Source organism: Alnus glutinosa, chromosome 2 (assembly GCF_958979055.1).
Source record: "Alnus glutinosa chromosome 2, dhAlnGlut1.1, whole genome shotgun sequence".
NCBI lineage: Eukaryota > Viridiplantae > Streptophyta > Magnoliopsida > Fagales > Betulaceae > Alnus > Alnus glutinosa.
Window position 1 is genome coordinate 2,125,938 of NC_084887.1, and position 65,439 is coordinate 2,191,376.

The 65,439-nt window shown below is 36.6% G+C and overlaps 5 protein-coding genes across 9 annotated transcripts; 2 read left to right on the forward strand and 3 right to left on the reverse strand.

Moving 5' to 3' along the window:
- Positions 1 to 1,957: 1,957 nt before the first annotated feature.
- Positions 1,958 to 6,927, forward strand: LOC133859254 (tRNase Z TRZ2, chloroplastic). The gene is made up of 8 exons (XM_062294590.1): positions 1,958 to 2,516; positions 3,332 to 3,494; positions 3,583 to 3,653; positions 4,432 to 4,527; positions 4,607 to 4,720; positions 5,568 to 5,636; positions 6,094 to 6,168; positions 6,719 to 6,927. The coding sequence occupies exons 1-8, from the start codon at positions 2,121 to 2,123 to the stop codon at positions 6,806 to 6,808; spliced, it is 1,074 nt and encodes a 357-aa protein (XP_062150574.1). The 5' UTR covers positions 1,958 to 2,120; the 3' UTR covers positions 6,809 to 6,927.
- A 505-nt stretch (positions 6,928 to 7,432) lies between these two features.
- On the reverse strand, positions 7,433 to 13,060 carry LOC133860917 (3-oxoacyl-[acyl-carrier-protein] synthase, mitochondrial). 2 transcript variants are annotated; one of them, XM_062296583.1, is made up of 14 exons: positions 12,817 to 13,060; positions 12,261 to 12,490; positions 11,861 to 11,968; positions 11,691 to 11,762; positions 11,434 to 11,520; positions 10,778 to 10,929; positions 10,385 to 10,465; positions 10,254 to 10,287; positions 9,946 to 10,012; positions 9,784 to 9,860; positions 9,257 to 9,317; positions 9,058 to 9,140; positions 8,404 to 8,475; positions 7,433 to 8,031 (listed from the first exon to the last, which is right to left on the reverse strand). In XM_062296583.1, the coding sequence occupies exons 1-14, from the start codon at positions 12,953 to 12,955 to the stop codon at positions 7,867 to 7,869; spliced, it is 1,428 nt and encodes a 475-aa protein (XP_062152567.1). In that variant the 5' UTR covers positions 12,956 to 13,060; the 3' UTR covers positions 7,433 to 7,866. The 2 variants fall into 2 exon arrangements, with proteins under 2 accessions (XP_062152567.1, XP_062152568.1); XM_062296584.1 differs by having other exon boundaries at positions 7,892 to 8,031; positions 9,048 to 9,140.
- A 3,757-nt stretch (positions 13,061 to 16,817) lies between these two features.
- On the forward strand, positions 16,818 to 21,383 carry LOC133861518 (protein-tyrosine-phosphatase IBR5). Its single transcript, XM_062297303.1, has 6 exons — positions 16,818 to 17,186; positions 17,321 to 17,595; positions 18,781 to 18,880; positions 19,891 to 19,948; positions 20,255 to 20,361; positions 20,809 to 21,383. Exons 2-6 carry the CDS (start codon positions 17,359 to 17,361, stop codon positions 21,111 to 21,113), a joined length of 807 nt encoding a protein of 268 aa, XP_062153287.1. The 5' UTR covers positions 16,818 to 17,186; positions 17,321 to 17,358; the 3' UTR covers positions 21,114 to 21,383.
- Positions 21,384 to 28,722: 7,339 nt separating this feature from the next.
- Positions 28,723 to 39,790, reverse strand: LOC133860669 (uncharacterized). Of its 3 annotated transcripts, XM_062296245.1 has the most exons (12): positions 39,634 to 39,715; positions 37,809 to 37,875; positions 34,213 to 34,456; positions 33,233 to 33,442; positions 32,259 to 32,339; positions 32,074 to 32,160; positions 31,889 to 31,984; positions 31,617 to 31,670; positions 30,624 to 31,483; positions 30,308 to 30,356; positions 30,077 to 30,116; positions 28,723 to 29,126 (listed from the first exon to the last, which is right to left on the reverse strand). In XM_062296245.1, exons 3-12 carry the CDS (start codon positions 34,453 to 34,455, stop codon positions 28,975 to 28,977), a joined length of 1,872 nt encoding a protein of 623 aa, XP_062152229.1. In that variant the 5' UTR covers position 34,456; positions 37,809 to 37,875; positions 39,634 to 39,715; the 3' UTR covers positions 28,723 to 28,974. The 3 variants fall into 3 exon arrangements, with proteins under 3 accessions (XP_062152229.1, XP_062152228.1, XP_062152230.1); XM_062296244.1 differs by lacking the exon at positions 37,809 to 37,875 and having other exon boundaries at positions 39,634 to 39,790; XM_062296246.1 differs by lacking the exons at positions 37,809 to 37,875; positions 39,634 to 39,715 and adding an exon at positions 35,099 to 35,411.
- Positions 39,791 to 53,375: 13,585 nt separating this feature from the next.
- LOC133860866 (probable lipid-A-disaccharide synthase, mitochondrial) lies at positions 53,376 to 58,725 on the reverse strand. Of its 2 annotated transcripts, none has more exons than XM_062296500.1 (9): positions 58,652 to 58,725; positions 57,368 to 57,615; positions 56,749 to 56,848; positions 56,493 to 56,598; positions 56,174 to 56,397; positions 55,879 to 55,957; positions 55,151 to 55,389; positions 54,144 to 54,370; positions 53,376 to 53,829 (listed from the first exon to the last, which is right to left on the reverse strand). In XM_062296500.1, exons 2-9 carry the CDS (start codon positions 57,601 to 57,603, stop codon positions 53,643 to 53,645), a joined length of 1,398 nt encoding a protein of 465 aa, XP_062152484.1. In that variant the 5' UTR covers positions 57,604 to 57,615; positions 58,652 to 58,725; the 3' UTR covers positions 53,376 to 53,642. The 2 variants fall into 2 exon arrangements, with proteins under 2 accessions (XP_062152484.1, XP_062152483.1); XM_062296499.1 differs by having other exon boundaries at positions 58,624 to 58,721.
- Positions 58,726 to 65,439: the final 6,714 nt, after the last annotated feature.

Here is a 65,439-nt window from a genome sequence, read left to right on the forward strand (position 1 = left end):
TGAGAGAATTGATGAACGACCAGTAATGAAAATTACAGAAATGAAATGGACTTTTCGATATATTCGGTTTCCAGAGCATTCGAAGTGCTTAGCCTCTAATTTACCGCAGTAAACAAATCACTAATCTCATCCCTCTACAATTAAGCTAATGGCCTTTTTATACACATAACTCAAGCCCATTATCACTAAAGTAAACTAAGCAAAGCCTATTAAGCTAATAAGGCCCAAGCCCATTATTTACTAATATACCCGTGACAGAATACGTGATTGAATTGGCCTGGTTACTTTTCTGGGCAAAGTAGAAGGAGAAACAAGGAAAATGATCCAATAATTTTGAAAAAATTGAACAAGAATTCGAATGAGGTGAAAATCTCATGTAGGGTTATGTTCTTTGTAAATTATGGCTAGTACCAAAGATTGGTTTTCTAGGGTGATGGTGAAAAAGTTAATAGAAGAACAGTAAGGCCAAACCCTCTAAAGTCTTCTTTTTTTTTTTTCTTTTTTTTCTTTTTTCAAAACAAAAATATTAACAAACAATTCAAACATAAAATATTCTTCCGTCACAAAAGTAATTTTAACATTTATATTACATCATTGCACTTTTTCAAATCAAACACAAAAACACTCCTAAAATACCTAAACAAAAATGGAGCCTATTGACCTATATATGAATTTAAGTGAGCAGCACAGCAAGTTGATCCCCACTCCCTCCCTCTTGAAAATTTTGAGCCTTGTGAATTATTTCCTTGTAGAGAGCTAAGTATTTCCTCATAAACCCGAAATTTAGAACGAGAATTTCTTTGAATTTCGAAAGATTTATCATGTATATATTATATAATTAGAAGGAAAAAAAAAATGGTTCTTAGACATAAAATCTTCATAAATAATTCTAAAAGATGTATTGTGTTTGATAGAATAATTTTTTGCATTGTTTTGTCCTTTTTCTGAATTATATTGGGAACCAAACTTTTTGTTAAAATATTAATTAAATAATTTAATTTATTATTTTCTGTAAGCTTAAGTTACTGAGGTAAGTAATGATTTAATATGATATTAAGCATATATCTTCAAAATCGGTCTTCGTAATTCACCATTTTTTATAAGTCTGAATTCTCTAGAAATGAGAAAGGGGTGAGGGTATTGGAGTGCCTAAGCAGGTCTCTGGTCTTGAGGAATATCATTAATGTTGATGACAGTTTTCGTATGGTGACGCATCGGTCGTTGATCGGGTCTTGACTTGCGAAGACTGTGATCTGCAAAACAGCAAAGGCTTACTAGGGGTTGGCTGGTGGCACCTCCTCCGATAGTTAAGTCAGTGAGAATTCTTAAGAAGGAGCATAAATACTATTAGAGAAGTTAGATATTACCAAATTAATGGCGCCTATTTATATCATCCTTATTTACTTGAGTTTGCACATGTGAGCTTTCTGAGTCTTCAAATTGATGTTCACTCAGTGTGGATGAACAGTGACTGTAAATGACATAAACGACGGTTATTTATGGTGTTCTGGAAATGCTCAAAAATCCTAATAAATGCAAGATCTCGCATCTTGGACTCTTTATTAATTGTTCATGGGCGCACACTTTGTACATTTTGGTGCCGAGATGTCTTCGGCACAATCATGAGGTTCCGAGGACCTCATTACTCGAAGAAGTCTCCATCAGCCGAGTAGGGAGTCTTTGCCCGAGGACAACTCATCAAACTAAATGGGCCAACTTATTGGGTCTAGTCAACATGGGCTACTCCGAAGGCCCATTTTTGGGTTGGTGTCAGATAATTATCCAACAATTAACATTAACACAATTGAAATGAGAGAAATCATATACACACATCTTTTACAAATCTCATTTTTTAAATTTATTATTGAATTTATAAGATTAAGTCTCATAAATTTTATTAGTAAATTTGAAATTTAATTGGATAGGGAGGGTAACAAATTTGTAAAGAATGCATTATGACCGCAACAGCTTCTCTCCTCGGAAACCGGAGGTGTCCTCCCAAGTTATCTCTCTAGCTTCGTTCCCTCCTCGGACAAACAGACAGCACATACCGAAAAACCTCTCAAAAATCCTCTCTTTCTTATGTGCTCCACTCTCACTCACACTCCCAACACCCAAATATGCAAACATCTCTGACCATTTCACCCTTCAAAACACCACTAATTTTCCCACCCCACCACCCCATTTCACCAAAACCCCCACCACCACCACACCACCACAATCCCCTCTCTCTGCAAACCCTTGTAAGTCCGGTTTATTCCGTCAAAGGGTCGGGGTATTTGTCTACAATAGGCCAAGCTATAACAGAAGAAGAGGAGTACAGGAAAGCCAGGGCTCAAGTTCTCAGAAAAGGTGTGGACTTGGAAGGGTATACAATTGAGGGAGTTTCCATTGGTGGCCATGAGACTTGTGTTATAGTTCCCGAGTTGAAGTGTGCTTTCGATATTGGCCGGTGCCCCTCACGCGCCATTCAGCAAAACTTTGTTTTTATCACTCATGCTCATCTTGATCACATTGTGAGCTCCTCTACTTTTTTACCTCTTGAGTACCCATTATTGATGTTTACGTTTTGGATGGATACGGAATGCCCATTATTGATTTAGCCTTATTTGTTCGTAAATTGGTATTAGTAATGGGGAAGTTATGTTTTTTTGTTTTTTGTGTGTGTGTGTGTGTGTGTCTGTGTCATTTGTGGGCAATAATTGAAAGAAAATCACCATTGTAAACATGGGTTTTTATGGTTTTTAAGCATTATTGATATTTTGGAAGAATACCCATTATTGATTTTGCCTCATTTGTTAATAATTTGGTATTAGTGGTGGGAAAAGAGTGTGTGTCTTTACTCTAATTTTTGGGTGATAGTTAAATGAAATCATCAAAGTAAACATGGGTTTTTATGGTTTTTACGCATTGGGGATAATCTTGGGGTTTCATTTTGTTTTTCTAATAAGATTGTTGTTTTGAATTGTTGAATTTGTATATGTTGGTGTGAATATAAAAGCATGTGGTGAGCCCATGATTTGACGTTAGACAGGGGACATTAGAGTTTGAACTATACTTGAAATTAGTTAAATTTTTGTGCTTCCCAACCAAATTTAGATTGAGTTGGGACCGGGGTTCACTTTTTGATTTGTTGAAATAAAACTGAGTTCAGCTGGATGTGGAGTCTATTGAAACAGTCGTGTAGCTTGGTCTTATGACTAATGTTCTGATCCATATGTACTTTCTATCTGTTGGTTGGTCCTAATTTCTTTATGCTTTGAGTTTTTTTTTTTTTTTCAAATTTGGCCGTAGATGTTATTATGAACTTATACTATATTTACCAACTCAGGGTGGGCTTCCAATGTATGTAGCCAGTCGTGGTTTGTACAACTTGCCGCCTCCGACAGTATTTGTTCCTCCTTGCATCAAAGATGATGTTGAGAAGCTTTTTGAAATTCACAGAGCCATGGGCCAAGTGGAACTGAACCTTGATTTGGTTGCATTGGGTGTAGGTAAGCAGCAGTAGTCTACTTGTTTGTCTGTGTTATGAGTTTGTTTGTTTTTTTTTTACCTGAAAATAATTTATCAAGATGCCTTCAGGTGAAACATATGAAATGCGGAATAACCTTGTTGTCCGAGCATTTAGAACACAGCATGTCATACCGAGCCAGGTGATCTTCATCTAATGATTCCTCCTATTATTATGTACAATTTTCCAGAAGGAAAAGTATTGGTTAGACGTACTGAGATTGTTGGTTGTGGCAGTTTGGTATACATTACTTTCACAAGAAGAGCCAATCCAATAATAAATGGCTTGCAAATTCTTTGTTTCAACAGCATGTTAAACTTTTGGGACGCATAGATTATATGGCCTGATGTTTTTGTCATTATTTGTGACTGAAATTATTTTTAAGAGATGCCAAGAAATGGATGGTGGTAAATCTTTCTATTACGACTTTAAAATTGAAGTCTCCGTAGTGATGGACAAAGATCTCCTCCAAACCAGGTTGGAGGAACTTCCTTCAATCCTATCTATAAAAATGCCATGTGTCCTTTTGTATATGAGAAGTACATGCTTTTTTTAATTGCAAGGACAAACTTGGAACAAATTTTATTAAAAAGGCATGTGTTTCTCACATGCTATTTAAAAAGCATGTGTTTCTCAAATACAAAGGAACACATGACATTTTATAGACCGAATTGAAGGAAGTTCTTCCAACTCAGTTTGGAGGAAAATTTTGTCCATGTAGTGATGTGTATTTTTTGACTTCTTAGCAGATTATGCAGCACTGAACATGTGCCTTGTGTTAAATTGCTGTGCTACAGAACCTTGGGCTTGGGTTGAGACCTTGATATAGATGATTATTGATATATACGCCCTACAATATCACCTGTTTGCTATGTAGTTCTGCTCAGAGCCTGTAATATGGTGTTACTTGGTTTGTTCAGGGTTATGTGATCTACTCAGTTAGGAAAAAGCTGAAGATGCAGTATAGTCGTATGAAAGGCAGACAAATTGAGAAACTGAAGAAGTCTGGTGTTGAGGTTTGTAATTTCTGCGATATAGTTTTGCTCTAATCTTCTGTTAAATATCATATGTCTGACTTGAACTCTTCTTCTTCAGATTACAGACATTGTATTGTCGCCGGAGGTAGCCTTCACAGGCGATACAACGTCAGATTACATGCTTGATCCACGCAATGCTGATGCATTGAGGGCAAAAGTTCTTATAACTGAGGTATGGAGTAAATGAACTCCTTATGAAGTTGCTTGTTGCTATTTACATAATGGAAGTTTGTGGATGTGCTCTTTGTGTCAAGAGAATAAAGCCTTATTCACTTTTAAAGGCAAACCTGCTATAAATTTTGTTTCCAACATATTGTTAACCCATGAATATAAAACTGAAAAAGTTAGATGCATGATAAGCCAAAATTCTTCAGGAGATTCTACTGTACGGCAGCCCATGTTATTTTCAGCAGAATTAGAGTTTTTATCACTAAAGTTAGGCTATTGTACTCCTGAAAATTGGAACACTTTCCATGCTACATGGACTGTACTTAAGTGCTTTAGAGTGGATGTATATGATTTTCCTCTATGGTTGCCTGTTTGCATATGATACTGAATGGTCAGTTCCAAGTCTCCGTATGGCTGCCCTTCAAAATGCTGACTGCCCACTGGTAAAAAGCCTTATTTTGTTTAATTCATACATATACAAAGTCATAAATTAACTTATAAAAAAAAAATGTACAAAGTCATAGATTAATACACAGTTTCTACTAGCTCTCTGGATGTTCTAGTTTCAGTAGTTTGTATCCAAAGTTTGCGGTTGTCTATTCAAAATGGAATATGCTCAACCCTAGTTATTTGATGCCAAAGGATGTAATAGAAGGGGTATGGTTTCACCTAAGAATTTTCAGATGCTTGATACAGATTTCACTAAGCTATGCAACTTATTAATGTTCTAGAAAGTATAATGTACTTATCAAAAAAAAAAGTGTTCTAGAAAGTATAATGTTCTTGATTTTATATCATTCATTGAGATTATGGTTTAATGCCATTTCTGATGAGTGAAGCTTTGTTAACAGGCAACTTTTCTAGATGAAGGGTTCAGCATTGAGCAGGCACGACAACATGGTCATACACATATATTTGAGGTATGTCAAGCATAGAGAATTTCATTTTGTCTTTCCTTGGGACTTTATAACTTTTGTCACCTATCTTGAGCCGGGAAGGGAGGGAAGTCTTAATTGGTGAGCACAAAGCCCAGAAAGGAAGAATCATAAGTCTTTTCAACTTTTTTACACTTGGGTGAGCATGCATATAGCTTGTTTGTATAACCCATTGTATCATATGATAGTTTTTAGCAGCTAAAGCTACTTTGGAATGACCCAAGAGAAAATCAGATGGTTGATATGACCCAATGCATTGATTTATCTAGATTTTCTTTTTGTCATTATACCCAAGGTAAGGATCCCATCCAGCTGATTCACACAGTTCTTGCCGTCCTCCATTCTTTTCTAAATAACCTCTTTGGATATTTAATTATGACTTCACTGAATATTTTATCAGACTAATTTTGTTTACTGAAGTAGAATTCTGTTGGAACTGCAGATCATTGAACATGCTCAGTGGATTCGAAATAAAACAGTTTTATTGACTCATTTCTCTTCCCGCTACAATATAGAGGTAATTATTTATTTCAACAAAACTGTCTCTGACAGTGTTTGATAGTAACGGAAATGTGTGATGACTCTATCAGCATGTCATTGTTGAGGTTCCATACAATACTTAGCGATGTGCACTAGCAGGGGTTTCCTGCATATAAGAAAGGCATTTTTGACAGTATTATGCTGAAATCAATTCCCAATTTCAAGAAACTTTAGCCACTTAAAAGAATAGGGTAAAATGGGATGGTCCTGAATCATTTGATGATCAAGGTCTTTTACCAAGTAGTCCTTTCTGAACATAGATGGCAGGATGAAACTGGCAAGTACCATTTAAGAGAAACTGGGTTTTCTGGACATCATCGATGGCAAGTATAACTCTTAAGAACTACTTGCACTCAGGTCAAGTTTAATAATGTTGCAAACTGGGTTTTTATGTCAGATAACTTGAAACTCACTTGCATGAGCTGCACATGCTTGATTTTTAGGAAAAGTTTCATTTTGCAGGGATGACCCTTAGTCATTTCTCTTCACAAATCATACCGAGTATAATTGTACTCTGTCAATTGCAGGACATTCGTCAAGCTGTATCAAAGTTGCAGTCCAAGGTGTCAGCAAAAGTGGTTCCTCTTACAGAAGGTTTCAAATCAATGTACTCTTAGATTCCACTCCAAGGTTCAATTTTTGTGTTAGCAAACAATATCACCTAGAGAGAGAGATGTAATCAGTTTGTTTTGTGTTAATGTTTTAGTTGAGATATAATATGTTTGTAATTTTTTCATGTTGCTAGCGAGAATCCATTTCCTAATGTGCCTTGTGAATGTCAATATTACAACGAAACTTTTAAACTAGAAAGGGAGTGGCAATTTGTGTTTGCGTGTTAAGTTCGGATTGTATAGAAATATGAGTATGAGATTATATAGGTTAATTTTAACTTGACCCATTTAATTAGGCAAGTCAAATTCTTTAACTCTAATCTGTTAATTTCGTATTAAATTTGTTATGAGTTCACGAGTTTTGTCAAAATTTGTCAGTCTTAAATGACTCATGTCGGGTTGGGATCGTGTTGAAACATGAATGTAAGACTATATAGGTCAATTTTAATTTAATTTATTTAATTAAATGTGTCAAACTTCTCAACTTTAACTCGCTAATTTCGTATTGAGTTTGTAAGTCGTCTAAAAAATTACCGTCTTTTAATTAATATGGGATTCGATGCACTACAACAATTAAGAATGTCCAACTCTACATTCTGATACCTAGAACATGCAGTAAGAGCTTACATCATTTTGACCTTTTCAGGTCATAGCCACGATCATTGTCCTGTCATAACTAATTTCAACAAAACTTGATTTTACTAACATTGTAAGTGGGACATTAGACTATCTTCCATGAGAATATATCATAAGTGTATGTTGATATTTTCCCTGCAAACCTCTCTGGTCTATACTCTATACTGCCAAGCTCAATTAATCAACATGTCAAAATTCCTAAAAACATGACCCCCTCTAAAACAGAATAAAAGAATGCTGCAACAATATCAGCGAAACAAGAAAAGGGAGGGGAACAAAAAAAAAAAAAAACCTCTGCCATAATGACCCTCGGGTCATTTCTACAAGCTGTGGCTTTGAAAGTAGTGGATGCACTCGGTATTTGGTGAAAAACACCTATTCATATCTTCAGAAGTCCAAAGCAATAAAATGTAATCAATCGATCTGTTCTATGCTGCAGAAGTGAACAGCAGGGATGCATTTGTTCCTCCAAAGCCAAAAGAGTTTGACAAAGCTGCTCTAATTGGCATTTTCTTTGAAGATGTCAAAGGCATGAAAGCATCGTTAAATATGGGATCTGGTTTAGTAAGATTAAGCGTTAATGGTGCAACTCCCTGCAAAGTAACACATATTTAGTCATGATTGCAGAGAGTAAAAGCTGATAACAAAGTTGCATGTGAAGAAAGTTAGAACTAATGTATTTTAAGTTGAAGTATTTGAGGAAATCTCCACAAATCTTTTCTTTTTCAAGTAAAATAAACCCATGAATTGTTTCATTTATCCATGTAAAATCCAGTAAGAAAAAGATTTGGGAAAAAAAAATTGTCTTGGATTAGCTGATTTGATGTTCAAGCAAGCAACCTTACTGTGCCCTTGTCATCATTAGTTTCCCAGGAAGCTCTATACTATCAGTCAGGAAAGCACACAATAGATTATACAGTTTCCACTTCAATTATACGGGGAGCAAGCAAACCGCAATTACTCACATGGTGTATGGCCAAAACTGCAAAAATTGCTTCAACAGCTCCAGCTGCTCCAAGGAGATGACCTATGGCACCCTGAAAATGATTGTAATTTCACAAAACCACCAAAATAAAATAGTCAGAGTCGGTAAGAAAACTAAAAATATAATAATATATTATGTATTGGTATGCATGGCATCATAACGGACAAAAAGATTTTTATCTCAGAGCTGGATAATGCATAGGTGAGGATGTCAGAAACTACCAAATTCTGAATTGCAACAGAGAGTATATATTTAGGCAAAGGAAGATTCCCACAGAAAAATGATCACTGGCTTACGCAAACAATCTTAAAGGAAAGCTAAAACTATTAGAAAAATCATTCTTTAATGGATGCAAAGACTTGTGTGGTAGTGAAGGTTTCCTAAATCTATGATCATCACCAGAGTATGTAACTCCTCTGGGGCCATGGCAGGATGAAACTGGGTTTGCGAAGGCCAGCGATCATTCTGAACACAATTAATCTGACAAGATGGGTGGATATCATGTTTAGGTTACAAATATAATTATACCCATGAAATTTAGCAGTTAAAGATGAATATGGCATAAGCTGTGCTGAAAGAATATGGTTATTATCCTTCTAAAAGTATCAATCTGGTTTGAAGTACCTAAATTTACCTTTGTCGAGGATAGGGCCAAAGAACCTGATGTCGCATGTTCTGAGAATATGGTTTTGATAGCATTGGCTTCTATCGCATCACCTGAATAAGAGATTTTCAGCAATATGGACCACATATGCATCAGTTTCAGCAAATAACTTTCAAGCAAGCTTTAAAGAATTAGTGTACAGCAAGTTGCACAGGTCGAAATGATTTACCCAAAGGTGTAGATGTAGCATGGGCATTTACATAATCCACCTGGTTAGGATGAAGCCCGGACTGCAAGTCATCAAAAAGCGAGCACATTATAACAAACTACAACGACCTTTTTATTATAACTAAACTACAACGATCTTTTAATGCATGCTGACAAAATAGTTAACTTTAAAAGAACCATTTTCAAGTGCAACACCAATAAGATGGCAAAATGGAAACAATGAAAGAGCAATGAAGTTGTTTGCTGAAATAATTTAGCCCTCCAACCACCATGACCATAAACCCACAATTTTAATTTTCTGTATTCTCCTGTTAAATTGATTGCATGAGATTTGGATGGTTAAAACTATCATATGAATCAATTGTTGGCATTGAATTTGTTTATTAGGAATGATATATTTTCATCTACTGATATCACCAGCACACCTCCGCTAATGACATTATATGCATATGCAAGAATGTCACATACATGCTAACAGTTAATGTAGGATTGGAAAAAACTGTAAGGAGCAATCAATTAACTTGATACCTGTCCTAAGGCACGATTCATGGCTAAAACAGCACCTCTTCCATCAGCATGCGGCTGAGTAATGTGATATGCATCACCTAAACCCACATCATTATCTTCAGAAACCAATATTACGAAAGCACCATGACATATTCATAAGTTATTACATTCATGACAAACAACCTGACATCCCATAGCCGCGAACCTCAGCATAAATTTTTGCTCCTCGTTTTTTTGCATGCTCGAGTTCCTTTATTAAGAAAAAAAAAGAAAAGAAGGAAAGGATCGATACCCCGCATCTCCATTAAAACGACTTGTTACGTTTGTTTTACTAAATAAAAAAAAATAAAATAAAATGAAATAAAAGAAGAAGAAGAAAAGAAGGAAAATACCAATCCAATAGCAAAAACAGCAAAGGATTACACCCAATAAGGATAAAAACAGAACAAAAAAAAATAAAAATTAAATGTATAAGGAAAAGATGAACTCACTTCCAACACCAAGACACCAGAACCTTCTCCTATCCTGAGTTCAATGTAAAAGGTCGATGGCAGAATGCAAGAAAAAGAAAACCGCAAAAGCACAAAATTGAAGAACAAGGATGCTATGAGCATATGCTTACACAAAGCCATCTCGGCCACAATCAAAAGGTCGTGAAGCTTCCTGTGGAGCAGAATTGTATTTTGTAGTCAACGCCCTAGACCTGGAATTGACAGGAAATGTTACAATAAAATGTCATTACCTAAAAAAAAAAAGAACCAAAAAAAAAAAAGAAGAAGAAACTTTACCAGGACTTGCTAGGAATAGATCTTTCCTCTACTTTTTTTTTTTGAAAAAAAAAAAAAAAATTGTTGGGCTCAAATGTCAATTAAAGAAAGAAAAAAAGAAAAAGAAAAAAGTAGGTGGTTAATCCACTGCGTTCATCCCCACTCCCTAATCCTAACAAAGCCACCATGAAATGAATTGCTGCAGTATGTAGGTTTAGATAAGGCACAAAATTTAATGTATTAATTACCTGCAAAATCCTGCTATTGATAAAGCATCAATGCTAGACTCTGTGCCTCCAGCCAACATAACATCTGAATCTCCAAACTGAATCATCCTCGTAGCATCACCAATAGAATGTGCCCCAGTGGCACAAGCTGTCACTGCAGCATGGTTTGGTCCCTATATTCAGAAACACGACCGGATTATACTATGATATCTTTTATTGCAAGAATATGTATGAATACATCCTACAAATTACAGAGGAATATCATTGGTTAGTAAAATTGAAGCAGATAAGCTTTCATAAGCTTATCGAGGACAATGAGGTCTACAACTTATTGTACACAATAATGTTGGCAACTCATCATATGTTCAATCGGTTGGTCCCAATTTTTCATCATGAATAACCAAGAAAATGCAACTAACAAGAGATTGCGTAAATTTGCATGTTGTTTTCTAGAAACCAAAACTATAGCTCTAGCTCAGAAAGTTGATTTCTTTAGGGGGATGAAGCACCATCCAGGCGTAGTAATCTGTGCATCCGTTGGCCACTTGGAGATGCAGTAGCATGATGCCCCCTTTGTCGTCATTAGCTCAGACTAAAAGACACCCCACCCTTCTCCAAAAAAAAAAAAAAAAAAAAAAAAAAAAACTAGATTTCAGTTATCAAAGTTATCTATGCACCTGGAATCCATATTTCATGCTCACATGACCAGATGCCATGTTAATTAATATCCGTGGAATGAAAAATGGACTAAGCCGACGAAGGCGCTGCATTAACAAATAAGAAAATGGAAAAAGAAAAAACCACATCAGTTAATTGTTTCTGGAGGTATTAGGCTATTTTCAAGCTTATAATTGAGATTATCAGAAGAAACTAATGATGACCAAGCATGATCTAAGAACTGTTAAATACAACAACAGTGTAGTAACACACAAACCTTTTCACAAATCATTTGCGCTGCATCCAATATGTCACTGATGCTTCCAATTCCCCCACCAATAGAGACTCCCTGGTGTTCTTCAAGTTTAAGAAAAAAATAAAAAAGACATATCACCAATGAAAGGAGAAAAAATTGTCCTGTATTATTTGCATATGAAGACTACTTACCGTTCTTTCCTTCTGTTCCTGCTCAGAGGGTAACCATTTTGCATCTTTTAGAGCTTCATCAGCAGCACATAGTGCATAGCCTATAAATCTTGCAATTGATCGATGCTCCTGAGAATTATCATTATGATCAAATAAAAGATCTCAAAAGTAGCAGGGGAATACATTAAAAGTTCCAGCATGAATAGATAAATAGTAAAAGGAAAATAATTACTGAAGAAATTTTTCATAACAAAATTAAAGTCATCCCACCATCAATAAGACCCACTGCGGATCAGTTTAAAAGTAACAGGGCAAAACAGAATTTAGCCTCTTAAACTGATAAAAACTCCCCTAACTAAAAAAAGCAACACAAAGCGAAAACTCAGAAACAATGGAACATGAATTATAGGAGAACATTTACCTTAGAATTAAGCCATAATGCCTCATTGAATTCACCTGGGTTAGTACCACAAGGCACGATTGCAGCAACTTTCGATGACAGTTGATCAAATGTATGCAACTGGGTCTCCCTATCAAAGGAATTCATCCTGATATTTTCGGGTGTTATTGCCCTTATCCCACATCTTCCTTCTATTAGACTCTTCCAAGTAGTTTCCACTCCACAGCCAAGCGGAGTCACCATGCCTAAACCTACAAAAACCAAGTCCTCGACCACTAAAATTCAATACCAAAACATACCCAACAATGGAATTGTAGTTGGAAATGCAAAACGCACCTAGTAATTTAAAATACTATACGCAGTTCAAAATTAACAGAATATACGAACACCAACAAACAACCCCCCCCCCCCCAAAAAAAAAAAAAAAGCTTGAAGCATATAGCTCAGACATGTCTCTTTAAGTGTATCTATGCATATACAAAATACACACATAAAACACATGTAATCAAATTACAAAGCTTCAATCTTTAATGGGTTTGTCTGTGAGCGTGTGTATGAGAGAGAGAGAGAGAGTTACCGGTAACAACCACTCTTCGAGAACAAACAACAGGTGGAGAATCAAAATCTCCAGGACCAGAAGAAGAAGAAATGCGGCGAGTAAAGTGGAAACGAGAGGGAATGGGAAGTTTACGCCAAGCAGAAGCAGAGCCTGCCATGGCTTCCGAAACCCTCAAGAGTCTATCCGAAACCGATGAAACTGAAACCTCTGTACTTTGCTCTGAGACTTGAATACTAGACTCTGTGCGACAAACTGCGAAACTGCGTCATTGGTTGTTTTTTATGGAGAAAATCACGAGCAGGTGCCCAAGTTTCAAGGACACGAGAAGGTAGGTTCGACACAGCTTGTTAAGGCGAAATTTCGTTTTCAAAATACTTCCAGTAGCGGCAAGATTAAATCTCGTTACCAGTAGTGCTTATGCGGGCGCTTTTCGACTTTTGAGACGATTTTATCGACACAATAAGTGCTCTAAAGGGCAACATATAACCCATACCTTCAAAATGCCCAGTTTGTGTTTGCTTGACCCTTTTAAGGGGATTTTTTTCTTTTTTAATAAATGTATAGAATTATTAAAGATCTCCGAGTAACAAAATTAAAATAATAATAATAATAGTAATGATGATGGAGAAAGTGATCCTTACACTCATTTCTCACAATAGCCCCACAACAAGTTGACGTGGCTAGTAATATTTTATTATTTTTTTTGTTTTCTTTTCTTTTCTTTTTGTAAAAAAATAATAAAATATTACCAGTCACATCAGCTTGTTGTGGGGCTGTTGTGAGAAATGAGTGTAGGGATCATTTCTCATGATGATGAGTATGAAAATAAAGATAAGAAAATTTTGCACTTGATTGTCTGGTGGAGATTTTCTTTTATTTCATATAAGTTTTTTATTTATTATTTTTATATGTAAAAACACAAATTAAGTTCAAATTTAAGAAATTATATTAATTCTAGTTTTTTTTTTTTAAGATTTCTACAGTAAAAAATATTTACCGAAAAATTGTTTTATTAAATGAGAGAGAGAGAGAGATTTGTCAAAACAACAAAAAAAAAAAATAATAATAATAATAATAATAAACAATCCAAACACAAAAATAATTTTTATGTTCATGCCACATAAGAAAATTTTTTCAAATAAAAAAAAAACCCTAAAAAGCATTAAGAAACAAACCAAGAGATTTTGGCTATATTTGTTAAGTGTATTCGGGTAACTATTTTTTTGTTTTTGGTTTGAAAAAACTGTGTTGACGTAACATCAATGTAAAAATCCATATTTGATTTTTTTTTTTTTTTTTTTTTTTTTTTTTGAACGAGTAGCATGTGCTACATCTATTACTAAACAAAGTCATAAGACATTACAAAAATAGACATGAGGCACAAAGAGACCTCAACATCCTAAGCCAGAAACAAGTATGACTTGAAGTAGCTGCCTAAACAATACACAAAATTATAAGGACATCCTTTTTTAGCCACTCTCTATAATTAAGCTCACTCTCAACAAGAAAGAGAGTTGATCTAGCTATCACAGCCAATAAATAGTCCAGTAAAAAATTGTGCATTACATAGACACACTGTGAAAACAAAGATACAAGAAAATATACAAACAACCAAAAAACCATCACTGCCAGCATCAAAGAAGGAGATCACTGCCTACTGAGATGGCGCGTGCATAACACGCGCCGTCCCCTGAGGCTCCCTAAACAGCACAAAACCACTGTCAACTACCAACCACCACCAGCTATGGCCTGAGAAATATGGCGTGACCCACACATGCAGACCACGCACCAGCAAGAATGAGCAACAAGACTGCCGGCTTGAGACGGTCGGACCAGTTGACGACAGTGAACACAGCTGGGAAGCGCGTGTCATGATAGAGCCAATAAAAAATTACAGATCTAGCCCACAGAGAAACAAACTGTTAAAGCACGGCTAGAGATCCACCAGAAACACGACGGAGAGTGGCCGATCCTCCATAACCAACGCTGCATGAATGTCTTTTAGTCAAAAAAAAAAAAAAAAAAAAAAAAAAAAACAAGAAAAGAAACACAAACTCCTCGACCCATAAGGGTTATTGATGCTTAAGATGTTATAGTCATTGTTCATCAAATCGCATTTCATGCCACCGCTACATATTACGCCCCCTATAGTTATACATTTTAGCCAACCGAAAAGTATTGTTCTCTACTTTATCTACTTATTTTTTAACAAAAAGTTCAACATTTTTTTTTATTCTCTATTTTTTCCTTAAATATTATTTATCACTACTTTTTTTTTTTTTTTTTTTTTAATTATTATCCGAAAACCCACCTTGTAGGCAGTGGCGGATCTATATGGGGACCAGGGGGGCTTGGCCCCCAACCCCCAAAATTTTTTCTAAAACAAAAAAAAAAAATTTGCCCTTAATTTTGTTTATATTTTTAGTTTTGCCCCCCAATTTTTTTTTCTTTCAATTTGACCCTCCCATATTTACATGATTGGGTCAGCCACTGCTTGTAGGTATCTCCCTCAAGGATCGGAGGCCCTCCAAGACAGTGAAGACACTGACCTCCGTGCCACCTAAGCGGACGTCAAGCATGTCCTCAAGCTTTCCTATGCCTTCCTGGGTCTGCCCTCAAGTTCTTTCGTTGGTCCGGCCTCCAATTCAACGGCAACCACATGCCATGCGCCTTGACCCCTATCGCGAACCAGTTGGAAGGGTAGAAGAAGAAGGAAGAGAAACAATAAAAATAATTGAGCATTTTGCTATGGTAATTGGCCAAAGGTTGGCAATCACTGTAGCAACAAAAAAAAAAAAAAAAAAAAAAAGGTTTTACATAAACCGAAGATAATTTGTTAAACGTGAAAAGGACCTCATACTAACTAAATATAGCTAATATAGGGTTTTAAAGCATTTGTTGAAGATGCTCTTACAACAAGAAGGTCTACTGATATGTATTAATAATTTAATATATAAAATGATCGTTAGGTGTAATAATTGTACAAGATATTAATGTTTCCTCTCCTACTCTTAATGTGATTAGACAACTTATGAGGTGAGCCTTTGATAAATGAATAGCGCTAAAAACGATATTTTTTTATCCCACATTGCTAATATGATCGTCTCAATTAACTATTAATTTATTTATTTTTTAACAATATATGACTGATTGACAATAGTACATTAGCAAGATAGGATAGTAGTGAAACAGAAGTATTACTATTAATAAATTTTCTTGAATAATAATATGCTACTTTGCATGTTGTACCATAGCCCCTCGTAATGCTTGAGTTTACCTATAGGCCAAAGAAAAAACATTTGAAAATATTAATTGCATTCGTTGATTTATACAATTTAAATCATAGGTAGTGTCATAGCGCAAAAGCTTAAGCTAATTATTTAACTGAAATTAGAATAAATTATAGACTTTAGAGTTAGGGTTCAAACGCAGATCTTTGCCATAACACTTTCCCTTAGGCCTTACATGGAGTCAAAGTGGAAAATCAAGGCCTATATTATGACATAATGTAAAATCATTAAGCTTAATCATTTTAAGGATATAAATTTTCTTCAATTTGGGTTGTAAAAATTTATTCAAATCCAGTATATAAAACTGTCATGTGTTGTTTTTGCATGCGTTTTTGCATGCTTTTTTAATAGTAATATTAAAAATCATGCGATTCTCACATGCTACGAAACAAATGACAATTTTATAGAATGAATTCGAATTTGGAGATTCATATCGGACTTTTAATCATTGAAATTAATATTTTATCCATAATTGCAAAAACTCATGGTAGATTCTAAAGGGGATTTTGTGCTTTAATTGAAACTGCTAAAGGGAAAGCTACATAATTAATGGGTGGTCCTTTTCTTGAGGTAAATTTATTTCCTGTTCTGATCATGAAAAAATAAATTTAATTGCAACATGACGCTATTATAAGGCTCTAGGACTATCTTATTAACGATGTGTCAATCAATCATTGGCTAATTATGGGTTGTAGACCTAAAAGGGTTATGGGTAGTCCGATGCGATCCAAAGACCAAGACACCGAGAAAAGAAAGACAGAAACCTGGACAGTCTGGACTGTTCATTCTCACAACGCTATCGAAGAATTTAAGCAAACAAATCCTCTCGCACGTGGTTTCGTGGCTTTTGATCTTCCTCCTGATGACGTTGGTAGCTGTGCTAGAGCTGTGATCTATCTGATGTGATTAATATTCGTACTCTTACTCTGAACTCTGAAGCTTTTAGACGTGTACATATATACGTGCTCGATCAGAGCTTGTGACGCCCTAAAAGGAGAAAAGAAAAGTCCAAGTGCAAAATCTGATCAAGGAAGGAGAACAAGAAGCTTCGCTATGCCACCCTCTTACTTCAGCCTCTCTCTCTTTGCACACTTTTAGGCAAGAACCAATCTGTAGAACCCTCTTCAATTTTCGCGTACTTTGTTCAAATCCTGCTATTTAGTCTGGGTATTGGTTGTTTCATCAATTAGAAGCGTTTTCCTCATCTGGGTCTTTCTTGTTTTGTGGTTTAGAAGCTTTTTCCTCGACCAAATTTTACTTTTTTGGGGATATGAGGAAGAGGGAGAGAGAGAACCCTTGTGGGGTTTGTGGCCACTATCATAAATATGAAGAAGGAGAGGTCTGTGGGATTTGTGGCCACCGGATTCCGGCTACATCGGAGAAAACTTCGATTCAAGTCAGCGCTTTTCCATCGGAGATCTTGCCCGAGTTTCTTTATTTAGGTAGCTATGATAACGCCTCGCGCTCGGAGCTTCTCAAGACTCAGGGAATCTCTCGTGTTCTTAATGTAAGTTCTGTGCTTTTTTCGGGTACCCCAATGTTTGGTTTGGATATGTCAATCGAAAAACTATAATGTTTTTGTTGTTTTACATGCTATGGTAATGCTAGTCTATTTGAATGTTCTATGAAATTGATCACTTTGATTGAAATTGTGATTTGGGATTTAAATTTAGTTGTGTTTTGCTTCACGCGAGCATTAGGAATTTGCCTTGTAATTGAATGGGCTTCTGAATGTGTGCTCCGTAATTTGTTTATTGTGTTTTATGATTTTGATAATTTGGGGCATCAAGAGAAGATTGTGTACTAATCACAACTGATGCGGGCAATTATCTGTGATGGAGTGGATTCTGCCTTGAGATTTAGTGGGGAGTGGTATGCTGCACCTTATAGTGCACTTGCACAGGGAGAGATTCAAAGGTTATGTTATTAATCGATGTTATAAGGTATCTCTTGGGAACTATGAAATAACATATCCATTATGGGATTTAGCTGAATTGATGTTAGATGAACAAGCGACATATAAAGAAGTAAATAACAGCAAGAGTTGAGGACAAGATGGGAGAAACAACTCAGATGGTTAAGAAGCTATAAGTACAGTGTAAAGGCTAAATGGAGCTAAATAAGGTTATCCCAAAAAAAATTTGATTAGGGAATTAACCGGAAATTCAGCCTTGTATAGAACTGAATGACAAATGATGATTTATTTATTCAAACCAACAAGTTATAAATTTCATAATCAAAAAATAATAATAATAATAAATAATAGGTAGACATTAATGTTGCATGTGAATGTTAGGTGGTCTTATAGATTATAGTACAAAAGCATGGGAAGTTTTATGAGATGCAGACTTGAGAACAAAAATGTGTTGATTGAGATTTTGGTCCCTTAACTTTTAAGGGTGTATAGGAGTGTGATGGATTTTGGCTGTTCACATTCCCACACTTAATAGTTACATGTATCAGTTTCAAGAAACCTATTACTTATGTTGGGTTGCATCTTATAACACATTTGTAGAGAAGGTTGAATTTCATAAAAATAAAATAAAAAGAAACCGATGATTGGAGATATGACAGAATGATTCTAACCAGAAATTTTTATCTTGTAGTCATGTTGACTTAAAATAGTGATATAGGTGATCTAGTAGAATAAAAGGCTGAGAATCTTACATTACATTTTTTTTGTACGTTGCAGACGGTGCCTGCTTGCCAAAACCTCTACAAGAATTCATTCACCTATCACTGCCTTCAAGATGACAAAACTTTGCCTTTTGATGATGCAATTCAATTTTTAGGTGTGTTTTTATTTCTTGTTCATGATGAATTTATACTTGTTTCACTTTTCTGCTTTTTGTTTAGATGCTTATGTGCTTCTTGTTGGAATTGTTTTAGTGGTAGTTGTCTTGTAAGAATTCTTCTTTCTTTTTTTGTATGAAATTATTTATAAGAAAAAAAATTTCAGTACATATATATCAGGATGTAGGTGAATTGGATTGATCTTGCTTCTTCTTCTTCTAGAGTCTTTAGCATTGGTTCCATCATCTCATTGGCAACTTACATTTGCTTATAGGTTCTTTTGTTAGGATAGTAAAATCTTCCTTGTTTTCTATTATGTGTCCTCTACAACTTAGGTTCAATTCTCTATGAAAAGCATCCTCATCTCTTGTTCAATCTTGAGAAAAATCCTCTTCTTTCTTGAAGCCAAATGACATAGAAATTGAAGAAACCTTTCAGCTCCATCGCAACTCCCGTCATCACATTAGATACATTCTTGATTCCGTGCTTTGAAGAGCTATCTTTGTTTCTCTTTTCTTTTCTTTTTCTTTTTTCTTTTTTTTTGGGTAAACTATATGAATCTTGATGTCACCTTAAGGTACACCTTTTGATGAGTTCTCTGCTAACCCAAACTTCCTCCAGTCTATCTCCATTGGCATGGAGGGGTAAGTCAATTGATGTGGGGCACTTGGATTAAAAGTGGCTAATGGAGAGTCAGAGATAACAGAGGAAAAGCCCTTAATTTCTGATATCCTTAAGATTGACAAAAAGAAATTACGGTTATAAAATTTACTCAATAAAATCACAGCTGCAGTGCAAAACAAAACTAACTCATAGTCTGTTATGATGAAGCTATGGAATTTGGTTAAACAAATCTTAAAGAAGCTTAATTTCAATGAAAGTGACTCGTAGTAAAATTTGGTAATAATTTATGGAATGTTAATTATCGGTTCTATTCAATTGGACCATAGCATCTTGGATATTCTCAGTTCAGTTGGTAGTTTGATTTCACATATGCTTGATGTTGCAGAGCAATGTGAAAGGGACAAAGCTCGTGTTCTGGTGCACTGCATGTCCGGCAAAAATAGGTAAATTATTGCTGCAAAATAATTTGGGTCTCTCTCTCTCTCTCTCTCTCTCTCTCTCTCTCTCTCTCTATATATATATATATATATATACCCAAGTTCAAACTAGGCTACAGAAAGCACGCATAGCAACATCTGTCACCCACCCACCCACAAATGCTTCAAGAATGCTATAAGTAGGGCATCATACACCAACCATTATGAAAAACCTAGTGGGCTTTTAGTGATGGAATATAGGGAGATTGTGGGACCTCCATACGGGGATGATTTAGTTTCTATGAATGTCTGTTTCTGACATAATCCTGACAGGTCACCAGCTATTGTGATGGCTTACTTGATGAAGTCCAAAGGATGGAGACTTGCCCAAGGTTACCAGTGGGTGAAAGAGCGGAGACCATCTGTCGAATTATCTGAAGGTATGCTCATGATCTGTTTCTGCTTTATTGGAGAAGATGTGGTCAACCTGTGCAAGTTGATTGGAATTTATAATGGATTGGAAAAATGCAACATGTATGGGTCGAAAGCTGAAGCGTATAATTTTTACAGCTTCCTTTTTTCTTCTCACCCCCATTTTTTAACCTTTTTGCTCTCTTCCTTTCTTAGATGGTGTTGGATCAGCATGCAATTTAGTACATATTTAAGGCTTTAACTTCTCAAAAAAAATTCATTATGCAAGAGAGCTCTTGCATTAGTAGCTGTCCTTTTCTGGTGCTGTGATAAAGTGTCCTTAATCATTAAAGGGCTTGTCTTGCAAGTGTACTTAAAACATGCATGTTAGTTGAAATTAACAACTTCATGAGTATGACAGGAGTATGAGCCAGTTCCTACATCTCTGACTTTCATTTCTCTGTTCCTTAATGCAGCTATCTACCGGCAACTGCAGGAGTATGAGCAGAAGATCTTTGGACCAATTGCTATTGGCAACCCCATCCTACCAGTCTTTGTACCTGCAGGTGTGCCATCATTTAGCTTTGGCTTCCCAAAGATTAATGATCCGGTTTCCATTCCTGCTTTCAGCAATGTTGGTACCACCTCTATTTTTGCCCGTCCTCCTTTAGACGTTCCTCCGCACGAGTTTACTTTTGGAGCCAGCCAGATTCAGATTCAGAGGAATAATGATAATACTCTGAACCCAAATGGCAGTGATATTCCAATGGATGGTTCTTGATTTTCCTTTCCTTTTATCTTTTGCGAGATCAGCCCTTGGTCAGAAGTTAAATGAGTCCTTGACTTGTGAGTTTATTTTTATCACAATTTGGATGTAAATTGAGAGTAAGATACTCCAGCGTTTTGGTTTGTAAGATTTGAAATGTTCGCAAGTTGTGGGTGCCTTGTCTTCTCCATCCTGATGTTCAAAAGTATAATGATCTTTTTGACTCATTCCTGACATCATACAAGTGATTCAGTAGTGTATGTATCTACTTCGATATACTTTGCACTGGCTCGAGTTGGTTCCTTTCATTTCATTTCTCATAACAATTTTTTTTTTTAATAAATGCTATTTAGTAGACTGTTATATGATTGTCATACAACGAGAATGACAAGACAGTGAAAATCAGTCATTAATTTTTCTATTTACAAGCTTTTTCTGATTCAAATATTGATTTTTACTATCACGTTATTCCAGTTATATGATAGTCGTGTATCATTCTATTAAATAACATTTCTTTTTTGGTTTTCTTTTTTCTGATATAAAGGACCTCTCCTTAGACATATATGAACATCTAAAAGCTAGCCATGAGCTGTTGATTAGCAGACGTGTTTGGTCCCTCTTTTGCCAAAAGTGGGGCTTGGTTGGATTCTAGGTTTGTCTCTCTAGCCTCACTGTTCAACCACCTGCAGTGATGAATGAGGAGCTCATAGGGGTAAAGGGAATGGCTTTTTCATCGGGGATTGGAGGCCCATTTTCAGAGTCTACAAAGCACAGATCTGTAATGGCCTGTCTTCGTGCTACAACATTGAGCCTATTCCACATTTCAAGTAAAACCCTAATCACTCACTAGCCCATTTCTACTCTAACTAGTCCGCTTGATCCTCTGGGCTCTGGCTGTACATACCACTAAGAAAAGTAATTGGGGAGAGAGGCAGTATCTTTCATGGAGGGATGAGGATTTCCTCATCTAATATCGTTTCATGTGTATGATTCTCTCTTTTTCTTAATGATTTTAAGAAAATGTCTGTATTTTGAGCATGAACAGTTCAATGGAGGGACTGGGATTTCTTGAGCCCAAATTTTACAGAAGTTTTTTTTTTTTTTTTTAATAAGTAATGTATATTTCAAAAGGCATAGATGGACGCAACCCACAGTACACATGATGTATACATGAGGCTCATAATTTAAAGAAAAAATAGAACATCTATCTAGAAATTCAGAATAAGAACACTCAGACATAGACTGTAGTTTCTCTCTCCACATAAACAACGTTTGCATCACTAACTTCTTCAAATTCATCAAACCAGTCTCACAATCTTCAAAACAGCATGCATTTCGGTCCCTCCATACACACCACATTAAACACAATGGAGTCATTCGCCAAATTGGTATCAACATCTGATTGCCCTTTTGCCTCCTCCAACTCCCTAGCATATCTTTCACCGATCGGGCCATTACCCACACCACCCCAAACAAATGCAGGATCGTACTCCACAACTTTGTAGCAACCATACAATGCAGAAACAAATGATCAATAGACTCTCTAAAGGTCTTACACATATAACATCACTCCATCATAATAATGTTTCTCTTTCGTAAATTGTCCAAAGTTAGGATTTTCCCTAAAGTCGCCGTCCACACAAAGAAAGCCACTCTCGGGGGAACCTTAACTTTCCAAATACTTTTCCACGGAAATAAAGACTGTATAGGACTAAGTAAAACCTTGTAGTAAGACTTTATCTCAAATGATTTCTTTTACCCTGGAATTCAACACATTTTATCCTCTCACTCACTTCTAACTTTAAGAGAGTACAACATCTCAAAAAATCTACTAACATCTTCCACCTCCCAATCATGAACATGTCGAATAAACAAAATATTCCATAGAATTGTGCCATTTTATCTCTGCATACTCTCCTCCACCCATACATCCTTGCCACTAGCAATAAGAAACAGATCTGGAAAAAGAGTCTTCAGAGGTACCTCCCCACACCACACATCATGCCAAAACAAGACTTTCGAACCATCCCCGACCTCATATCTTACATGAGCTGCAAAAGCATTCCATCCCCTCCAAATACACTTCCAAACTCCTACTTCAAAAGAATCTCCAACCTCCTTAGAGCACCAACTACCCCTCATACTTCCATATTTGATATCTACCACATTTCTCCAAAGAGCATCCCTTTCCAAAGCAAGCCTCCATAACCATTTACCCATCAAAGCTCTATTAAACTTAATCATATTTCTCACTCCTAATCCCCCCGAAACCTTCGAAGAACAAATCGTGTGCCAATTAGCCAAATGAAATTTAAATTTATCACCAATACCACCCCAAAGGAAGTCTCTTTGAAGTTTTTCCAAATGATTAGCCATTCCCATTGGAATAGGAAAGAGAGACAGAAAATGTGTAGGTAAACTTGAAATGGTACTATTGATCAAAGTTAACCTCACACCATTTAGATAAATACAATCTCTTCCACCCCGATAATCTATTTTCCATCTTCTCAATAATGTTATTCCACCATATGAGAGTCATTATACTTAGCACCCAATGGGAGACCCAAATACTTTAAAGGAAGCGATGCCACACCGCACCCAAGAATGCTAGCCAACTCCTCCACATCCCCTACCTCACCAACCGGAACAATCTCAGATTTAGACAAATTAATTCTAAGACCAGAGACTACTTCAAAACATAGCAGCAAACATCTCAAATCTCGGAACTGGTCAGCAATAGGATCACAAAAGATCAATGTATCATTTGCAAATAAAAGATGAGACACCATCATAGCATCTTGCGTATTCGATCCCACTGAAAACTCAGATAGTCGCCCACTATCCACCGTTGCAGATATCATCTGGCTGAAGGCCTCCATCACCAACACAAACAGAAGTGAAGACAAAGGATCCCCTTGTCGAAGATCCCGTGAGCTACTAAAAAACCCTAAAGGCGACCCATTGATAGTGATAGAGAAACAAACAGTAGAGATACGATGAACAATCCAGCCACGCCATCTCTCCCCAAAACTACATTTCTCCAATAAATAAAGCAGAAATTCCCAATTTACATGATCATAAGCCTTCTCCAATTTACACATAATGCCTAGAGTTCTAGAACAAATCCTGGTATCCACACATTCATTAGCCACCAAAGCAGAATCCAGTATTTGCCTCCCCTTGATAAATGCAGTCTGAGAATGAGAACAATCTTCTCCAACATTGACTTCAACCTATTTGCCAGGACTTTTGAAATGATTTTGTACATTCCATCTATTAAACTTATAGGTCGAAAATCCTTGATATCCATCGCTCCGGCTTTCTTTGGAATCAACGACACAAAAGTAGCGTTAAGGCTCTTCTCGAATTTTCCACTATTATGAAACTCCTTTAACATCATAATAATATCAGTCTTTAAGATCTCCTAGCACTTTTAAAAAAATGCCATAGTAAAACCATCAGGCCCAAGGGCCTTATCGCCTTTGAAATTCCGTATAACCCCCCAAATTTCATCTTCCTCAAACTCAGGTTCCATCCATAATCTATCCTCTTCATCAATAGAGAGAAAAGATAAATCATTTGTCCTTGGTCTCCACTGATATTGCTCACTGTACAGCTTTTTATAAAAATTCACAATGTGATCCTGGATAACTGTTTTGTCATCAGTTAGATGTCCATCCACTACTAGAGTCTCAATTGCATTATGTCTTCTATGAGAATTTGCCAGTCGATGGAAGAATTTTGTATTACTGTCACCATCTTTTAACCACAAAGCCCTAGATTTTTGTCTCCAACTCACTTCTTCAAGAAGAATATTCCGCTCTAAGTTTCTAGAATAATCTTCTCTCTTGAAATTCTCTTCTTCAGATAACGGTATCTCCTTTGCAATCAAGTCCAACTCACTTAGACTCTTTTCTAGTTTTTTTTTTTTTTTTTTTTTTTTTTTTTTTTTTTTTTTTTTTTTTTTTTTTTTTTTTTTTTGTACCCATACCTTCCTAAACACCTCCTCATTCCATTTTTTCAGGTCAATTTTTAATGCTTTTAACTTACAAGCAAACACAAAGCTAGGCGTACCTTCATAAATATAAGATCCCCACCACCCCTTCACCTGTTCCTCAAATTCTTCCGCTTGCAACCACATATTTTCAAATTTAAACGACCCTCTACCCTGTCTCCCTACTCCACAATTCAATAACAATGGATAATGATCAGAAAGAAGACGAGGAAGTCGCCTTTGAGACACCTCTATAAAATCTTCCTCCCATTCTGGAGATGGCAAGAATCATCGATCAATTCTAGATCAAGTGCGGCAATTCGACCATGTGGACCTCCCCGCCACCAAAGGAATATCTATGAGACCCTGTTCAAAAATAAACTCAGAAATCTCCATCATTGCCTAAGATGACCTCACTTCCCCCCCTCTTTCGCTCGAAGACCGAACGATGTTAAAATCCCCCTCCATACACTAAGGCATCTCCCAAATATTCCTCAAACCCGCCAACTCATCCCAAAGCCCTCTTCTTTCACCATCATCATTCGGACCATAAACACCAGCAAAACCCCAATTAAAATTTGCCGTCACACTACGGAACGCACATGCTACCACATACCGCCCCACATACTCTTCAATCTTCTCGACCACTCTCTTCTTCCACATTAACAAGATGCCTCCCGAAGCCCCTCTCGAACCCAAATACACGCAATCCACATGAACACATCCCCAAACACTATGAACCACCTCCCTACCAATTACCTCTATTTTAGGTTCTTGTAAGCATACAATATTTGCCTTCTATTCCCTCAACAACCCCCTAATCCTCGTTCTTTTCTCGAGCTCATTCAAGCCTTGCACATTCCACGAAACTTTCTTTGGCTTCAACATTAACAATTAACAACTCTCCCCTTTCTAGCCAACCTAGAAGACTGACCTCCTTTCCCATCATAATTCAATGAACATTCCAACCTCTTCACTTCACGTTGTCCGCAATTACTAAATTTAGCACTCAAATTATTATCATGCCCCACCCTATTGGAATACCGATGGGCTTCAATATCCTTGAACAACTCCATCAACTTATCTTCAAAACCCGAACAAGACAATCCTATAACTTTGCAGAAATTTTTAACTCTCTCTACCACCCATTCTATGGACACAGAATCATCTCCTAATGGTTCCTACAACATCGCCAATGGTTGGATATCCATCATCCCGCTTCCCCCAATAACGTCTTCTGTCCGTATCACCAAAGCTAAAGAATTATCCCCCTTACCCCCACCCCCAAAGTCATCTTCACACCGCACACAACCCTTTAACTCTTGCTCACACTCCACAATTTCAAACACATAACCAATATTTTCTAGCATATTTAACCCCTTGCGAACATTCGAGGATTCTCTCTCTCCCAAATCAATTTCTGCCTCCCTCGGACTCTTGCTCCCCTGATCGCCCTCATCCCTCTCCTCACCTTCACCAACACTCAAAACAGAACCCATCTGATACTCACCCTCAACGCCAACCTCACCTACATCGTGAACCTGCTCCTCTAAAGTTGTTATTTTCACCACTCCAGGGCTAACACATATGGACTCCTGAATCACAGGCATAGCCATCTCCTCGCTTGTCTTCCTTATGCCCCCAAAGACACCATCGATGCCTTCTGGGTCATCCCCGCTCTTGTCCAAAAGCTTCTCTTGTTGCATAGCACTAACCCCCAATGGTTCCGACCCTATATCGATCAACTCTGGCTCTGGAACCACCTCCTGCGTCGTCATCGGCATTCTCTGTAGATGCTTGGCTGTTACACCCATCTTCCCACTCAGTGCTTCAGACTGGCCCAGTAGCTTAGACTGAATCCGGCGACTATAGGTAATCGCGGGACTTCCATTTTTATCCTGGTGGGCTTCCATTACTTCTTTTCTCTTAGCCTTAAGCAAGACTAATTCTTGCAATTTCTGGCCCAATCCCCTATTTTCCTCTTTTCCGGAAAGACCCATTTCGTTGATTATTGGACCTTGTCTTAGGCTTGCAGTAGGATTAGCCTCATCCCACAATAGGCCCAAATCGAGTAGACCCAGCCATCTATTAGTTTCTTCTTGAATAGATAGCAGCATCTGTTTCAAATTATCCAACTGTAGCTTTCCTTCCACAATGCCGTTGGGCGTGATTTCCGCTCCAACACTAACCAGGATATCTCCTTCCGCCAAATCCGTCCCCTTCTTTGCCACTCTTGCCATAATCGACCTTGGTTGTTCTCCAGATGTTCCTGACGTGCCCTTGCTCGATTCTCCTTTTCCCAAGTCATGGCCTTGCCTTACCAACACTGTCACAAACGTTTGGCCATCATGGTTCGCCAGCTTCATCACCATCGTCGAGGCAATTGGAAGCTTCCCGACTCTTTTTCCCCCCAACAGCTTTCTTATCATAATCTCTAACTTCCTCAATTGTGCAAGACAATTGGCCCAACCACAACCGTCTCGTCCCTCTGGTAGAATCACGAATGTTTGTTGATCACCATTACTATATTCCGATAGCTCCAAAAATCTTCCATGAGCATTACCTCTTTGTTGCAAAATATGCACCATATGGAATGTCCTGCAGAAATCTCATATCTCCCCAGTCCCCACCCTGCCTCAGTTCCTCCATCGATCGCCTAAACCATTCTACACTTGCCTTGCTCAAGAACACTGCCCGGAAGAGACCTTTACTCCACTCAGCTAATCTTATTCCATCTCCAACACAAAACTCAGATCGAATCTTGAAGGATTTCGCCTCTACATAGAAAAATTACACATAACCCATGAGAATTTTGACAATAATCTGACATTACACTCTTCACGCGCCACCCCTGCTACTCATGTGCTACTCATGAGAGCAGAGAGAGAGAAGAAGAATAAGAGAGAGAGAGAGCTAAAATTGTAAAGATCATAACTTCACAGAAGTTTGAGTAGCCTAAGAGAGAAAGGCTGTGGGGTCCACCTGCTCCGAGTAGCCTAGGATGTGAGACCTACAACCCAGTTCGGGCAACCTAAAAACAGGCAATCTCAATCCTTAATGGAGCCCCTACAACTTTTTCCTGAAATTATTTGTGGAGTTCAATTCCATCTTTGGGCTTTAGCACTTCATTGACTTTCAAACCCAACCCCCAACATACACGACATATGTATAGAATGTAAATACATAAAGAACCGTTAGAAGTTGCGAATGAAAGAAAGAAAAAGAAATAGTAAAAGCAACCAAATTCTTTGTTAAAGTAAATTTCAACCCGCACGAAAGGCGTAACGATCTAGGCACTGTTTTGGAGAGACTCAGTGAAATAGACATGTCTGTGAAAGTGCAGACTACTTACACTTAAATAGAGAGTAGCTTTACTACTATTCTTTAAGATTGGCTTTGGACCTTTCCTGTACAGCTTAGGTGGAAGGCGAAGTTGGCCTCCTTTCGGAAGAGCCTGAGCTGTTAGTGAGATAATATAGCATTTCATTGGCACAACCTAATTTTTTTATATGAATTATGTTGAGTCTTTTTTTTTTAAAAAAAAATTATTATTATTATTATTAAATTGAGACTAAAATAAAATCCATTCCTTTGTGAGATTACCATATAGAGGGTGGAATGCGTTTGACATACAATAAAACTTGCAACCACTCATCCATTTACGTTTATAACATTGATTTCTGTATAAATGTCAAGAGCTTCCATAAATAGACAGAAATGCAGCAACCATATCAGCTATTGGACTCCCAAAACAATCCTTTTATCTACAAACTTTACTTGACACAGTACAAGTTTACAACACCAAACATACAATCCTGTATTTCATGGTAATGGCACCTTCAGTGTTTTGATATGTTTCTCAACTACTTTGCACGTCTGCAACTAGAAAGCAATGCAAGTTTCAAGGGAAGACTTTGCAAGCCACAATAAGCCTGGATCATTCCGCTTCAAAACTAGATAGGTTTCTGCTTTCCCAATCTCATCCAAAACTATGTCTTCATTGAAACCAATCAAAGAAAGAATTTCCATTGCAGCTGTAATCACAAAAAGCAGAAAGGGGTAAGTTGCTATTGAGCATGGAAGCCTCAATTTTGGAGATGGTAAAAAGTTAACCTCCTATCAGATCTGGTAAATATTAATTTCATTCTCTTTCTGGCTGGTATGAGAATTCTATGGTCACTAATATGACATAGTTAATCCAACCTCTGGGGGGTAGTATTTAGTAGGGCTGACAATTTTTTACAAGACCCATGAACTCGACACAAACCCAACACGAAATCAGTGGATTAGAGCTTATGGGTCTGACTAGTTTAATTAAATAGGTCGGGTTATTATTGACCTATATAGTTTTATATTCATGCATCGACATGACCTAAACCTAGCAAATGACATTTAGGGCCGACAATTTTTGACATGTCCCACGAACCTGACAAGAACTTAACACGAAATTAGCCGGTTAAGGTTAAGGGGTCTGACCCGTTTAATTAAATAGATCGAATTAGTGTTGACCTATATAATTTTATATTTATGCCTCGACACGGAAACATAAATTGCCACCCCGTAGTATTTAGAGAGTGGAGAACTTCATTAAGCTGCCAAGGCTTGATTTTTTAAATTCACACAATCTATCCCATGCCAGCTACCAATATGTGTCATGGTTGACATGGCTGATACATTTTATCCCTTCAAAAGTCCAGCACTCCACTGAGCGCAAATGTCACCCCAAGATTGAACACGGTATAGTACTAGTGTGTTTCCAGTGACCAGCTATCTCATGCATATTTTATTTCTACTTGACAAGATGGTGAAATTCCAAATCTTACAACGTTATCTAGCTCCGTTCAGTTTTCAGTTCAGAATTTTCAAATATCTGGGAGCTACCAAGAATTTTTCACATAAGACTGACCGCAATGACTTTTTATTTATCATTATACTTAAATTTCTAGCTAAATCTGAAACGTCTGTATGAGAAAAAGACGCATACCTTGATAATTTGCAACATTCCTTTGGATTATGGGATTAGCCTGCCAATGCATCACCCATTAGCTATCAATAAAATATATTTGATGACAAAATTCTAGGATGCAAACTTTAATACACACAGCTATCAACATCAGTTTGGGTGAAACCATGCGGAGGTCCGAACCAACTAATGTTGAACAATCAGTGGATGAGTTGTGGTTAGGGGTGAAATACCCAGAGAGATTGATTTTACCTTACGTAGCCTTTTGTATTTCATCTCATCCGGATTTTCGATCACGTTCCTGCAACAAGATACTCATCAAGTCATTATACTAGCATTTGTAAATAACTCTATCAAGTATAACAATAGATAGGATAATCGATGAGATGCTGGTCTAATCCAGGGGGGCCTCATAACAATCCTCAGAGCAAGAGCTTGCAAATGCAAGTCACTTGTGCAGTTCTTGGAGCCAATACCTCTGTTTCTATTTGTACCCCGCACCCACCAAAAAAAAAAAACAAACAGAAAGAAAGAATAAAAAGAAAGACCATTAATTTGACAAGTATACCTAATTATCTTAAACAGAGTTTGTAGGACTGCAGTAGCTTCCACAGGAGTAACTTCAACTCGCAGCATCTCAATGGCCTTTTCTAGACGACGACAAACAACAGTAACAGGATCATGGATTCTTTGTAGTTCTTGATCATCTGGATCTGGTTCATAGGTTTGTGTTCTAGATACTCCCAGTGGATACACCAAATTATCATCGGGATCAGGCTCTGGATGAACAACTCCATTTGCTTGAGAGTCATCAGGATCAAGTTCTTCAATGTTTTTCATTGTTTGAATTTCACTGTCCAGAATCTCCATCTCCTGAGACTCATCAGGATCAGGTTCTTCATGCAACTTTGTGGTTCCCAACTTCCTATTAGTTTCTGAAGGCAGCAAGAGTTGTGTCGGCCCAGAGTTACTGAAATCTTGTCCAAGTAAAGTCCTGCTTCCAGTAAATTCTGGAAAAAATTTAGACTCTAAAGTTCCACCACCCTGAGAATCATCAGGATCGGGCTCATAAACAGGTTTTCTCTCTGCTTCATTTGGAAACTGAATATCCAAGTTTTCTTTTTCTATCAAATCAATAGAAGCAGGTTCTTCATGTGTATTGAACCCAGAATCATCAGGGTCCGGTTCTTCATTTACCACAGATTCTACAAAACTGTTCACAGAATCATTTGCTAAACGGCGATAAGCAGCAGCAACTGAAGATGCACGAGCACTTGCAAGCTGATCTGAGATGCTCCCTCCAAGCTTCCGAGGAGAATTACTACCATCTCCAATAAAATCCTCCTCATAATGTTCTGAATTCCGGACTCCATTTAATGTGCGACTACTTGATCTTGTCCAATCTAAACTAGCAGCCTCTTGGTTTAACTAAACAGCAAGCATATCAAATCAAGAGAAGCCCACTTCAATTGAACCATAGTAAAGCAATACTCACACTCAAAACATGAAAAAAATGAAACTTAAAACATGAAAAGAAAAATGAATAAACACACATTTTTACCTGACTATCCAGAGCATAAAAGTCTGCATCATGTTCAGAGTATACCATGTGAGCCTGACAGGAATAAAGAACAATATGAGTTCCCTCAATACTCATCATCTAATTCAACTCAATTCAACCACACACTAATACCTACAATCTCAATTGCAGGCTAATAGCCAAAGTAATTTTACGATGCATAAACCGCATTTTTTTTTTCCCTATATATACAGTTCACAGACACATAAAAGCACTACACCTCATGCACTGAAAACTTAACATGTCTGCCTTACAAGTTCATGCAAAAGGGTTTTCTTGATGCTTTCATACTTCCTGAAGCCCTTAAGATCATCGGTCCTAAGACGCAGAGAGATCTCCTCTCCATGATTCTGCGCAAAAATAAGAGTCAGCAAGGGACAAAAAAACGCAAATAAAACATAAAGGTCTAACAAACACTTCTGTTTAGAATGGCCATTACCTTGTTAAAACCGAGAATGCATTTGGGACTTATGCCAACATAACCAATGGGGGCCATCTCGGTCATAATACCTATGCGCCAACGATGCTTTAAAAAACAATCAAAATACAATTGATCAGAGACAACACCACTACATAATGGAGAGTTAATAAAACAATTTGTGTGAAAAATCCATCCAAAGGTACCTTGTTCATAATAGCCACAATTCCAGGATCTGCGGCAAGCATGTGCATTCTTTTTAATGCCTCTGAAGCTGGAGGATTCAACTGTAAACAAGTAACAAACAAATTAATTAATAATCAATTCAAGAAATTGGCATCTTAATTTTTTTTAGAGGCACATATTCCAGAAAAATACAAGATAAAACATTCACTTCAAAGGATGTATGGTAATAAAATAAAATATGCTATTCATTGTGTATATCAATTCATAGAAAAGCAAAGATCTGAATCCATGCTTCACCTATCAACTTACGTATGACATTGACAAACTTGCCTAATGCACTCCGAAACAGTCAAATCTATAATTAAAATTATTGTATGAGAAACAAAGGAAAAAGTTGCAAACATAGCATTGTTTTATTGGCTGAGAAATTCAAAGTGAATCTTGATAATATATCAAAACGTAACTCTATCTAACATTTTTCATTGCTAAGTTCTATCACCAAGACAATGTTCAATTCACACATCAAACGCATAAAATGATCTTTACGAAATATGCAACTAGCCAAATACAAGTAAATTTCAGAAATTATCAATGTTTGATTGGTATAGATTACATGTGCACCAGCCAGATTTTCCTACCTTGCTGATAACAAGTTGTGAGTTAATAATAAGGGATCTTCCTCATTAATATATACCAGCAGGTTGGATCTGTCATGGCCACAATGTCTGATAATTTTCTCTCTTCTAACGCTGATGCACAAATATGTCTTTTACTTTCTTAGCACTAAAGATTTCAAGTCCACATTGCGTAGTTAAAAATATAGCAGTACCAAGGGACTAGTTAAAAGGAAAAGAACAAATGAGGGAAATTTTCTCTGTTTTTCCTTTTTTTCCCTCTCTTCACTTTTGAACATACAATTCTCTATCTTCAAAGCATCTAATCCATCTAAACTACATATCATATGAGGTAAAAAGTAATTAGAAATTCAAAACACCTCTACTCCTGGGATCTCAAGTGTGCGAAAATCACAAAAGATATAAGGTCCTTGTGGAAGCTTCAGTGAAGCATGAGGCCTATGAGACATGCGCTGCCTCAGTCTCTTTTCCTCTTCTTCAAATCCAGCTATCCTCAAGTTTGCTTTTGCATTTTCTAGAACTTCTTCAACCTCTGTTTCAGGCACTCCCATCATTCTGATTGACTTGCCCTGAATAGAAGAAGCAGGCAATCAATGGTCTTACAAGACTTGATAAATGGTAATTCAATATATACAAGTAATTGATGAACATGATAGACACGGCTGATTTTTTCCTAGAATTTGGAAAAGTCTGTAAAATCCAGTTATATAAGTTCAATTTAAAACTTTTAAACCCATTTTCAGACCTAGTTAAGCATTAGTTGCATCTCTTTTAGAAATGAAACTTGTCTACATATTGAGAAGATTGCTCACACATGATTATTGTCTAAAGTCACCTATAGGAATTATTTTCACAGAAACAATCCAGATTCAGAATACATCTTATTACTGATCACCATATAAACAGTTTCACAAAAGACAAATGAATCTCAGTGAAAATAAATCATATCCACAATATTTTTGTACTTAAAGAACACAAACAACCAAACTGCATCCAAGCACAAAAATAAGCCTCTCCATGTTAGATAGCACACTCTTTTAGACCAGATTATGGGTAAATCCACAATTAGGATCTCTAATAAGTACAGAAGTGTTTTCAAACCTTGAAGTTATCGTGGATTAGCTGCCAGCAAGTAGCTTATCTCAAAAGCATAAAACATAATCACTTGTATAAACTATCTTGAGATTAATTTTTCATGTCCTAAACAATATTGAATAGAGCCCACTGCGGCAATTCGCAACACTTATTAGACAAATAATGATATACCAGGGAAACTTATTTAGCTTCACAATGGTTGAAGTATGTTAACAAAATATAGAATGAAAGTAGGTGATGGTACCTTTGTAATAGAAGTTTCTTCCAAACTTAAGAATGCCTGCTCATCAGAGAAAGGAGACAACAGCTTCGATGATTTGTTGGAAGATTTTGGAACAATAAGCCGCATGGTATCTGCTTTGACATCTGTCATTTTTTGCAGTTTGAGCCCAAGCTCCTTAAGAGTAGCACCTGAACTCATTTCTATGTTAAACTTCTTCCCCCTCCATAGAACTGATATACTCTGTATACACTCTGGATTTTCCATGCTGTGCTCCAAGAAAAAACAGTGTGAAAATTCTTTTCTTCATTGACTAGTAAATTTTGTGGAACTATAAACTCACTCCAAGATGAACATCTACAAAGTCTAGAAAGATTTTATGTACAAAGAGCCACCAATAAGCTTACATCACCTTTCAGAGAAAACACATTCTCAGATTGTTACTGTACACTTATCTGACCCCAATAATGATGCAACTTCTATAAGAAGGGACACTGATTAAGCTGGTCATATAGTCAATAGAAGTATGCTCCCCCCTCTTTCCTCTTTCTATCCGCATTTCGTTTATAGATTTAAATAGAGTTTAGAATAAATCTGAAGCAATGACACACTAATTCTAACAGTATCTTCTGTTCCCACAACAAATGAAATAGGTAGAGGTGGAGTCAACTGTCAAGGAGCTACTTAATCAAGGTTTTGAGCTTCACAAAATACCACATGTTTCAACAGACAAATAATGCACTCACTCCAAGTAATCCGAGAATTCAAATTGCACGAATCCAAATACATGACTAAGCAAACCAACTCAAAAGCAACAAGAATATTAAAACCAAAACATCAGGACTATTTGGGAAACCAAATAAGACACAAAAAAAAAGGTGCTCTTCCCAGCTTATTCAATGCAGATTACCAGTCATGTCAACAGCCTGAATTCATGGGATCAGAGCTGTAAATCAAGCTAACGCTTGTCTCATTTTTTTTTTCCAAACTTCTGCTTCCTCAGTGGCCACTTCCTCAACTACTGGTTCTCAAACTTCTGCAGCATCGCCTTTTCTTTTCCTCATGTTACTACATTAGTCTTTCTCAAACTGGATGGGCAGAATTACCTTAGATGGCTTTCCCAGTTTCTTCTTCTCTTGCGAGGCAATGAGCTTATGGGTATCATGGATGGTTCATAACCATGCCCTTGCCAATTCCTTCCTGATGATCGAGGAAAGGAACCACCTGCTGTCAATCCTGCTTTTGTCATTTGGACAAAAAAAGATCAATATCTTTTGAGTTGGATTAATGCCACTCTTACTGAGAAGGTTCTGTTAACTTTGTATGGCATGAATACTTTCTGCTAGGTGTGGGTGTCACTGGCAAACAAATATGCTTTGCAATCTCATTCTCGGATTGCTCACCTGAAGCGCTAGCTTCAATATCTTCATCAAGGTTCCAAGTCTTACTCTGAATATCTCCAATTTGCTAAGTTATGGGTGGATCAACTAGCTGCTATGGGGAAACCTATTGGTGTTATGTACCTATGTTAGATGTGGCAAAAGCATGAAGGCAGCAGAAGATGTCGACGCCCTAGCTGAAGAAGACCCAAGTGGCGGCTGATCCGATTATGGGAAGTAAGGAAAAGTCGGTGCTCCTAAAGCACGACTTTTCGGTAGGGAAAGGATATTCTTCTATGCAAAGAATTCTTATTTATAAGGGATTTATGTTCCCAATAGTATCAGAATTATTGGTAGGAAAAGGGAAGTTCTTTTATGGAAAGAATTCCTATAAATAAGGGATTTATATTCCCACTAGAATTAGCAATATTTACATATCGTTCCGTATTTTATATTCAGCAATGTAACCCTATAAATAGGGGTTTTGAGGAATAAAATGATATAAAGAAAATTATTATTCAACTCTTGTAGTTGCTTGGGAGGCCAGAGTACCTTGAATACCCTACTATCACACCATTTACATTCACTATAGGTAAACTCAGGAAAACTGATCCTGCGGCTTTGTCTCTCACCAAACCTATAACCTGTTCCCAAACACAGGCCTGTAACAATTGGCGACAATGATCTCATCTTAGGCTGAATGCCTCTTTTAGCCCCTTTGTCACGTCAATCTCTCGTAACCTGAGAGAGCTCAATTTCATTTGAAGATTTCTGGGCTGAGTTGTCTCACGAAATTTTCTTGGAACATCAACATAGCTCTATTCCACTTGGTAGCAACTCTTATGCTATGTTGTCTAACAAGAAACCAAGTCAGTCTTTTTCCACGAAGAATTGTGGCTCCTTTCCATCTGCTCCAAGGGGTGATTCATGATCTTAGCCTTTCCACAAAGCAATCACCTTTCGGCTGTTGTTTCCTCATCATCCGATTCTCCAGCTTCACGGGTTCGATGTTAGATATGTGGGAAACCAAATCACCAGGCCCTTGACTATTATCACCATATGGACTACACGTATCAGGGACGCCATCCTCCCACTCAACTAGTTGCGATAGTTGCTCAAACTAATGATATTGTGGAGGATTAGTGGTATGCCAACAGTGGGGCGAATGCTCATGTTACTGCTGAATTGGAGAACCTGTATATGCTTCAACCATTCAATGGATAGAACAATGTCGCAGTGAGTAATGCTCCTAGTCTCCAAATTTAAAACACAGGTTCTTCTAACCGGTTCCCATTTTTTTGTAAAGGACAATCTGATAGGCAACACAATTCTTGAAGGTCCTAGCATGGATGGTCTATGCCCAATAAACTTGCAGTGTTGCTCCATCAACAAGCCCCGTTCCTGTGTTGCTTTTCTTGGGGTTTCTACATCATTTGATACGTGGCATGCTAGGTTGGGCCATGCTTCCTCGCCTATTGTCTCTCGTGTCCTCTCTTCAAATAATCTACCAATGTTGTCTTCTGCAAATAAATCGGCCCTTTGTGAATTTTGCCAATATCGCAAGTCCAAGCAGTTGTTGTTTGCCCAGTCCTCTCGGATCACAACTTCACCTCTGGGGCTTGTGCATTCAGACATGTGGCCTTCCCCTTCTGTTTCTCTCGGTGGTTGCCATTATCATGTAGCTTTCATTGACGACTTTAGCCATTATTGTTGGTTGTACCCTCTTTGTCAAAATTCTGATGTGTTTCTTTCTTTCGTAAAGTTTAAATCTCTTGTAGAAAATCAACTTTCAAGTTGAATAAAACAATTTCAGTTTGATAAAAGGGGTGAGTTTGTTTACAAAGTCTTTTACGATTTTCTTGATTTACAAGTATTATTCATTGTCGTTCATGTCCTCATACTGCATAACAAAATGGCTTAACAGAGAGAAAACATCGTCATTTAATGGAGATGGGTTTATCTCTTCTTGCTCAATCTCACTTGCCAAATCAGTTTTGGGTTGATGCATTTTTAATGTCCACATACATTATCAATTGTTTGCCAATGCTAGTGTTATCCAATGATTCTCCCTTTTCAAAATTGTTTCATCAAACACCTGGTCATATGGTACTTAGGGTGTTCGGGTGTGCGTGTTACCCTCTGCTACGCCCATATTTCAGAAGCAAGCAATGCATTTTTCTTGGTTTTACTTCAAATCACAGGGGGTACCGTTGCTTTGATCCATTGTCTCAATGTGCTTACCTTTCCCAAAATGTCAGGTTTGATGAAAACCTTTTTCCAACACGGCACACATCTCCTCCTCTTCAATCTACACGAGTTATGGTGCTTGGTGTTAGCCTGATTGTAATTGATTTCAAATTTGATTGTAATCTCCTACCTTTTAGGTAATTAGATTTGATTGTATTTAAATATAATTTAATACTATCTCCACCTAGCATGCTTGTATTATCTTCACCTACCACAATTCTCCTATAAATATGAGCTTTTGTATTGTAAATCTGATCAATAAATAAGAGAAAAATATAGCCTTTTGGGCTCTTCCATAGTGGTGGATATAGGTGCCTAACATCGAACCACCCGTAAATTCTTGTCTCCAATTTCTCTCTTTATTCCGCTTTTTGTATTTTAGTTCCATTTCATTATGAGTTTCTTCATGGTATCAGAACTATCTGCTAACGCCAATGTTCGATCCCAAATGGTCTTGTGGACACTCTTTTTCTTTTTGTTTTTTTTCTCGATAGTCAGAAAACACCCCAAGTACAGCCGCATACGCTCAACAAAAAATTTCCATGTGTGCATGGCTAATGGTGAGTGAAAATAATGGATGCCCCATTGAATCAGGTGCAAAATCTACCAAAGAACCAAGTGGATACGCTTCTCGTCTGTGGTGCCTCAGAGACATCACAGTGCACAAATGAGCAAATCTGGACTGCTCGGTCAGCCACCCCATCCAGGTATCTAAGAAACACTGGCAACCCATTTTCGGCAATCTGATCAAAATCATGTTTTTGTCAAGAATTTTTGCAAACATGTTGTCTAATGTCTATGGACGAAGTTGGAAGGCTCCTAAAAAAAAAAAAATTACACTTCCACGATGAAGTAGTTGTGGTCTCTCTGGTGATATGCTGGGTTCAACACTCTTGAAATGTGCTAGCTGACAAAGCTCGTGGATTGATTCAGTGATTTTCTCCATACATCTAGTGATTTCTATTAGTATTGAGGCAACCGAGGCTCTCAGAATAATTGCAAGGACGTCTATATAATTCTCTATCATGGCAGGTTTAAGTGCTATTTTTAGGTCATTAATGGCGGTTTTAGAATTTTCCACATGGGGATTGGCAGCTGAGTTTTCCACATGGACGTCAATATGATTCTCTTTTATGTGTTGTGCTTAGAGAATTGTGTGCGCGTGAGATTTGGGTGTATTGGGCTTTGGGTTCTAAGTGATTGTCTCTCCACAATCTTGTTCCATCTTTGATAGTGAATTTTTTCGTGATCGCTCCGCAAGTAGTTGTGCCTAACATTGAGAGAACTACGTAAATCTTGGTGTTATTGTGTGTGATTGTTATGTCTTATTTACCATTATTGTGATCTTTTTGTGCACAACAATTCTGCTTTTGTATTTTATTTCCATTTCATTATGAGTTTCTTCACGATCAAGTTACTCAAAATTAACAAAACCCAGATAAACTTTTCAATCTTGATGGAAATTGAAGTCACTCCTTAGTTCCTAATATCAACCCATGGAAATATACCAAGAACCCCAAATAAAAATTTCCCCATACTTGACAGAAAACCAGCTCAAAAACTGACAAAAAAGGAACAAAATTTGCTCAAAGAGTCACAAATATGCATACCCCTTATTCCTTTTACCCAAAACCACCAGCTTATGCAGACAACCAAACCATGAACAAACAAAGATTTCATAATTATAAACCAAACTTCAATTCCAACAAGATTACAAAACTAATTACTTGCACCCAAGTTACCCAACCTTAATCTTGGAAACTAGGAGACAGTTATGGACAATAGAACAAACCCAGATATGGAATTTCGAAGACCTTACCTCACGCGTCGATCAAACTCCGTCTGCCTGCCTGAGAAGCGGATATTCTAGAATTGCTTGTTGGAAATGTCAGTCAAAATGTAAATGAAATGATTTGGAAATTTGATTGGTGAATTTATTTATATAGGAATGGTTGGCGTAGGATAAGAGGCAGAGCATGTTAGCAGTGAGGCTCATGCTAAAATAGCGGTCGTGGGATTACGCATGTGCTGGCGTTGCCGTTGGGAAAAGTCCAGAAGCAGACCCAGCCCCATTACCTATTATTTGGAAAGCTTTAGAGCCCAAGCCCAAGCCCAAGCCCAATCACACGAGCATTATGGAAACGGATTATTGTCCCAATGATTCTTGGCACGACGCAATGGAAACGGATTATTTAGGATTGGAGGGTGTCCAATTTTTTTTTATAATTTAAGATTATTTTTGTCCTTTCACATTTCTTTGAATTAAAATACTCTTATATTATAAGAAATTAGATACTTTCCAGTTCATTTGAATCGGAGAGAATCCTACTCACAAGACAATAGGCACGAGGGGTAGTGAGATATGGGACATTCGCTATAGGGGAAATCTCCGATAACAATAAGGAAATGACACGTAGCCGGCAGTTATAGAGAAATTCAACAATTTAAACTAGGGGTCTTTTTGAATATTAATTAATTGTTGAGAATTTCAAATCTTGAGAGTTATAAATTTTTGAGAGTTTAAACTCACATATTTAGAATCTTTGAGAATTTTCTTTTCAAATTTAATTAGGCTTTGAATGTAAATAATACTTTCAATAAAATTGTATCTATATATAATCTAATACATATATAGAGGGGCGCTGTGAAACTAGGCATTTAAGTGTAGGGGCTAATTAATTAAGGACAAAAAAAAAAAAAAAAAAAAAAAAAAAAAAAACCTCATAATTTAGAGGCAATTTTAAAATTTTTGGGGGGGGTGGGGGGCAACCCCGTTCTGCCCTTGCATATGCAATTGGGGTGTACGTTCATAGGAATTGAAATCCTCAAAAATTAATTTTATCAAATGAATTAACTAAATATTGTTAAGAAATTCTTGAATTCCTGCAGAACCAATATCATTAATTCATTATCACCCACATAATTATGCACAGATTCAAGAACTAATTACGTCTATATATAAAAGAGAGAGAGAGAGAGAGAGAGAGAGAGAGAGAGAGAGGAGGTTGGTTTTCAAAGAAGGGAAAAATTAAAATAAAATAAAATAATATTTTTTATTATAAATTAGGTTGAAGATACAAGAATACGTACATATAATAACATGCACGTACGTCGTACGTACGGTGCATGCATTCAAGTTATTTATACTGCAAACTCCATACATATACATAATCTTAATTAACAGAACACAGCAAAAAAAGCATGAAATTTTGGTGGGTTGGCCATTAATTGCTGTCTGCCTTATCAAACCCTTTCAGCAATCTTTCTTCATAATTGGTTTTTGTATTAAATCAAGTCTTGGGATCTGGTCGCGGCTTTGGTCGCTTGCCGCCACGGCAGTGTTCCTCTTTTTCGCAACCTCTTTGGTATTCATTAGCAGGTGGCGTTACACAATTTTGAGGATGCAAACGGCTGCATGGAATAACACGGTTCTTTAGCATGGCCCCGTTGCTGATTACGGTTGCATTTGTATCTTTAACAAAAAGCCCACAAAGCATGATCACGCAAAGGCAAAGAACCATTCCTTTCGACATTGCCATATCGATCGATCGTACTTGAAGAAAAGCAATACTATAGACAAAATGGCCAAGAAAGAAAATATATATATATATAAGATAGTACGTATGAGAATATTGCTGAGGGAGATGTTTCAATTTATAAGGCAAGGCCGGCATGAACACATGCATGCATGCTTCGATTATGTGGTGAGAGTTAAATGGATAAGTTTGTGGATGTGGGCTTCAGGTCTACGTACGTACCTGAATTTTAAGACACTCTACAATATTCAGGGGTTGAACGATTTTATTGGTACTTGTTTTACTATCTTTAGCCTCTTTATATATAATTAGTGCATGTTTTAAGGGAGGTGGTAGATGACCCTCAGGGTCAAGGACGTACAGATTCAAGAATTTTAGTTCCCTCTTGTATAAGGCTCATATATAGTCGATCATTCTTGTACAAGTAATTATAAGGGAAAAAAATATTAATTGTAAAGATTTAAGTAGGGGCCGAGGTTTAATCATGCATTTATCAAATAATTAACTTTCTAAGGTTTGAAATTGATCAAATCACTTTTTAATGTATACAAGCTCCGTTATTTAATCATTGATCCCTTCATAGACCCACAATTTAGGTTTTTAACATAAATTGTGACATATAGGTACGTGTAAGACCATGTCAGACCTAATAAAAAAGCTTTGTGTATAAAAATGTCACCTCGAGTGGCTTGACATATGGAGAGAGAAAAAGAAAAAAAAAAGGGAGAAGACAAGAAGAGAATAGGAAGGCAACAGGGTGGTACCATCCACAACAACTACCACCCTATGCCCTCTATCGATTGGGGGGGGGGGGGGGGGTGTGTTGTCCGACCCTCCAACGGAGAAAATTGCCCTGCTGCCCGCTAGTAGAGGACATGAGTTTGTGATCCCTACCCACACTCGTTCCACCCTCTCCTTCGTAGTAGAAATGGCTAGGTCCACTCACGCCCATTGGCGAAGGGGACCCACCACCATCACCTTGTCGGTGGGAATGAGGTGGGTGGTCCCAACCACTTCAATCCCCCCCCCCCCTCCCCCACTTTTAGTTTTTTTTTTTTAAAAAAAAAAAATATTTTTCCATGTGTCAAGTTTACATGAGACTTATGTACACATGAAACTATTTTATTGGGCCTGATATGGTTTTACACTTACGTGTCACAATTTCTGTTAAAAACCTTAACAACGGGCATACAAAGGAAGCGATTTGATAACAAAGAATACATTAAAGAGTGATTTGATCAATTTTAAACCTTAGAAAATGATTTGATAAAATGTTAAACTTCAGGGATTTCTTATGGAGGACCGAGATATCCAATGTCCATCGTAATTACGGCTCTTTGATTAGCACCTTAGCAACTACCTCATGTATTTCCAACATGGAATATGGGGCGTGAAGGCAGGCGAGGGAGGTGTGGTATATTCTGTTGAGAGGCATCATCAATACAAAAATGACATGTCGGACAATTATAAGGGCATTTGTTATAAAAGCAAGCAACGTTCTTCGATATGGACATACCCTCTTCTAAAGAATTCATTAGCATTTATCATTGTTTTTTCATAGCTCTTACCGATTTAGGAATCGGAGCTATCCCCTATCGGCACACCCAAAGAGCTTTTTTGCTAATCGCAAGGATTGCATTAAGGCGAATGAAAAATCCCATTGATCAATAGTCGTTGTCACTAAACTATTGAATGTAGGTGTTGCAAAGTGATCTTCTTATTGTTAATAATATTTAATTATTTTAAGGTTCGACAATATCATTAATTCATTATCACCCACATAATTATGCACAGATTCAAGAACTAATTACGACTATATATAAAAGAGAGAGAGAGAGAGAGAGAGAGGAGGTTGGTTTTCAAAGAAGGGAAAAATAAAATAAAATAAAATAATATTTTTTATTATAAATTAACTTGAAGATACAAGAAGACGTACATATAACATGCACGCGCGTACGTCGTACGTACGGTGCATGCATTCAAGTTATTTATACTGCAAACTCCATACGTTTGAAAACCCCTTGCCTTCCCCTCCCTTTGGGTTTTTTTTTGAATGATTAAAAATTAAAATTGATGTGATATAAAGTTGATATAATTTATATGGAAAAGTGAAAAAAATTTGTATTGTAATGAGTTTTTTATTTAAAAAGTAATAAGAAAGTGTTGATGTGATATAAAAAGTGAAAAAAATTAAGAATGTTTTAAAGTTGATGTTTTTTGGGAGAAGTGAAGGGAAGGGAAGGGAAGGGGAGGGGAAAGTGGTTTCAAACGGGCCATAAGCTTAATTAATAGAACACAGCCTAAAAAGCATAAAATTTTGGTGGGTTGGCCATTAATTGCTGTCTGCCTTATCAAACCATATCAGCAATCTTTCTTCATAATTGGTTTCTGTATTAAATCAAGTCTTGGGATCTGGTCGCGGCTTTGGTCGCGGCTTTGGTCGCTTGCCGCCACGGCAGTGTTCCTCTTTTTCGCAACCTCTTTGGTATTCATTAGCAGGTGGCGTTACACAATTTTGAGGATGCAAACGGCTGCATGGAGCAGCACGGTTCTTTACCATGGCCCCGTTGCTGATTACGGTTGCATTTGTATCTTTAACAAAAAGCCCACAAAGCATGATCACGCAAAGGCAAAGAACCATTCCTTTCGACATTGCCATATCGATCGATCGTACTTGAAGAAAAGCAATACTATAGACAAAATGGCCAAGAAAGAATAAGACAGTACGTATGAGAATATTGCTGAGGGAGATGTTTCAATTTATAAGGCAAGGCCAGCATGAACACATGCATGCATGCTTCGATTATGTGGTGAGAGTTAAATGGATCAGTTTGTGGATGTGGGCTTCAGGTCTACGTACCCAAATTTTAAGACACCCTACAATATTCAGGGGTTGAACGATTTTATTGGTAATTGTTTTACTATCTTTAGCCTCTTTAATTTAGTGCATGTTTTAAGGGAGGTGGTAGATGACCCGGCCTCAGGGTCAAGGACGTACAGATTCAAGAATTTTAGTTCCCTTTTGTATAAGGCTCATATATAGTCGATCATTCTTGTACAAGTAATTATAAGGGAAAAAATTATTAATTGTAAAGATTTAAGTAGGAGCCGAGGTTTAATCATTTATCAAATAATTAACTTTCTAAGGTTTGAAATTGATCAAATCACTTTTTAATGTATACAAGCTCCGTTATTTAATCATTGATCCCTTCATAGACCCACAATTTAGGCTTTTAACATAATTTGTGACATATAGGTACGTGTAAGACCATGTCAGACCTAATAAAAAAGCTTTGTGTATAAAAATGTCACCTCGCGTGGCTTGACATATGGAGAGAAAAAAAGAAAAAAAAAAAAGGGAGAAGACAAGAAGAGACTAGGAAGGCAACAGGGTGGTACCCATCCACAACCCCTACCACCCTATGCCCTCTATCGATTGGTGGGGGGGGGGGTTGTCCGGCCCTCCAACAGAGAAAATTGCCCCGCTGCCTGCTAGTAGAGGACATGAGTTTGTGATCCCTACCCACACTCGTTCCACCCTCTCCTTCTGTAGAAGAAATGGCTATGTCCACGCACGCCCATTGGCGAAGGGGACCCCACCACCATCACCGTGTCGGTGGGAATGAGGTGGGTGGTCCCAACCACTTCAATCCCCCCCCCCCCCCCCCCCCCTACCCCACTTTTAGTTTTTTTTTTTTTTAAAAAAAATATTTTGCCATGTGTCAAGTTTACATGAGACTTATGTACACATGAAACTATTTTATTGGGCCTGATATGGTTTTACACTTACGTGTCACAATTTCTGTTAAAAACCTTAACAACGGGTATACAAAGGAAGCGATTTGATAACAAAGAATACATTAAAGATTTGATCAATTTTAAACCTTAGAAAATGATTTGATAAAATGTTAAACTTCAGGGATTTCTTATGGAGGACCGAGATATCCAATGCCCATCGTAATTACGGCTCTTTGATTAGCACCTTAGCAACTACCTCATGTATTTCCAACATGGAATATGGGGCGTGAAGGCAGGCGAGGGAGGTGTGGTATATTCTATTGAGAGGCATCATCAATACAAAGATGACATGTCGGACAATTATAAGGGCATTTGTTATAAAAGCAAGCAACATTCTTCGATATGGACATACCTTCCTCTTCTAAAGAATTCATTAGCATTTATCATTGTTTTTTCATAGCTCTTACCGATTTAAGAATCGGAGCTATCCCCTATCGGCACACCCAAAGAGCTTTTTTGCTAATCGCAAGGATTGCATTAAGGCGAATGAAAAATCCCATTGATCAATAGTCGTTGTCACTAAACTATTGAATGTAGGTGTTGCAAAGTGATCTTCTTATTGTTAATAATATTTAATTATTTTAAAGATTACAAAACCAAAGGGAGGCTTTTCAACTTCTTGAGCCACCACAAGGATTAGTTTTTCTTTATATATATATATATATATATATATATGGTTGTGTGTATGAGTATGTATTGCCAAATTAGCCTTAACCCATTATTGAGGCTCTTTTTGGATTTGGGCCCGGATTTTTTAATAGAAGAGAGAGTCAAGCCCAATAATCCTGCCAAGTGAAGGTGGTAAAGGGCTTAGTGACATCACCTATTATTTTTGGGCAACAGCCTGTGTGATGGATAGGTGAAGAAAGGATGAGTTACTCAAAAATAGTAATACTTGTGGGTTAAGTTCTCTCCCTAAAATGTACATCGTCGTCAGCAGAGATCTAAACCCAATCTAGGCATTAATTGTTGATAATACTCGTGAGGAGGGATTACTCATATTTTATCATGGGGATTAGATGGATACTCTGCCACGTCCATCTCAGTTGTTGTCCCTTTGTGAAATCCATCACTAGGCCAAGCTACACATCTCGTGTTCCCTATGGGCTTTTTAGCAGTAACTTTGATCACATTTTTGCCTACCAAACTACAATGTCCCTTCTTTCCCATTAGAAAACCCATAGGCTTGGACGCTTGGTTCATGATTGTTGCGTCATCGGTAGTAGTGGATTCCGACCATCATTTATTGTGTTGGAGGGTGATCATGTCTTTGCATTAAATGATCTAATAAGGCTCTTGTAGCGTTTAGCTTCCACGCCTCAATTCACATTTAATGAGTCATTTCCTGTCTTTTCATATGTCAGGTCCTTATGCATTGGACTGGAATTTATGCTGGGCTAAAGTGGGCCTCCCTAATTGTCATCAAGAGCTAGCTAAATTAGCCTCTATTGTTGGGATTCTTCATATTCAACGGGAAGGAGTACTTCTAATTCCTTCGTATTGGGCTTAAGTATGGTGCCTTACCCCCTCACTTATAGACATAATTGTTGCCTTCGCATGGTAGTTCGTGATTACATAACTAATTTCAAACGCACTGGTTGGGTCATGAACTTATTGATGTCTTGAGAGACTGTGTCTTCTTTGTCTTACAGTGGGGAATTGTCTGCTTAATAGCTTACTGCAAGACTCATGGCCCTATTATGACTGTTTGTTTTGTTCCGTTGGTCAAGGGTACATGGTCATGTGTTAACCAATTGCCCAATAAAATTTAATATTGGGCATATGACCATGTATTGGCTCATTTCCCTTTGTAATCCCTTTTGGGCTGGGTACATGACCGATTACTAGCCAATTGCCTGATGTAAAATGATATGCGGTCTATTATCATATATTGTCCAATTATCCTATGTAATTTAATATGGGGCACATGACCATTTACTGGCCAATTGCCCAACATAATCTAATCTGTGGTACATGACCGAGTGTTGGTCAATTGTCCAATGTAATTTAATCTGGAGTATAGGACCGCGTGCTGGCCAATTGTCCAATATAATTTTTCATAGGGTATATCACCATATACTGATTAGTTTTCCAATGTAGTGTATTCTGAGGTACATGGTCATATACTGATCAATTGCCCAATGCAATTTGACCAAGGATACACGACCTTATACTAGTCGATTTCCCAATATATAGATTATTGATAATAATGTTTTGTGAGCTTGATTTGCAGATTTCTTAATCATGACAAATTACCTGCATCACAGGCTTTCAATAATTTCACTTTGATTGGATTGTTGTTATTTAGCACCTCTTTGAAGGTGTAACATCAATCTCTCATGTTTTCATTAACTATGGTTTAGCAGGGTTACAATTGTTCAGCAACCTTATGTGCTTAATGTGAATAGAACTATTTAACTGAAAGCTAAAGATATCTAAAAATTTGTTTTTTCCATACTCTATGTAATATTTTATTCATGATAAAAAGTGTGAAAGATAGTGGAAAATGTGAAGTTTCCTAGGACCCATACTTTGGGTTTTAATATGAAAAAATGAAAGGAAAAAAGAAGTGAAAAACTATCAAAAACTTTGGAAAAACTCCAATTAGCCCCCTCAACACCTATTTTCAATGTCCCCCAATCTTTCAATTGGTTTAATGTGCCCTACCAATCTACCAAAGGGGGTTGTAATGATCTCGTTTTGCCCTCCAAAAAGACAAAAATTGATGTTGCTCTAAATGATGCTCATGCAAACTGAATAACCAAACTTTGAAGAAGGCATACAATGCCATTTTACCACCATGTTTAATGCCTACTAATGTAAAATAAATAAATGACGATAGTTGTAGGGAAAGTATAGGTTGATTCTCATTAAATAATATATGTTTGGTTAATAATCAGATATCCTATCTTTCATGTATTAGTATTATTATTGTTGTTGTCATCATCATCATTATCATTGGATGAAATTGGTTGCGATTTTCTGCCCGAATATATTTGTTGATTGAATTGCAGCCAATCCGAGCAATTAATGAGAGAGGGCCCCAATGGGTTTAACCTATTCAGACAACTCAAGATGCATGGCTCACCTACTTAGACAATTGTTAGGCAAGCTCATACTCATGTGATTGGACCTGCCATTGTGCAGATCATTTGGATTTCGTGATTAAGCTCACTCTTTTTTATGAACTCAGTTTTTTTTTTTTTTTTTTTTGGATAAGTTAACAATTTATTTATGTTTATACATCTTCAAGTATGAAATATTGGGTGTAAATTGTGAAGTCAGGATTTGTATCTTGAAACCATATTATGCTACTACTTGTTCCAAAAGTTTAAGCTCATAAAAAACAATAAATATAATCATTTAAATTAATATTCTAATACCTTATATTTCTCATCCAAATGTTTGTCTTACTCTTTGTACACTCTGAACTTTTTACCTAAATTTCATCTAGATATTATGCAAAGTGAACCAGCACATATAAGCATCTAAGTGTGGTTTAAGGTATTGACTAATATATCACATCCTAATTAATTAGCTATTTAAAATTATGGTTTATAAAAGCGTCCTTAGATATGTATAGTTGACACATTGTGATTCATTCGACCAAATGCTACGTAAAAAATAACAAAGTTAACAAGTTAAGTCGCAAACACCATCACAGTTCACATATTGACATACATCCACTACTTTACCGACACCATAATGGAAGAAGCAAGAACTTCTTAAATCGTGTTAGAATATAAATTAAATGATTAAATTTATTATTTTTTATCAACTTAAGTTGTTAGGATAACTGATAATTTAATATGTAATAAGAGTAGAAGTTGTGAGTTCGAAAACTAACTCGCTCATTTTTATTAAATATTTTGCGTATTGTTCGGTCTTACACGTGAGGGGATTGTTAGAATATTAATTAAATGATTAACTTAATCTTTTAAGATAAGTAGTGATTTAACATGGTATCGGAACAAATGTTCGATTTTAAAATCAGTAGTTCTCAAAATCACACATTATACAAAACATACCTAAATATCACCATTGTAGCAAACTATATCTGATAATAAAACCCAATTCACAATCAAAGACAGGTTTAAAGAATTCAAAATGAATGAAAAAAAAAAAAAAACTATTGGAAGAAATTTGGTAGAGTAATTATCAGACTCAGTGTCCCAATACAACCTCACGATTGTTGAGTAACTCAATGTCTGGATCATAAAGGGGTTCATCGAGCCAGCTTCTTGGTAAGAGATTGTCATCCTATTCACAATCTTGTAAGAATCATCAACATCATCATCCACCTCCTCCTTCTCTTCTTCCCGGCACTAGTTGCCCTTATTGGAGTGGATAACTTCACATTTGCTATCACCGATCATGTCTGATTGCATGGATAGGGGGATACTCAGAGTCATTAGCCTCAGAAACTTTGATCAAGAACAAGCAAACTAAGAGTGTCCCAAAGCCAAAGAGAACCACTCCTCTAGATATAGCCATTAGTGGGTGATTGTGCTAGCACCAAACTTCCCAATCAACGTGTTGAATTGGAAGGGAGCTTGATAGTGTTAGGGGATTGAAGGAGTTGGGGGTTTAAAGATAATGTCGTTTACTATTTTGAGGATTTGTGTTTGTGGCCTTAAAGAAGTTTTGCTTGAGTTGAGCTTGTCTTAAGGCACAATAGTTGGAAGGGTAATTGGCCACGATGTCAAACATGATTTCTAGAACATGTTAAACTGACAAGTGGGACATGTTTATGTTAGCCCGACCCATAAACATGTAGTGCCAAGAACAAGTAAATATTCCACATATTGTCTGGTCTCATACGTGAGGGAGAGTATTAGAATATCAATTAAATAATTAATTTAATATTTTATGACCAATGATGATTTAATATGGTATCGAAACAAATATTTGATTTAAAATCAATATTTCTAAAATCACACATTATACATAACGTACCAAAATATCACAATTGTAGCAAACTATGTCTGATAATAAAAATCGATTCACAATCAAAGACAGGTTTAAAGAACTCAAAATGAGACAAAATAATAATAATAATAATAATAAAAAATAAAAAATAAAAAATAAAAACCCATTGGAAGAAATTTGGTAGAGTAATTATTAGGCTCAGTGTCCCAATACAACCACACGACTGTTGAGTAACTCAGTGTCTGGATCATATAATGGGTTCATCGAGCCAGCTTCTTGGTAAGAGACTGCCATCTTGTTCACAACCTTGTAAGAATCATCAACATCATCATCAATCTCCTCCTTTGGATCCTTCTCTTCTTCCCGGCACCGGTCTCCCTTATCGGAGTTGATACCTTCACATTTGTTGTCATCATGTTTGGCTGCATGGATAGGGAGATGCTTAGAGTCATCAGCCTCAGAAAATTTGATCAAGAACAAGCAAACTAAGAGTGTTCCAAAGCCAAAGAGAACCACTCCTCTGGATATAGCCATTGGTGGGTGATTGTGCTAGCACCAGACTTCCCTATCAATTTGTTGAATTGGAATGGGAACTTGATAGTGTAAAGGGATTGAAGCAGTTAGGGTTTAAAGATAGTTTTGTTTACTATTTTGAGGATATGTGTTTGTGGCCTTAAAGAAGTTTTGCTTGAGTTGAGCTTGTCTAAAGGCATAATAGTTGGAAGGGTAATTGTCCACTACGTGAAACATATATGGTTTCTAGAACATGTTAAACTGACAAGTGGGGCATGTTTCTGTTAGCTCGATCCATAAACATGTAGTGCCAAGCTAAGATACCATTATGGGTTGTAATTCGTATTTGCATATCGAGTTTGGATCGTATTAAAATATGAATATAAAATTATTTAAGTCAATTCTAACCCGACTCATTTAATTAAACAAGTCAGACCCGTCAATTCTAACTTGCTGATTTTGTATTGGATTGGCGATTCATATAAAAAATTGTCAGTTTTAAATGTCGCGTGTCAGTTTGAATCTTGTTGAGGTATGAGTTGACTATATAGGTCAACCCAAAGCCGACTCATTTAATTAAATGAGTTATACCCTTCAAACCTTAACCCACTAATTTCATGTTAAGCTTATGTCAAAATTTGACAAACCTAATCAATAGGATTCGAATAGAGAAATAATAAATATAAGAAATAAAACAAAAAGGCAAAAAAATTCTATATTTATGACATCAAATGGGAAAATAAATAATCATGTACAAATAAATTAAGGTAAATGTCGAATAAATCCCTGAATCGGAACGTCATTTGAATTCAATCATTCGCTTTTTGAAAATTAATATTTGGTGTTTAAATTTTTCATGAATTTGAAATAGGTACTTCAGTGATTTTTCCGTCCATTTTTCTAACTTTCGTTAGGGTGAGTCAACGTTTGTCCACATAGGCATCAACAACTCAGATTAAAAACGATGCCGTTTTAAATGTTGCCTTTAAAAAATATTATTTTATTATTATATTATAAAATTATAAAATTCAATTTTTATTTTTTAAAAAAGAAGGGGTTTGGGGTGGCCGCCACCTCCCTTGGGATTTTTCAGATTTTTGCAAATTGAGCTTCAAATTTTTGCAATTCCGGTGGGATTTTCTCGGAAAAGAGGTTCCCAGAGCTCCGCAAGCTTGTTCAAACCACCATGGAGGCTGTTGCAGAACCTCAACAGATGCTTGATATCATAAAGCGTAAGGAAATAAATCTTGACAAGATCGAAGAAACCGGCCTGCGAATTCGGGAAATAAATCTAGATCAGATCGAAGAAACCGGCTTGCGAATCGAGAAGATTCTGGCAGGTAAGGATCTTGAGCAAGTACTCGAAATCGAATCTGGCTTAGGTGCTGTAGTTTAAAACTACAGCACTGTGCTGTAAAAAAATGAATGGCCTAGATTTAATCTAGGCTTTAAAGCAATTAACGTTTGCTTAACGTTAAGTCGTTGTCCGAAACATGCATTGGTAGCCAAAAACTTTTTGCTTTATAAGTCTGCTTAAGCTTCACAAACTAGACCGAATTCAGAAACTTTGACCTTTAAACTTTTCTGGGGCTGATCCAATTCAACAAAATGGACCAAATTCCACAACTTTCAGCTATGAAGTATTAAGACCCAATTCAATAACTTTGAGCTAGAAAATCATATGGGTCTAACAAATCCCCCCCTATACTTTATTCCCAACCTTCTCTCTCTCTGCTCTTTCCAAAAATTTTCCCAGAAGAATTCCAAAACCCCACTAGTTTCACATTCTCTATAACTTGAGCAAGACCCATCTCTCTCAATACCAAAAGAAACAAAGAAGCAAGAAAATGAAGGAGTATTGGACCTCTTTGGCCTCCCTTCTGGGAGTTTTGGCCTTCTGCCAAACTCTCCTCCAAGTAGTCTTCCTCAACGTGGCATGTTCTGCAACATTCGGGAATGGGGGGCTGGGGGGTGAATGATTTTTCCAACAAACTTGTTTTTCTTGCTCAGACGGCTTCAACTACTTAAAAAAGAGACATTAAGCAAACGTTTGCTTCAAAGCCTAAATTAAATCTAGGCCATTCATTTTTTTACAGCATGATGCTGTTGTTTTAAACTACAACACCTAAGCCGAATACCCCGAAATCATACCCACTGTGGAAGGTAACCCAATGGACATTATCATTCAACACAATCCCCGACGACATCAGCAGCTCGCTGAACCGGCGAAATCGACATTTTACTCTCGCGTGTACAACAATATTTGGAGCAAATAACAAAGACCCAACAAAACCAAAAACCCTAAATCTGCAAATATAATAAGAAAACAATATTTGGATGTGGATTTGTTCTCTGCGCAAGAGCCCACGCCGTTGAGATTCTGTTCACCAGTTTATAATAAGAAACAACAGGAACTCTACCTTAGCCTGGATTCTGTAGACGAGCACTCCACGCATTCAATACCAGAAATGAAAGATTAAGACTAAACAAGAAATGAGAATAGAAACCATGAAATCTTACCTCCGATACTCAAAATAAAAAATAAAATTTGATTTTTTTTTTTTTTTAAAAAAATATAATATAATAATAAAATAATATTTTTTAAAGGCAACATTTAAAACGGCATCGTTTTTAATCTGAGTCATCGATGCCTACGTGGACAAACGTTACGATTACTTACCCTAATGGAAGTTAGAAAAATAGACGAAAAATCACGGAAGGACCTATTTTAAATTCACAAAAAAGTTAAGCACCGAATACTGATATTCAAAAATAGCGAGGGATCGAATTCAAATGGCGATTCGTCTCAGGAATTTATTAGATATTTACCTAATAAATCAATATTGCCTTACAAACTCACGGATTCTAAATTTGCAGAACTGATATTAAGACAGACAGACACACAACATTGAGGTCTCTTTGTCCACAACAAACAAGATGCTAATGAAACTCTCCCCCTTCGATCTTCAAAGCCAACAAGATTTTATCAAAAAAAATATATATATTTTAAACCTATGGGCAACATTCTTCACTAAATAGATGATAACAGCCATCAGGGCTTCACATAGTATAATATGGTGGATGCTGCTACCATACTTGGTGTGAAATCAGGAAACCTCAATCTTGAATCCTGCTGTGACGGGTTGTTTGCAATTCTCTCTTGAGGACATAGAAGTCTGATGACCTTTTCAGCAGCAACGATCTGTTCTTCTCGAAGGCCTTCATTGTTCATCAATTCCCTGCATTGAATCATGAAGTTGGAGTTATACATACCAAGGTGTGAATTATAAGATTTGGAATTATGCAAATATCAAACTAGAGAATAAGTCTCATCTACTGAGAATAGACAATAACATGGTCGAGTTCCCTGTAATTCAGATTCAAAAAAGAAAAACTGGCACAACCCTCGCAGACGAAATGTATACAAGAGAGAAAACCACATTATAAGGTATCTAAAATCTAAAAGTTTACAAGGTCTAAAAGATTCGAAAAGCTTTGCACTTCTATATGTCCAATAATTCCAATCATACAACAGCAATAAAAGAAATCGTACATGAGCATTGAGGCCAGCTTTGTAGGTGTGCATGCTTGAAAGAGAGCTTCAGGAATGATAGCTGAATCCAAGAGAATATTGGGGAGTGAGATGTATGATATCTTTGCTTTGTAACGAACAAACCATTGAGTTAGGAAATGGGCTCGATAAGCAACAACACATGGCAATCGTGCAAGCTGCAACTCCAAAGCAACTGTACCAGAAGTACATAATGCAACCCTACTGGCCTGCAAGGAGTTCAATTTAAATCAATAAGATTAATAGGTTTTGGCCGATAAGTTCCCCCAAGAGTTGAAATCTTATCTCAATCAAGTCTATCTAATCCAGGTTATATAAGAAGATATTTTGAGCTCGTTTGGCAATGCTTTTTAGAATAGCCTTTTGCCTTTTAGCAAAAATAGACAAAAGTATTAAAAAACAACTCAAAACACAAAACACTTAAAACTATTTTCACCTTGTCACATCACAAGCAAAAAGAACCCTCTAAAAAGTTTTGTCAAACGAATTCTTGGTTTTTCGCTGTAACTCTAGTATCCAGACCCACACCCAGCTAGATGTCAAATTTAATACTACCAGCCTGCTAGGTCTAAGACATAAAGAACCTATATCTGACACACGAAACACCAGCTCTCAAGGAAAAATGATTAATATTTCACATTCTATTCATAGATTAAGAAACAAAAATGGCATAAACAACGTGCATCAATAGGATTTAATAGATCAAACTTTCTAGGAGATACTTCGGCTAGATCTTGACGAACCTTTTTCAGTTTTATTCTAATAAAATAAATGATTGATTTGTCTTTTATTAGTCTTTTTTTTTTTTGCAATCACAAGATAGTAACAAATCAGGATCCAACAATCTGATATTCTGCCTCAGCTATACAATTTTTACAACAAGATAGTAACAAATCAGGATCCAACAATCTCTTATTCTGCCTCAGCTATACAATTTTTACACTGAATATTATAAACGATTATTAGACAGAGAGGAGAAGAGGACTTACACTGAATGCATCATATTTCAGGTGTGGTAATCCCCCTGGAAGTAATACAGCAGGCACAGGCCACTTATGAACGATTCCAGTGATGTATTTCTCTACATGCTGATTTGGAGCAACATGGATGACTGACATCAACTCAGGAACCGAGACTTTCAACAATTCCATAGTGTTTGCAAAGATGGAAAGCATTTGCCTGACCTCCTGTAATCTGCTTCCAGGAAGCAAGCTAATGACTGTGGCTCCTGTTAAGAATAGATTTAAATGAAGCCTTAATACAATGTGGTGGTATGGATTTCAATGTCAAAAAATAATACACACAAGTGAGTGCACAAAAAAAAAAAAAAACAAATATGACATCAGCCACAATAGTTCAAGAATAAAGAACTTCCCGCCCAAGATTTATGATTTTAAAACATGATGTCTATATGGAGCTGATACGAGTCTTACAATTTGCATTTTAGTAAAAAGATCTGTCACAGATACACATGATGCAAAAGAAAGCGAAGGTGCATCCTCAAGAAGGTATGGGAAAAGGAATCGTAGTGTGCTAAACACAAATAAGAGTCCCAATCTATTTATCTCCATCAACCTCCCTTCTAAGACATACCAGAGACTAGTGTACTCTTTAGTAATAAAGTAGTAAATTACTCTGAGATAGAGAACAGAATACAACCTATTCAATAGAAATCTAGAATCACTCAGCTAATATAACTTCACCATATTAACTTTACCTGTAGGTATTGCATTTTTACTACGGAAATCTTCAAAATCTCGTTCTACCTTCCATTCGTGTGGCGAGGTATCCTTTACCTAAAGACAAAGTCACTCTGATGGCATAAGTACTGAACCAAATACATATGAAGTCGGTTTGAATAGCATTAGCACTAGGAATGATATTAAACTTTTTTGGTACCCTTTTCAACAAAGAAATTAAAAAGCAACAAATAGAACTGACTACTCCAATAAGTGAACTCATTAAAGAGCTCACCAGTACATTCACCCCAGAATCAGAATATGAATTCATACCGAATTCAATTCCAAAAGATCTTCCAGAATGGGGTGGCCCACGAAGGTCGCAGCCACACCATTTGATTTGCAAACTTCTTCCTCGTTTGGAAGTATGCAGAATACTTTATCCACAAATTCAGCTAGGCCTTTGAGTCTTGCTTCACCCCCTTTCCATGCCCAGAATGACGGTGCTACATAATGGAAGTGTACTGGACCATCCAATCCTTGGCGACTGTAATTAGCTGCAAAAAGGAGCCCCCAATTTTCCTACACCATACTTGTGATATAAGCAGCATGCAAATAATGATCATAACTTCAAGAAGCTGGTGCATATTACCACGTAACTGCTTTAGGAGACGAAATGAGAAACCCTTTGAGTCCACTGTTACAACAACATGGGGTTGAAACAGAATAGCAGCCTCTATTGTTTCCTTCAGCTTCAACTGACATTTTCAAGTATCAGTATTAAAATCTAGGCTAGGTAATATGCATTGATGCACAAAGGCTTTCCCTCACACTACAAGATACATATTTAAGTAAAAGGACCACATATACACAGGTTTATGTAAGCTACTTTGTGGCTCAGTACTCACCCTGATTTTATTCAGATGCGGCAACAACTCCCATATCCCCATTACTGCAAGATCCTCCATAGGAAATAGAGATTTTAACCCTTGCTTGGACATCATAGGCCTGAACAGATACAGCAGCATAATATCGTGAAGGGAATTCATAAAGTAAGGAACGAGATGAAGATTCACAACGAGTTCCTACCTATAAGTTTATATTTAATTTCACAACTATACTGCTGACAAGCTGAAGAAGATAATTTGTCAAAATTCATTCGAAGTTTATATGTTAAATCAGTATTTTCTTATAGGGGTAATTACTTTTTCCCCCCATCAACTATAAGTCATTGTCAACATGCTCCCATGAACTGATACGGGATTTCCTGACGGAATGAGGCAAAGTATGTAAAGTTGGTAGTTGGATACACTCTTTTAGTAGAGGTGTCAGTTCATGGGGGCATGTTGACAATGGCTAGTAGTTGATGGGGGAAAAAGGTAAATACCCCTTTCTTATATTATGCATATATATGTCATCCACATAATTTTTTTTTCCCTTTTTTTCATGGGAAAGCTTTTACAAATAACATAAATGCCAATTAAAATCTATAAATCTGATGAAAGAGCTGGGAAAGTAATAAATTACCCTCCAACACCAGAAAAACGGATAGGAACTGGACAGAGCTTCTTTAAAGATGCCATGAGACGAGAACCAATAGTATCCCCAGAAACCTCTCCAGCAACTATGAAGACCCTCAGTTCCCCATCTTTCGCAGCCATATCTATCACAGCTCTGCCTGAAACTGATATATATCTTCTCAGCAGCCTCGGGAGGCCCACATCATTCCCACTGTTCAACCTCCATATTGTTCTGAACAACATTTCCAAAATCTCCTGAGCATTGTGCCCACAAAAGAAGAGTTTAAGTTAACAAACTTCACACCACGCAGAAAAGTGAAAATGTATTTATATCACCCAAAAAAAAAAAAAACTAAAAAAATGTAAGCTACATTTTATTCTAGTAGATGCTATTTTTTTTATAAGTAATTCAATCTCGTAAAAAAGAGCAGAGGGGCACAACTCAAGTACATGGGAAGTACACAAGAGAAGCACCCAATCAAGAAACAGAAGAAAAAAACAAATCAAGAAATTCTAAGCAATTAGGAAGAGAGAGAGAGAGAGAGAGAGAGAGAGAGAGAGAGAACATTTGTAGGCAGTCATCCGAATACAAAAAGTTTTGTACACAATAGCTTTTAACTCTATCATTGTCCTCTCACAATCTTCGAAGTTTCAAACGTTGTGGTCTCTCCAAATGCACCGCATTTTATTCTAATGAATGTTAAAGGGTAATCAACCCACAAATTTTTTTTTTTTTAAAAAAAAAAGTTTGAGTAATCAAATCTAAAACGTATGCTGTTTCCCAGCCTGTCATACTATGTGTGAATTACATGTATAGACCATTAAGCATTATTGTTAACAACCAGCAAATACCTAAGCCGTCTCATACCATTACAAACTTTTGCTCTTAGTGTAGTATACTTAAAAATTAGTTCAAATAATTGAAGTAACAAACAAGTACCATGAGAAATTTATCAGTGATAGCTTTAAAGATTATACTTCTTCCTTCTTCTCTTCCTCTCATAGCTATAAATTTTAAGGAATATGGGTGCAAGACTTAAACAAAGAACTCCAAAAGATGAAATTTTTAGAACCCAAGAGAACAACAACAAAAAACCCAGAAGGAAAAAAATTGTTTTTTTTTTTTTTAAAAAAAAAAATTTATCAAGAAAATAACTTCAGCAGCTAAAATACTAGCATTCATGTATAAAACATACAAATTTCCGTATACAAAGCGAAATGAAGATGAAATCATTCCATTTTGGGCCAAAAAAAGATATTTACCTTTACTAAAGAGAAGGCAAGAACTTACAGTTGAAGACAGAGCTCTCTCAGTTGTGGAGAGCGAAGGGGTTTCGTAAATTTGGTACAGTTTTGGCACCAAGAAGAAAGTTCACCAGGGCTACATAAGGCTGAGTTTTTAGGCTGAACGGTGTCGTTTAGCGTACTACAAATCATTTTGCTTTTTTTTTTTTTTCTTTTTTTTTTTTCAGAGATATGGGCCAACCTAAGGTTGACCCTAAACCAAGTGGGCCGAGATTGGTTTAACTGCGGGGCCATCCATGATAATGGACAAATTGGGCCTCTATTATAATTGGGTTAAGAGATCAATTTCATGGTCCAAATTTCGTTTTTTTTTACTACGTAGTTACATAATTTAAAGTTTTTGATGACGTGACAACATATATACAATTAGATTTATGAAATATAATTTGAACCATAAAATAAATCTCTCAATTTTACTTAAAATAGAAAAGATCCTACTCAATTATGGTCTTAAGATGGGTTAGACTGACCTTTGCAATCTATGATTAGTGTAAGGAGATTTATCTCATGAGATTTTTTTGTTAATAATCTTGTTGTTTAGTGATACTTTTACTTTATTTCAATTATGAGGCTTGATGTGGATATATAAGTTGTGGTTAGCTTGTAATGAAAGATATTTAATTAGTTTATACATGAAGTTAGAACTTATAAATTGACTTTGAAACACCTTGCGATTTCTTCAATCAAGCAATAATCTCCCCTCTCCAGAAACTTCCTCCCACCGTTTGGTCTTGCTGCTTGCCGGGGGAGGGAGGCTTCAAGTCTCCTCCTCCCGGTTTTTTTGGTTTTTTTGTTTCTTCTCTCTACCCTCTTCGGGCTAGAGAGGTTAGAGTCTCCCAGCCACTAGGGCTGTTTGGAGTTTTCGAGTCTCCCTCTGAATTATTCTGGTGGTGGAGTTTTGCCCTCCTTAGTCCGTTTGGACTACAGAGGTTTGTGTAGTTTTTTTAGTTTTTGTTTCTTTGGTTGACAGGAAAACATCCCAGTGAGGCGTCGGAGGGGGAGATTCTGCCGTTTCTGTGGTTGGCGGAAGTTTTGGTTGGGTCTCAATTTTTTCATCCTTTGAAGCCAGATCTGCGCTGTTCCACAACCCCCCAGGCGACACGCGCCCCCTTTCCATGCTCATCGTCTTCCTCTGGTCCAAACGCTGCCTTCTACGGCTGGGGTGCTCAGCGGTGATCGGCACGTGGTTTCCACTCGCCAGGGTGCTCTTCTCATTTTGGCCGCGTGTATGGGCACGTTTCGTGTCATAGCCGTGCAGGGTGGTTTTCCAGGGGTTTTCTTGCTTTAGGCGGTTGCTGGGTTGGCCCCGAGGCGGCGGGTGTGCTGCACGCGCCGTCTCCGGTGGGTGTTTCCTCCGTCGGCAGCTCCTGTTTTGGGTGTTTTTCTGCTTCTACATAATGTATTTAACAGCTTTGCTTTGGGTTTAATTTAGCCTAGTTTTTGCTTGTAAGCACAACTTTGTGACCGGCTCCATAGTGCATAGAGGTTCATATCTTAACGCAGAGGCACATTGCTATTGATTAGGCTTATTAGTAGCAGCTGTTGATATATTCTGTGTTTTGGGTAACTGTTATGTGACTCATGTATTATGTTGAGTTCCTGATTCCTTGTAATCTGTACTTCCGTTACCCTTTGGGTGTTTTTAATGAAATGTTTACACGTTCCCCTCAAAAAAAAAAAAAAAAGAGAGGAATTTTTTTTTTTTTTCTTTTTTCTTTTTTCTTTTAAGTTACAATACAAAACAGGGAGGGGACGAAAAACAAAAACTAAACACAGAAAAAGGGATGGCCAAGCCTGATATAACCTACTTAGAGCAAGTAAACATAAATTAAAAGAGAATATGTCAAATAATTGACATGTCCCTATAGATTCTTAAAACAAAAGCCAAGACTGGCCACCAATTAAGGCGGTATAACCACCACGACAAGCCCTCACTGAAGTAAGAACTATAGTAGCCGATTGCACCCCCCTCTCCCCCCCCCCCCCCAAAAAAAAAAAACTCAAAAAACAGCAATTGCGGTGACAAATGGGATGACGAGAAGGTGGTGGTAGAACATAGACCAATGCGTAAAATCCACACGATGATGCATGAGATCCACGCGACAACGCACTAATGGCGCAAGGTAGGGGGAAGAGCATGGCCTGAGAATGGAGATGACGAAGAGCATTGTGGTGACGTGTCAGTGGAGAGGATGGACCATAAGTGATAGATTAGGCTTGGAAGACGCCGAATCTGAAATTCGTTGTAGATCCTTGACTGGCGCAGTGACAGAGGGTGGGGCAAGGCGGGGAGCGATGCAGCGACAAGGCGAGGCAGACCAGTGGCGGAGGGAGACCGAAAGCTAAGGAGATATTATAGCTTTTATTACAATATTCATATAAATTGATATGACAATTCGTAATTGATGAAATAATTAAGAGTGTTATCAGAGAGACGGGAAAAAAAAAAATCACAAATCTCACAAATCAATTTAAAATCATGACTGTTCTGATACCATGTTAAATCACCACTTATTTTAAAAGCTTAAACTTATTTAAATTAATATTCTAAAGCTCCCTTTCACTTAACAAGTGAGGTTCAACATGTGAATATTTAATTGACATTTGGAGGAATGTGGAGTCAAGGGCGGAGCCAACATTTATATTTTTTGGAAGGGGGGGGTGGGGGGGGAATTTAAAAAAATTAAAAATTTAGGGGTGAAATTTTTTATTTTTTATTTTTTCGGGAAAACACCCCAAGTCTCAAGGTAGCTCCGCCCTTATGTGGAGTAGAGGTCCAAATTCTTGTTCACTACTCTAATACTATATTAAATCGTAACTTATTTTAAAATCTTAAACTTATAAAAAAGTATTCAACAAAAAGATTCGATAAAAATAACCTTAATTTTTTTTAAGGTATACTGGCAGTCTTGTAGGGGACATTGTCGATGTGGGCCAAGGGGTGTTCGAGCGCAGCCACCCCTGAAAGCTCTTTCTTTTCTTTTCCTTTTTTTTTTTTTCTTTTTTTTTTTAAAAAAAAAAAAATTATTTTTCAGTTTTCAGTTTTTATTTTATGAATGATACTTTTGTCATTATGAAGAGCACTGAAAATTTATAGTAATTTGGATGATACATTTAGGGGTGTACAAACGGTTATAACCAGGGGTTTTTGTATTTTACCGACTGCAATCGCTAACCGCCGGTTAGCGGTTATTGTGTTTATAACCGATGGTTTTAAAACCGCTTTTCAATTTGGGTTTTTGGCCGGTTTTGGATCAGGTTTGGACTGGATTTTAATTTTTCCAAAAAAAGACTTTAATAATTTTTGGACCATGTGCTTTTTGGTACAAAATTAACAAAATCTAAATACAAATCCAAAACCAAAACATTACAAATCCAAATATATTTTAATATATATATATATATGGGAAAGCGGTTATATCCGTTCCGTTAGACACATTGACTCAATTAATAGTTTGTAATGACATTGACAATTTGATGATAGTTTGGGCCTTTTTGAGAGCGGTATATTTTCCCTTAAAATTAATATTTTATGATTTTGATAGTTGACCTAACTTTGTGTGCTCTTTTGATCCCCATAAATCTTAGTTTTAGATCAACAATGTTATATCAAAATTTATTTCAAAAGTTCAAGTTTATAAGAAATGTTTGATTTAATCATTTAAATTAATATTATAATAATCTCTCTCTCACGTATAGGACCAAACACCTTCTTACTCAATAAATAAGGTTCAACACATAGAATATTTAATTGACGTGATCGAATGGGAGGAGGAGTGGGGTAGTGTGGAGTCTAAATTCAAACCCATGATATTTATTCTGATATTATATTAAATCACTGGTTCACCACATTTTTTGAGAGCTTAAACTTATAAAAAAGAGTTGACTTATTCCTTTAAATTATTATATGATTTTGACTGTTGACCTAACTTTGTGTGCTCTTTGGGCTGACATGACCCACATTCAAAGGCAGACCCAAGTGGTCCGTGAGTGGGGGGTTTGAAAATCTCTAAAAAATCTTTATTTTTTTTTTAAACCCCAAAAATTAATTATTTCCTCCCTTAAATTTTAACATTATCAATTTTAAATTTTATTTATTTTTGATTAAAATTAATTTAAAAGTGAATTAACAATACAACATAATAAAAAAATAAATAAAAAATCAGAAAAAAAAAAATCTATAGCACGTCTCAAACAGTTTCATCGAACCAAGATCTTTTGATAGTACTCACGGCATGCAATATATGGATATCCAAAGACAAGTTCTGTTTGATGTTATTTTAGTAGGGTTCGATAAGCTAGATAAGCTTTTCAACTAAAGGAAGAACAAAGGTATAGGAGAAAGACATTGCACCTAGTACTTTTTTTGGCAGGTGAAAGAAACCACATCTACAATAAATATATATCATGACAATATGAGAGTGAATCGAGATTCTTTCAAATTATTTATTTGAATTCGAAAAAAAATTAAATAAATAATTAAAAGAGACAACTTATATGACTCACCTGATCGAATAAGTAGTTGGATAGCTTAATTTTTATTTGGTTAGGTGAGTTTTATAAGTGATATCTCACAATTAACTGTCAGAATTTAAGAAAATTTGAATAAATAATTTAAGAGAATCCCGATTCAATTTTACTTGAGACTCAATCAAAGCCAAGATTAATTGAGGTCGGGTGTAATCTTACGTGAGAGGACATGCAAATTCCACCCAGTTCAGATGGGTGTTCAGGCAATTCGAGTAGGATGAAATCTGAATAGATTTTAACGTGATGCATTAATTGCACGGGATTTGGGTTCTATTTTACGAAGTCTGTTTTAGAGCAATAACAAATTATATATCTTGATTATGCCTAAACTATATGGATTTTATTATTATGCATTAAAGTTGTAACACCCAACAACCAGATTGAAAGTCCCAACTGTGTATGATAATTCCATTAATAAAGATGTCCATGCAATTGCTAACTGCACACAAAGAAACAATCCCAATTCATGCCAGCTTAATTGGGTCCTTTGTATGCTGGTACTATATTGTGACAGATTAAGAAGTTTGTACTATATATATATATATTAGTCAATTTTTGTTTTCAAAATAAATATAAAAAAAAAAAAATAACAAAGAAATTTTGTGCATTGTATTAAATTGGGATCATATTGCAATGAGGTGATTGGGACAACGAAATCATGAAAGGGTAAGACGAGGAGCTCATAAGCCTCTAACCTAAGTAACTATGGAGACTAATATAGGCTGTAAGCCTGTAATAACATTACAGATCATGTTCATATATACATATATGTACATGATATGTTATGTGTACATGATCTGTACACATATTTATTGTTTTCCTAGATTTTTCATTGTAAATGAATATTACAGGTCATGTCAAAATGCTAAAAATTAGAAGAAATAAATAAAGTAAATTTGAATGTTTTTGGTGGGGTGGCCGAAGAAGGGGGTTCTTCGGCCGGTACTCTAAACCCGGCCAAGGAAGCGGTTTGGCTATCCCAAACCACCCTCGATCATGGGTAGTCCACCCAAAAAAAAATATTAACCTCACTTTTTTTCTTTTTCTTCTTTTTATTTTTTGACATTTTGGCACTGTTTTCAAGATTTGGACAATGAAATGAGCAAATAAAAAAAAATATTACACCCCGGCCCATACAATATTCCAGGAATATGAATCCGTCAAAACTACTCATTTCTCTCTTGGGAAGCATGCAGCCGATTGAAGAGACGAATTTTCACTCACTCTCTCAAAATAATGACTTACTATGCATAGTTATTAAGAGAGAACTTGAAATTTGTGTTTGGGTTTGTTATTTTTAAAAAAAAATTGATTTAAAATTAATAATTTTAAAATTAAAAAAAAATAAAAAAAAATAGGGGTGGCCCCATTTTTAATTATTATTATTATTATTATTAATTTTATTTTTTTTTTCGGTTTTTTATTTGTTGTCGTAAATCCGGTCTTTTGGAGAGTTTAAAAGATTAAAAGTCATGAATGACGCATATGATGAAGTTAAGACATAGACAAACTTGACAACTTGTTAATTAATTAAAGTATGTGGGAAACAATTGCTACTTTTTAAACAATATTGCCAAATCAAAAAAGGGCTCCAATTAACTTTGAAGAAGTTAAATGTATTTTCCTTATTTTATTCTTACATCAACCCGCTTTTAGATGCAACGAGAGTTTGTTCTTCACTAAAAAAAACCGAGAGTTTGGCCTTTTATGTGCTTTTAGAAACGAAAGAAAAATAAATAAATAAATAAATCATCAATAATTTAGGTCGTGAGATATAACATAAATAACTCATGGCCTATAACCACAGCTGGCTTTTCCATCAGGTGAATTAGGTGGTTGCTTAAGGTCCACATCGGAAGAAGGCCTTGTAATAATATTGGTGACACTGTAAAAGTATAGATTTTTTTATTTTTTTTTATTTTTTTTATTTTTTTTTTAAAAAAAAGGAGACAGGTTCGTAAACCAAAAAAAAAGGCCTAGCTATATTGTAGCGCATGAAAAAAAAATGCATTCTTTTATTTGAGAGACTTAAATGAATAACGACTCAGTTTGTGCCAATAATGTAAAAAAAAATTAAAAATAAAAAGAAAGTGGCTTGGGACATACCATCTGACTTTATGGTAGCCATTTCTCTTTTGGCGACTCCATTCATCTGTATAAGTATTTAACTGCTTAATACTATGCTCATACATATAGTACGTACCAGGACATTTTAATCCAACTTATAGGTCACCGTCTCCATAA

Coding starts and splice junctions, on each gene's coding strand:
- LOC133859254 (XM_062294590.1), top strand. CDS start 2,121: ATGCAAACATCTCTGACCATTTCACCCTTCAAAACACCACTAATTTTC. Junction 2,517..3,331: donor ATGCTCATCTTGATCACATT/GTGAGCTCCTCT, acceptor TTACCAACTCAG/GGTGGGCTTCCAATGTATGT. Junction 5,637..6,093: donor GTCATACACATATATTTGAG/GTATGTCAAGCA, acceptor TTGGAACTGCAG/ATCATTGAACATGCTCAGTG.
- LOC133860917 (XM_062296583.1), bottom strand. CDS start 12,955: ATGGCAGGCTCTGCTTCTGCTTGGCGTAAACTTCCCATTCCCTCTCGT. Junction 11,763..11,860: donor AGGAACAGAAGGAAAGAACG/GTAAGTAGTCTT, acceptor GAAGAACACCAG/GGAGTCTCTATTGGTGGGGG. Junction 10,930..11,433: donor GCATGAAATATGGATTCCAG/GTGCATAGATAA, acceptor TTCTGAATATAG/GGACCAAACCATGCTGCAGT.
- LOC133861518 (XM_062297303.1), top strand. CDS start 17,359: ATGAGGAAGAGGGAGAGAGAGAACCCTTGTGGGGTTTGTGGCCACTAT. Junction 17,596..18,780: donor GAATCTCTCGTGTTCTTAAT/GTAAGTTCTGTG, acceptor TGTACGTTGCAG/ACGGTGCCTGCTTGCCAAAA. Junction 19,949..20,254: donor TGCATGTCCGGCAAAAATAG/GTAAATTATTGC, acceptor TAATCCTGACAG/GTCACCAGCTATTGTGATGG.
- LOC133860669 (XM_062296244.1), bottom strand. CDS start 34,455: ATGGAAAATCCAGAGTGTATACAGAGTATATCAGTTCTATGGAGGGGG. Junction 32,340..33,232: donor TTGAGATCCCAGGAGTAGAG/GTGTTTTGAATT, acceptor ACTTGTTTACAG/TTGAATCCTCCAGCTTCAGA. Junction 31,985..32,073: donor GCATTCTCGGTTTTAACAAG/GTAATGGCCATT, acceptor ATTTTTGCGCAG/AATCATGGAGAGGAGATCTC.
- LOC133860866 (XM_062296500.1), bottom strand. CDS start 57,603: ATGTTGTTCAGAACAATATGGAGGTTGAACAGTGGGAATGATGTGGGC. Junction 55,390..55,878: donor TAAAAATGCAATACCTACAG/GTAAAGTTAATA, acceptor TATTCTTAACAG/GAGCCACAGTCATTAGCTTG. Junction 53,830..54,143: donor AAGCTGGCCTCAATGCTCAT/GTACGATTTCTT, acceptor GATTCAATGCAG/GGAATTGATGAACAATGAAG.